A 51,105-nucleotide genomic window follows, 5' to 3' on the forward strand; every position below is an offset into this window, starting at 1 on the left:
TATACAGATTCAATGAAATTGTGGTGAAAATACCAATGACATTTTTTACAGAACTAAAAAACACTATTCTAAAATTCATTTGGAAGAATAAAAGATCTAAAATAGCAAAGAATTTCTAAGACAAAGAAGAAGGTGGAGGAGGAGGAGAAGAAAATAAATGAAAAAAAAGCTATGCTGGATGCATCACAGTACCTGACTTCAGAGCTATAGTAACAAAAACTTCATGGTACTGGCATGAAAACAGACCCATAGACCAATCATACAGAATAGAAGACACAGAGACAAACCCACACAAATACAGTCATCTGATCCTTGACAAATGAACCATAAACATACATTGGAGAAAGGCAGGCTTATAAACAAATGATGCTGAGAAAACTGGTTATCCATAGGTAAAAGAATGAAACTAGACCCTTATCTTTCACCCTGCACAAAATCCAACTCAAAGTGGATCAAACACCTAGGAATTATACTAGATAGTATGCAACTCCTAGAAGAAAACACAGGGTCAACACTACATAGGCCCAGGCAACACCTTTCACAATAGGACACTTAAAGTTCAGTAAATAATGCCAAAAGTTAATAAATGGGATGGTATCAAATTAAAAAGCTTCTGCACAGCAAAGGAATGTGAAGAATCAATACGGAATGTGAAGAGAGAACCTACAGAATGGGAGAAAAATCTTTGCCAATTACTCTTCTGACAGATTAATATCTAGAATGTATAAAGAACTCAAAAAACTTTACCCCAGAAAAATTAAATAACCCAATAAATAAGTGGGCCAATAAATTAAACAGACACTTCTCAAAAAAAGAAATGCAAATAGCCAACAAATATGAAAAAATGCTCAACATCATTAGCAATTAGGGAAATGCAAATCAAAACTACACTGAGATTTCATCTTGTATCAATCAGAATGGCAGTCATCAAGAATACAAATAATAATAAATTCTGGAGAGGATATGGAGAAAAAGGAGTATTATTACACTATTGGTGGATTGTAAATTAGTACAACCACTATGGAAATCAGTGTGGAGATTTCTCAAAAGACTAGGCATGGAATCACCAAATGACCCAGGTATATCACTTCTTGGTATTTATCCTGAGGAATTAAAGTCTTCATACTATGGTGATACATGCATACCCATGTTTATAGCAACACAATTCACAATATGAAACTATGGAACCAGCCTAGATATCCATCAACAGATAAATGGATAAAGAATATGTGGTGTTTATATACACAATGGAATTTTATTCAGCCATTAAAAAAATAAAATTCTGTCATTTGCAGAAAAATGGATAGAACTGGAGATCATTATGTTATACAAAATAAGTCAAACTCAGAAGGTCAAAGGATGTATGTTTTCTCTCAGGTGTAGAAGCTTGGGAGGAAAAATAAAAGAAAGGTGGGGTTGAACCTCATGGTAATCAAAGGGAGATCAGTAGAGGAAAGGGATCAAGGGACAGAAGGCAGAGAGGGAGAGGGGAAATGCTGGGGAGTGATATTGGCCAAATTATATTGTTATATTGTCTGCATGTATGAATATGTAGCAACAAATCTCATCATTACGTACAACTACAATGTACCAATAAATATGTGAAACAAAAGGAATTAATAATAATTTTAAAAATTCAACTATAGGTGTAAGTTCAGATGTCTTCAAAAAATTTGTGAAAGCATGCTATGAATGTCAATTTAATACTGATTAGGGCCTCCTATAAATGTACAGGCCCAGTGCAAAATGAAAAGATGAGGTTCCCTAAGCAAAAAGCAAGGGAAAGGTGCCATTAAAGGTACTGAAATATACTGGTTTTCCATTCTTTATCAGTTTATTTCTCTCTTCCCGGGCCTCTTCTGGTACCTTTAAATTTGCTATGAACTAAAATTGTTAATTCTCAACATAAACTTAGGTCATCTTTATTTTGCACTCCAAAAACTTAGTTATTTTTGTTTTGCCACCAAAATTCATGGGACGTCAAGATCTCCCTGTGTGTATGGAAATGTAGACATAAACATCTTCTGCTCATTTCCTTTGTTAAGGTCCCATCACACTATGAAGCACAAATTCAAAGTTATAACTGATTATTAGATTTCAAGATAGTAGACTTGATAGGGTCACTAGCTTTTCAAAGTAAATGTTGAGACCCAGGATTGAACCTGGGACTTTCAGGTCTTCACTCTTCCACTCTCCCAACAGAGCTATCTCAGTCCCTCCCACTCAGCTGCTTCTTCCATTTCCTTTTCAATATTTCGATGGTTTTCAACTTTAGAAAGTTTCAGATTCTTAAAGGTTGCTTTTTGTCCAATGTACTTACTCATCCAGAAAAATTCGGAAATTTATTGTCTGCCATGCATATTGATAGGATTCAATTCCTGCCAACTGTGGGCCAGATCACTAGAAGAGGGAGACAAAATTGTGACACATTCAAAGAAGGCCTTTCTGTTTTTCCACATCCTGTAGTTGACCACACAGCTCAGGAAATTAAGAAAACTAAAGAAAAAAATTAGGAGCTCATTATTTTTACTGTTCATCTTTTAGTTCTTTTAGTCTTTTATAATTGTCAAAGAGCTGAGAAACAGAACCCAAAGTTAATTTCTGTGGGGCCAGAATTCTCTCCTACAGATGATTTTGAGTAAGTTGTTCCTTTATCCTCTTTCATCTACTCTTTACCCTAGTCTTTTGTCCTGGATGGTACAGAAATCTATGGAGTACAACTGAAGCAGCCCTAATGGAAGTCCATTGTATTATATGTTAGTAGAGAAATGTGAGAAAAGGAGGTGGTGTTGTTGAATAGCTAAGGAACAGAGAAGGAGGATCAGGAAATGAAATGGAAAACACATACACTTTAAGTACACATTCTATTACCAAACAACACTCTCATAGGTAACTAAGCTACATAATAGAGCTTAGAATACTGTAAGTATCTCTAGTTTAGAAAATCTAATAGTTGGTAGGAGAAAATCCACTGAAAAATAAATCTGAAATCACCAAACTGGACCCTGTATAATTGCTACACCAAGAGAGAAATTATTGAATTTCAGACCAATTGACAATGCTTGTGCTCCTAGGTCATTTTTAGTCCAATCTGAAACATAATTAACTCTAGAAAGTGCAAACTAATCTATAGTGACAGCAATTAGATCACTGGCTGCTTAGGAATGAATAGGCAGGAAGAAAGGGGAAAGGAGTTTAAATTATCAGCATGTTCTCTCTTTCACTCCCCCCTTTCTGGATTTGTCAATGTGAAGACATTTCTCAAGATATGAAATTGAGGGAAACAACTTGATTGGAAATAAGAAGATATGATTTTCGTTATAGAGTACATTTTGTACATAATATGTCCTAGATTTTTCAGGGAACAATGATATCTTGTTTTTTTCTTGTAGATTGCTGGCAAGAAAGGCAATTTGGTCTAGAATTGCCTTACTCTCCAAGCATAACTGCAAAGGGGGAAAAAAAGAGAAAGGGAAGGAAAGAGAAAGAAAAAGAACAAAAACTTTATTTTAATATATATTTAGTGGACACAACATCTTTATTTTATTTGTATGTGGTGCTGAGGATTGAACCCAGCACCCTGTGCATGCCAGGGGAACGCACAATGGCTTGAGCCACATCCCCATCCCCCAAAAAACTTTTAAATACAGAAAATGTGCATCTTACTTCCTGATATAGGATTAAAAAAAAGAAAAGGTACTACATGTGTAGGAATGTAGCTCAGTGGTAGAGCTCATGATTTGCATGCATGAGGTCCTGGATTTGATTCCCAGCATGCCCATAAGTGTGTATGTGGTTTTTTTGTTGTTTTGTTTTTTGTTTTTAAAATTTTGATGTCTTATTTCCCAATACTTTTTTTTAAATTGATACTTCTCAATTATACAAAATGATGGTTTTCATTTTGTTGACTTTTGTACAGGGTGATAGATAGAGATCTAGTTTCATTCTTCTAAATAAGAATATCTAGTTTCCCAAGCACCATCTGTTGAAGAGTTGCTGGCATATATCAACTTACCATCAATCAGTACAAGTGTGAACCCAAATGAGGGGAGAGCTATAGGAAGAATTGGAAATGCATGTCTTTAATTTTTCCTATCTTCACCCATCAACACTTATATTCAGTATTTTAAACCATTAAATTAAAACCTTGCTGGAATACTTCCGTCAATGTCATATCAAAGTTCCTGAAACAGAAGCACCATAAGACCTGGAACTGTTTATGGAGTTTATGTTTATGTGTCATATACATAAAAGCCAAAAACATCCCCCATAAGAGAATAAGACTTTACTACTGTTCTTCCCTGGTCATCCAATACAATCCTATCTATTTTGTGTTTTCCAAGACTTTCTTGTGTTTTCCAGGACTTTCTTGCGTTTTCGAATTCACTACTGGCAATCTTAGGAGATTTAGTCTTTCAATTATCTACTGTATGTATCCAGCAGGCTGTCTTTACTACTCTGCCTTATGTTTGCTGATGCCCTGTTCATTTTCCCAGTCTGGAAAATATCAGTTATTCAAAGTTTCTCCACCATATGGGAGGTTCACACTTTGGTCCCCAGCACTGGGAAAAGGAAATTATTGAAATACGTGGGATCTTAGTGGATTCTTTTCTTGAAATCCTTTGTGAACATCCCTATACCTGAAGTGAGGGTTAGAGATAGTAGTGTGGAGCCAGAATTAAGAACAATCCCAGGACTAGAGTTGTGGCTCAATGGTAGAGCATTTGCCTCCTGTGTCTGAGGCCCTGGGTTCAATCCTCAGCACCACATAAAAACAAGTAAACAAAACATAAAAGTTATAAAAGAGGAAAAAAAGAATAATTCTTAAATTTTGTAATGCGTGAATGAAGATTGAGAGTCAGCTGGAAAGTAGATGCTGGCTCTGCACCCAACTCAATGTGGTATGCAGTTCAACTCTCCAATTCAACTGAAGTGGGCAGTTGCCTCTGAGCTGAGAAACATTTTGAGTCAGTATTGCTGGAGATTTGTGTTGGACATTTTGTGTTTTTTCCTGGCAGAGGCAAGTAACTTTCACGCAGTCAAGTAGACAGTGGAGCAGGCTAACAAATATGACAAAGTCCTAAGGTCAGAAACAATGTTATCCAAACCCAAATCTTACAGTGTTAGTAAAGCTACCAGATAGTACCAGGTTAGTAATTTCATCACCAGTAAAATTTAAGCCAGTGAACTTTTGCCAACAAAAACTGAAGACCACATCAACATTTTATAAATAATTTGCAAAAGAACTTGCGATTATGGGGTGTAGTTCAGTAGTAGAACATACGCTTCTCATGTACACGGTACTGGGTTCAAATTCTGGCTCCTCTACTTCTGGTTTTTCACATGTATCTCCTCATATTACTTTTAATATTTGAGGAGAGACCACAAATGAATTATTTCCATTTAGTTATGCCATTTCTACTCTGTAAACCTTAGTGCTTTCCAAGACGTGGGACTCCACAGGGAAGAAAGAGTAAAGAGAAGAAAAGAATCCAGTCCATCTATCAGAATCTCCTCCCCAGGAGAGATTATCAAGTCTGAAGCCATATTAATAGACTTTAGTTTCCACTTGGCAGTATAACTAAGAAGCCAACACAAGAAAAGAATGGAAAAAAATTAGCAGTCCGCGAAAATTTTCCTTGAGTCTCATTTTTGGGAGCATGGATCATGTTTGGCAGAGGAACAGAAAGGCTTACTATGAGTTTCCTAACACCTTTCTCCTCCAGGCTCACTCCTCCATCTCCTCAGCCTCAGAGAATTGGACATAAGCAACAGAAGTGCTGAGCATTAGGTCCAAGTTTTTTGAGTAAGTCAACGCTGGCCAAATGGAAGGTGGCACTTTATTTTCTGTACAAATCATGTATTGAGTGTATGTACTCAACCAGTTCCATTTTTCTTTACCAAAGCCTTTGTTTGCATGCTGCCTTGTGTATTACCATGTTTTTTTTTTTTTATTGTGAAGTCATTTTATTTAAAGGATATTAAATTTCTTTGTTTTGGAGAAGCTAAAAGCATATTTCTTGGGCTGGGAATGTGGCTCAAGTAGTAGTGTGCTCGCCTGGCATGTGCAGGGTGCTGGGTTTGATCCTCAGCACCACATAAAAATAAAATTAAAATGTTGTGTCCACCGAAAACTAAAAAATAAATATTTAAAAAAATTTTTCTCTCTTTCTCTCTCAAAAAAAAGCATATTCCTTGAGAATCTGGAGAGGGAGCAGGAATCAATTACAAGCCCAGTTCCCTCTGGGACTGAAACTCGGAACTAAGCTTTAATCAGCTAAACCATGGAAACTTCTACCACGGCCATTTCTGAGCTATCCCTGTCAGGAATGTTGTGGTTGTGCTGCTGTTTAAATTATCTATGGGTAAAGACTAAGTGAATGAACTTTATTTCTTTTTGATTCTCATTTCTTTGGCTCTGAATAAGGAAGCAAAAAACAACCTGGACCATCTTCTATTTCACCAAGCACAGATGCCAACGCATCTTTTCCCTCTCATCTTTACAATATCACTAATCCAGTGTGGAGAATCTCTCAGGCAGCTGTCAAAAGCTGTGGAACGTAAGAAGTTTCCATAAAGCAATAGAGCATTGGCCATTTTAACTCTCAAGGGAATCAATATTCTGAACACCTTTTTTCCCAAGAAAAGTGGAAAACCCTATGCCCTAGGACCTTGAACTCAGCCAGGGACATGCATAGACAATGATAATTCAAGGGGCCTCAGGTTGGAACACCAAATGTGTTTCTCCTTTGCCAGATAGATAGACTCTGAGGTATCGTGAATTTCCCATACCATGACCCATACCATTCACAACTTGGCTCTCAGCCCAGTGAGAAATGCTAGGAGGAGGGCACAAAACAACAGAACCTGAAAAGCGCCCGCATTGTCTCATCTCCTTTGTCTGGTCTTCCATGCAGGAAGCCAGAAGGTCCCTTCCTCCTAAGGGAAGTGGACTAAAAGCATTTGTCCTACAGGAAGGCGCAATACTTACTGCCCCGCTGGCATGGCTTTGAGACCGACTATCAGCTCTGCCTCTGAAAATATTTTCCTCAACTTTGGCGGCCTCGGAGTTTCGCCAGAAGCGTCATTCCCTTGGACAGCGTCTTAACCATGACTGGTTATCGGACCAACCTCTTGTCACCCACCAAGAGTCAGTGTGGTGGAAGTGTAGGAACGTTGGCGAAAGGAAAATTTTCTTCAGAGGTTGCCGTCTGTCCACTCACAGGTCAACTGGGACAGGGAGAGGGAGGGAACTGAAGAAATTTTCCCCAAAGCCTTTTCCCCCTCTTTCCACCTTTTTCTGACAGTAAAGGGAAACGAGTCTTCCATGGCTGGCATCCTTGTGGTTTTGCTTTCAGGAAATACTGAGTTAGCAGTTTCTTTTATTTCAGTAAAGGGTTTTATTATGCAAAAGCAGATTAGGAGACCCAAAGACCGTCAAGGTCCATTGAAATGGGTATCAGTTTACCATTGTTGTGAGTAGGAAAAGTACAAGGTTAGAGAAAAAGTTGAAACAAAGTCATCATTCTTTAAGTGTAGGCGTCAGGGGGAAACGTGAAAGAAAACACCAAGAGTGGAAGTGCTGGGGATTGAACCCAGGACCTCGTGCATGCTAAGCACGCGCTCTACCACTGAGCTACACCCCCATGCACGGCAGCTGAGCTACACCCCCAATATCCAATAGTTGCACGATTTCATATTATTGATTTACACTCTTGTCTAAAGATGCCACTTTAAGTCCTGGTAAAGTAAAGACTCCTTGATTTCTGTTTCCAAAACCCCTGAATTGGACCTGTTCTGAAAGCTGTCCTAGAAGGAGAAACGCTGGCCTCCTACAGTCTTGCCCTTACAAAGACTGCTTTTAGCTGTCGTTGTGTAAGTTCCAGTCCCCTTAAGGGGACTGCCTAGGAAGATGCCAAAAGGACAAAAAGTACAGCGGGAGAACACAAAATTTTATATATAATTTTATGTAATTTAGATACAACAACAAGAAAAAATAAGAAAACAATATAAATCAGAATGCAGAAACGTAATTGCTTGTAGCTAAGTGTTGAGGGGTAGATCAACTGCCATGAGTGTTCTATTTGCCGTTTTTGACAGGTTTTATTGTAGTTATATGTTTATATGAATTCACCAAAGCTCATCCATTAAAATGTGTGCATTGCAGTATAAATTACACTTCAATAGGTGTATTTGAAAAGCAAGAAAAGAAAAATTCTCAGAAAAAGCTGAAAATAATAAAATAATTAAAAACAAACAAACAAAAAACAACATGATCCAGAGTTCTTGCAAAAGGAAGCTGGTTCTCCTTTTCCTCCTTCCCTTGCCCACTGCTTCAATTGTCTTGGCTGATGCTAAACCTGACCAAATAGAAATATAAATAGCAGAGCATCAAAGGCAACCTGTTGGCTGGGTGTGGTTGTGCAGGCCTGTAATTACAAGGTCTTGGGAGGCTGAGACAGGTGGCTTTGAGCCAGCCTCAACATTTGGTGAAGCCCTAAGCAACTCAGTGAGACCTTGTCTCTAAATAAAATTCAAAAAGGGGTTGATGATGTGTCTTAGTGGTTGAGTGCCCCTGGGTTCAATCCCTGATACTAAAAGGCTCCCTGTTGGGTCATATTTTTACTTTATATGTGACCAAGAAATGGAGAAGGAGAAGAAAGGAGAAGCTGAGTCAGAACTCCTGGAGAAGTAGGTTTGAATCAGAAAAAAAGTAAAAACTAAAAATACAGAGAGTTAAAACAAGGGCTTCAAATAAAAAATCCAAATAAGAACAGACCATATTCAAAAGAAAGATTATTGCAAAAGGGTGAATACTCCAATCTTAGAAACCTAGATTATCTCAAAATCAGATAAGACTTTCCTGTTATAGGGAGAGAGTGCTAGGCAAAAATTTTGCTTTTAGTGTTTGCTCAGGCTTTCAGAAAAGCAGATTTGAAGAGCCTGAAGGCAGAAGAGTAGAAGGGAGGAACTCCAGGGACCTGACTAAAGTTTTGTCACAATAAGCAGAGTATGAGAATTTAAAGGCTTGGTCACTACAAAGCTACATCTTCTCATTCATCTCTGGGATACCTCTAATTTTCTGAAGCTCCGATTTCTGCACATTTTGTTAGTAGTGTTAGATGTAAAAAGGTGAATCTAAGGGCTGTGGGGTGTGGCTCAGTGATAGAGCATTTGCCTAACATGTGTGAGGTCCTGGGTTCCATAACAGTAATGAAAGGAGACAAATATATAAATGGAGAGTCTATCGTTTCTTATGTGTAGCAGCTTATAACAAGAGGAAAGTATTAGAAATAAGTATCAAATAATAACTGCATGCAATTTACATTGCAGTTCTAAGCAGATAAATTGTTAAAGCTTCAACCTTCCCTTAAGAGTGGTAAGAATCAAGTCTCCATTTGGGACTTTTCTGGTTTTCACCAGATATATCTTACCTAAAATGCAAGGATATTAAAATCAACTTTTCCATGATTAACACACTTTTTTTTTGCTAACTGAACAGGACCTGGCAGGATTTGTTGATGAAAACTGGCATCAGCATAGAAATGGAATAATTTATTTAGTATTTTGTGATAAATTGTTAAGCAATGTATTTATCATTTTATTCTACTCTAAGCCCAGTGGCAGTTTAGAAAGTTTGGTCAATACTACAGAGGATAAATGCTTCAGAAATGAAATACACAACAGTCTGAAGGATTGAAAGAATGAGAGAATTTTAAAAATGAGCCAGAAAGTAAATAAACACACAGTTAGGGTAGAGAGCTATGTCTTGGATCATGATTTCTGACTGCCTCATGGCTGCGTTTGCACTGGGAACTTCCTGTGCAAAGATTCAGATCAAGATTGCCCAGTTGTAATGGTAATTCCTGGCCTGAGGTGGCTCTGTGCAAGCAGGGAGCTATATCAGGCTGGACCTTGAGCTCACCATCTGCCAGGGGTAGAGAATTCTGGGCATAACAAAATAACCATGATGTCTCACAAGTTTCACTGTGAACTCCAAGTCTGTCTGCTTTGTAGAAACTTTCCCACAAATAACCTTTTGATGATAAAACCTATATAAAAAAATGTGCTAAGTTAGCTCTGAGTCATTGTTCCTCCATCAGAGGAGAATGTTCCACCTGCTCTCAGCTTTTCCTCTCTGTATTTGTTTGTCTTTTCTCAATTCTCCATCGTCCCTCACCAGCCATGCAGCTCAGGGCAGGTCAGGAAGAAAGAATAAAATTTGGAGAAACATGAAGTATAATGAAGTTATTTAGCCTAAAGAAGAATCTAAAAGGAGATATAGCTCAATCTTTTGGAAGAAAGGGAAATTGAGGGCAGAGAAGATGAGTCTAGTTCTAGATATGTTGAATTTAAGATGTTTATGGAACATCTTACAGATGTCTGACAAAGATTGCCGCAATCCGGCTGCAGCAAAATAACCGGGGGGTGACGAATAACTTGTGTAGGTTGATACAGCAGGAGAGGGAGCCCTTTATTGTAGGACAACAGAGGTATTTATACATTTCACACAGCTTATCTAATTAACATAAACTAGATACAGCAGTTAACCAATAAGGAATCTCCACACTTAATTGCTCGCTTTTGTTACTTCACAAACCACTCCCTCTGGCATTTTGCCAGGCGCCATCCAGACTTGTTTACAGACCTTAACATTAACCACTCCCTCTGGCAAAATGCTAGGCGCCATCCTGACTTGTTTACACACTCTAACAAAAGATATACACACAGAAGTCAGTAGAGTGTGATGGCCAGGAGACTTAAAATAGTGAGTAATCATTAGGCTCATGTTAGGAGGGAATGGACTGAGTGAGGAACTGAAGTCAAATTTGGAAATTAGGATCTCTTTAATGACATTTATGGAAAATAAAGAATTGAGTTCATGGCTAGAGTGTTCTCGAGCCCTGAAGTTTACACTGGCTAGTGTTATGCTTCTTGAAACTCTGATGAAGACAAAGAGAAATTCTATTCACATTTCTAGTGGTTATTTATCCTTTCTACTTTGCTTTACTCTCACATTCATTTATGGAAAGTACCACTGAGCCCATTATTTAACTTATGGAAACAGACTATTCTGACAGAATTTCTCTCAGTTGACTTATACAAATGGTCAAATAGAATAATAGGAAAGAGTAAAGAGATGAGCTTACAGAAGTGGAAATTAGAGAATTGTCATACACAAAGATCAAGTTCTATTGTATGAGTAGAATGTATATGTATGTGGCAAAATGCTGCTGAGGAAGGAAAAGTGTACTTAGATGTTTGATCATATAAAAGTACAACTAGGAAAGTTTCCAGAGTTGCTGAGTGAACATTTCTTGGTGCTGCATCTGAGAGAAACTGGATGTTTCTTAGATTCATGAACATTTGTATTAAAGTGTTGGTTTAGAACTTCTTTCTTTCTTTCTTTCTTTCCTTCTTTCTTCTTTTTCTTTTTTTTGCCTGCCTTATACCACAGAATTATTTATTAAATATTTGTCACAATTGGTATACTATCTAACTATACTAATGTTGAACCATCCTGTTGTGCTGAAGGCATAGGATAGTTTCTTTAATAGAGAATCTTCTAGTGATTTAAAGATTATACTCAGTATACAGAACACATTCGTGTCCTATTATACTCAATTCAAAATAATCTGCAACATATCAGTTGGATGTTTAACATTTCTAGAATCTTAAAAAGATGGTATGTGATTAGATACTGTCTTGGATTTGTCAGAACCAGAATGTTTGGGTCATGTTTTTTCTCTAGGTTTGCCAGTAATTAGTTTTTATGTTATTCTTTGCAGTTTCCCAAATGTATTTATGTGTATATCTATCTTTGCAACATACCATTTTACTTAAACATTGTTGGCCTTATTTGGAGAAGATAGTTTATTTATGTTTTAGTTGCATTTGGAGAAGATAGTTTATTTATGTTTTAGGAATTTCTCTATTTTCCATTAAGTCAGAAAGTGAGAAGGTTCTGAAATTTTACCCTACTAGAAAGTCAGCAAGTTTGCCTGCCTTACTTTTGACAGAAAAAATATATGACTAGTGAACCAGAAACAGACAGTATGTTACAGGAGAAGAAGAAGAGGGGTGAGGGAGGGAAGAAGAAGAAGAGGAGGAGGAGAAAGAGGAAGAGGAGGAGAAGAGAGGGATCGGGAGAGAGGGATGGAAGGAAGAAAGGAAGAGAGAAGAAAGAAAAAAAGGAAACAACTTAAATATTTGTGTTGGTTCCTCTTGTCCCAATTTCTGCAGGGCAACATGAATTATCTATATATGTACTTTTGCATTCAGGAGTTTGCATAATAGGAGAGGAACCCTTATTTCAGGAGACTGAGGTTTTTTTTTTTATTGTTGTTCTTTTTAGATATACATGACAGTAGAGTGTATTTTGACATATAAACATGGAGTATAACTTATTCTAATTAGGATCTCATTCCCATTCTTGTGGTTACTTGTGATCTTATCAAGAGCAACTACTATAGAAGAAGATCTAGGAGCAACCAGGAATCTTCATACTCCTTTCCAGAGTGGTTGCACCAATTTGCACTCCCACCAGCCATGTACAAGTGAGCCTTTTTCCTCACATCCTTGCCAACATTTATTGTTCCTTGTATTCTTGATAATTGCATTCTGACTGGAGTGAGATGGAATCTCAGTGTAGTTTTAATTTGCATTTGTCTAATTTGCATTTGTCTAATTACTAGAGATATTAAACATTTTTTAATATGTTTGTTGTCTGATCATATTTCTTCTTCTGTAAAGTGTCTGTTCAGTTTCTTTGCCCATTTATTGATTGGGTTTGTGTGTGTGTGTATGTGTGTTACATTTTTTGAGTTCTTTATATATCCTGGAGTTTAATTCTCTGAGGTGCAGGTGGCAAAAATTTAGGAAACTGAGTTTTTTAGGCTGGGGTTGTGGCTCAGTGGTAGAGTGCTTGCCTCAAACACATGAGGCACTGGGTTCAATTCTCAGCACTGCATATTAATAAACAAAGCAACTAAATATATATTTATATATAAAAAACTGAGTTTTTATCAGGTTTGCTTGTGACTTCATTAAAAGAAAATACTAGGAGCAACTAGATTCTGAGTTCGAGACAAAGTTGCTAGCTGCTCCAATTGCTTCTAGTAGCTCAGAATTCAAGTTCATTGCGTGAGAAAATATAGGATAGAGCAGCACATTTTTTTTTAATATTTATTTTATTTTTTTAGTTTTCAGTGGACACAACATCTTTGTATGTATGTGGTGCTGAGGATCGAACCCGGGCCGCACGCATGCCAGGCGAGCGTGCTACCGCTTGAGCCACATCCCCAGCCCAGCAGCACATCCTTGAAGCAAATGTGTACCAAACCTGAGATGCTTCCATCTCTTCAGCTCATACTTGACTACAAACATTCACTTACCGATCATCTAAGAAAATAAGAGGAAAAGACAGAAAAAAAATAAATAAAAAGGAAGAGAAAGAAAAATGCTACTTTCTCTCTTTGGTAAACGGAGTGTTTACCTCTGAGTGAAGCGATTAAAAAAGGAAGTCTTCACAGTATTTGGAACAAAATTAAGACCCATGATGTGAATGGCTGCCAGTCAAGACCATCATCAATACTTGGGCCAGCACCTGTGGTAGCCAAACCCGGCACTCATTTCATCTTAACAACCCTGTGGCTCTAGTTCTGAGACTCCAAGAAATGAAAGATAGGGACCACCTGCTAAACGAACTTGTTTGCCAAGTTATTTCCTTAGACCCCGTTTTCTCTGTGCGAAAAGGGCTTCCCAAGTTCAGCCAATTCTCAGGTACTACCTTGAGAGAAAATCTTAAATCATCTCTGCTGGAGCGAGCCAAGAATCGGTACTGTTTAACCGCCCCGTTCCTCAACCCCCCGTCTTTGCTTCACTCTCACATTGATTCTGCATATCAATCAGATTTGACAAAATCTTAGAGACTGGCACGTGAGCGAGCTGACTTACTTAGGAATTTCAATCATAGGAGGGTAGTTGGTTGTGATGCGACTTGTTGTACTGAGAGGGAATCTGAAACAAGGTAGTGCGCGTGATTGCGGCCACCGCGTAAAAGAGGGATAAAGAAGTGGGAGAGAAAAATCAGTCTTGCGCAAGATTTGGATAGGCAAGAAGGCTGGGAACATCCTGGGCGCCCACCTCCGCAGCACTTCCTCTGTCCGTGATCAGCAAGAGAGGTCTTTTCCGGTAAAAGAAGTAAACTAAAATCGCTTTCTCTCAAGAATATCCGCCTTTGTTTCCAAGGCCATTAAGGCTTTAAGGGAGGCTCGACATTGTTTTAGTCGCTAAGGCCTTGGGAGCACGCGTATGGTTGAGTTCTTGTTTTCAGTACTTGCAGGTGGTATTGATGGCTACCAAAGGAAAGCCACTTTTTTTCTGATCCCCGCCTGGTTGTAAAAGAGAAAGTGTTGAATGTAGAAGCTATGCACGCTTGCGCCTGCATCTTTGATAGGATAAAGTTTTTTAGCCTGTTAAGCTTGGAATACAAGACACACACATGCGCGCGTGCGCAATAAGTTGGTCAATAAAACACTAAATTAAACTTAAAATGGTTTTCAGAAGTGCTTTGTTTCTAAGTAGATGAGTGTAAGGGTTTCAACCTACAAGGCTGAGTCAGACCTCTGAATCTAATCTTAACCTTTCCTTCACTTAAGTAAGACTCCGAATTTCTTTGTAGAGAATCTCACCTGCACTTTTGCAGTAGATTTCTATATTGTCCACATCCAACTCTTGGAAGCATGAAAAGCAAGAAAAGCCAAGAAGGCCCTTACATGAGTTAATTGGAAGTAAAGCAATGGGTAAGATGTGAGATTTTTTTCCCAAGGAGGGAAAGGAATAGTCTGTTAACGATAAAGACATTTCTTTCCATGGCAAAAGTCTGACAATACTGGGAAGATGTTGCCATTACACTTCACACACAGTGTAGATTTTAACAATATGATCTTGAGACCAATTAGAATGGACCAATTAGAGAGGTAGCTGGGGTTGGAGTCTCAATCATGAGGATGGAGAGAGTGATTCAACTCTGTCATAGGGCTTGGAATCTTCCAAGTGTGTATTTTGTAGTAGAAGCTTCAAATAGCTTGACAAGGCCACAGGTATTTTTGCTAGAATGAGTCTCCTGGTGCCCACAGGAAAATGAAGACCTCTTTTGGGTGACCTCCAAAGTCACCTAAAATATTGAGGATCTGAAAGAGATGAAAAACCCATGCCCATCCCTGATATGAAGCAAATACAGGTTTCTCTTTCCTCTGGTGGTTTGAGTCCTTAATTTTTTTTTTAAGAGGGAGAGAACTTTTTAATATTTACTTTTTAGTTTTTGGCAGACACAACACCTTTGTTTTTGTATGTGGTGCTGAGGATCCTAAAGTGCCTGGACAGAACAAATGCATACTAGAAAAACAACAGCAACAACGACACACAGAATGTTTGCATTACCTCCCTCCAAAAAGAAAAATATTCTGAATTGCCCCCAGGGTACACAACCAATCCATACCAAGCAGGTTTCACCAGTGTCCCTCCTAAATATCGTTATGTTGTCTTTTCAGTGGAAAAGGGAATCAAGAAGTAAGAACATCCATGACAAAGAGTACTGGACTGGTAGACTGGGACAAATACTGGCTTCCATTCCCTCCCAAAGATTCTTCAATTCAACAGGAAATATGTACACAGATAATAGCAATTTTGAAAAGATAAAGTATTGGAAATCCTTAAAAGATACCATCAATGGATGAGAAATCTCTAGGAATTCCCTGGTTATTAAAGCAGGTGTAATTGGATTGTTTTTACCAACAAAAGAGCAGAAGACTTGCCTAGCACATGTGAGGCACTGGGTTTGATCCTCAGTACCACATAAAAATAAATAAATAAATAAAATAAAGGTACTGTGTCCATTTAAATTTAAAAATTAAATAAATAAATAAAAGTGCCCAGGACACCTGTGATGAGTGTGACCTACTCACCTTTTACTCTGCATCTGTTTTCCACTGTGATAGATGACCTCTTCCCCTGCTTCTTTATATACGGACTTCCTTTTGATATTAACAGACATTTCCAGACAATGTTTTAAGATTTAGAACAATGAGGAAAAAGGAGTGACTGAGAAAATATAGAAAAATGAATCTTATGTCAATTGGAATGTGTTGATATGTATTTATTTCTTCTACTTTATTGTTGGAAGCCCTCTAATACCCTGACCATCTTCCTTCTACTGCCAAGCTTCCCGAGGTCACTCATTTAAAAAGAATCAAGTTCCACAGCAATCCACGTTTCATTGTTGGACAAAACTTTTCTGAGCTCTCTACGAAGGTTGATTGAAAGAGGTTGGTGGAAAAATCAATGGCATTGTGCTTTCTGCTTTTGCTCTGTTCTTTGATTCAGAAAACAAAAACTAATGGAAAACTTCCTAGATAGTCTCTCCTCACCCAGCCCTTCTCCTTTGTCTTTTGATGTCTTTAATAATAGTACAAAATGTATGTCAAAATTAACTGCCTGTTGGAGGCTGGGATTGCAGCTCAGTGGTAGAGCGCTTGCCTAGCATGTGTGAGGCTCTGGGTTTGATCCCTAGCACTACATAAAACTAAATAAACAAAATGAAGGTATTGTGTCCATCTACAGATAAAGATACATATATATACATATTTTTTTTAATTAATTGGCTGTGAATGTATACACTTTGGCGTTATAGGGACCCTGATGGAATTGCGTTTTGTCCTGCCCTTTTCCTTTTGGGTCTTCTGTCTTCCCAATCGCCTTAGGTGACGTCGAGTTTCACAGCATAAAGATCGGAGAGAATTCAAGGCAATCCATTAAGTTTTGTTATTACTACGTGCAGTGCTTGGAACAGACAAAAGTTAGGTGAGCTAACGGTTTATTATTTGAGAAATAAATTAGAACGAGTTGGGCAGAGCATAAAGCTTAGTACTGGAGGTGCCGGGGATCGAACCCGGGACCTCATACATGCAAAGCATGCGCTCTACCACTGAGCTACACCCCCTTCCCTGCTTCCTTGCCTTTTAGTATCTAACTAGAAATAAGTTTATTTTTCTGAGGGTTTTTGTTTTTGTTGTTTCCCCCAGTTCCTGAGGGTCATGCTGGTAGCAGTTAGTCTCAAGGAAATTCACGCAGTGTGCTTTGGGCAGAAGACACTTAGGAACCAGAGGGGTGTACAGATTATTTAGAGTATAGGACTTGAGACGGAAGGCAAAAGATTAGAAACCAGTGTTAGATAACTACAAGTAGTTTCATTTATGGTTTGAAATTTATTTAGTTCTTGGCAAGAAATCAAGTTCCGGATTCTTTTGATTTCTTCCAGAGACACAAGGCTATTGAAATTTCACTTTTTCCTAGAACGTTTCATAATTGTTGTGTGCTCAACCAAATATTAGGGGCTGGATTTGACGAAAGAAAACCGCCGTCAGAAGACAACCCGAAAGTGATGCGTTCAGCATTTCATGGGTAAGGGTCTTTTCTAACCTAGGCACCAGATTAAGTTATCTAATTTAGGAGACTCTGCCAATAGTACTAAAAATAAATTCATAAGGCATGAGTTAAGTAATAGCTTCAGAGATAGAGAGAAAGTTTGAATTACGAGAGCGAGACCAAAAAACAAATACCGGACTGAAGGCGGGGAAGTGGTGGAATCATGACTTAGAAAAACAGGCCCCGGATGCCGACGGTGGCCGGGGTTCCGGGCGCCCGCGGGACCGTGCGCCCTGCAACTGCTCTCAGGCTTCTCTTGACCGTTAATATCGAACGAGCTGGGAGGAAAGAAAAGCGTTGCTGCGGCGCGGGCTGCTGGGGACTGGAGACCGAGGGGTCATGTAGCTGACACTCCAGCGTCTGGCCGGGAAGCCAACGCCCTCTCTCCGCCGGGGCTCTCCAGCAGGCTGCAGCTCCCAGTTAGCGCCGGAAAACTAAAGCTGCGCGCGCACCCTAGTCAGCTAGCGTGGGACTTCCTCCTGCTGGGCTGTGCTCCTGCCCAGTCAGGGTCAGCCTACTTGGCTGTCTCATCTGCTGAGTCCCAAGGAAAATGGCGAAGGGCTGACTTGCGCTAGGGCGGCGGGGAGAAAAATAGTTTCCTGGCAAAGGAGTGGCGCATTCTGTCACTCAGCAGAAACCCAGCAAGCGGACAGAGTGCTCAACAAACTAGAAACTTCCTGCCGAAACCTCCAGCTGCTGTTCTGATCCACTGACTCCCAGGGATCTCTCTACCAGGAGGCGAGCGGGCGCAATACCCCTCACAACCTGTAGGAGGCAGGAATCCACTCTGCCCTACGTTTCTCTCCTCCTTCTCATTCTCCTTCCTCCAATAATCTTGGTTATTGTTTCTGTTATGTATACAAACCTCTTCCACCAGACACGAGGATTATCGACCTCACAAACTTCTGGTGGCTCGACCCATGGAGTATTCACCTCATACACAACAGCTGTTGTGGGTGCACTTCCTAAGACAGTTGACTTCAATTATGAGTAGTAGGACTCTTGCTTGGATTTTTTTGTGCAATGTGAATCAAAGAAAAGAACAACCTATCCCCCAGAAACCACACACACACACACACACACACACACAAAATGGTTTCAGTTCCGTTCATGGTGATGCCAACAAAGATCAATGACACTCCGGGTTTGTTGAACACCACCAGCCTAGACCTCAGCTCTTGATGTAATTCTTGAGTAAGATTTAGCTCTGGGGAAAGTGTATCAAAAACAAACCATAGAGAGCCTATGAGCGAAACATCTGGGGCCAGCACTTCAATGACAACTGTTGCTTGGGATCTGGCCAGTTACCAAATTTATAACCCCCGGGATATTACTGAGGTTTCTCTTAAATTTTTATATAGCCTTTACTGGAATGTAAAGACATTTCTGGAAACCCGGGGACCTTGTAAATGTCATGCTTTTTCATTTTAAGAGTATTAGTGTAAGGGGAATTTTTCTAAATGCCAAAGTTTAAGGCAACTTTCAATGACCTCTGAGAACGATAAGCTTCTGGATCATATCTGTTTCTCCTTTTGTCCCTTGTGTTTAGTAAATATTTGTCCCTTGTGTTTAATAAATATTTATGGGATACCAAGAACTTTATGCTCTGAGACATTACAACTCTAAATGATGGCTTCACCAAAGAAGGTCAAGCTGAATTTCAGCCCGTCCTTCCATTCCCTTTTTGGCCTGATGTCCATTGCACAGCTGTACCTGATGGGATTTTTGACTCAGAATAATGGAAATTATGTGTGTTTAAATTTTGGGTGATGTGTTTCTTAGCAGGTATAAAAGTGGAGAACTGTGTTGTACAGGAATTGTGAAAGTGATTTTTTTAAGTGTTAAAACAATATTAATGAGGTTTTAAAGATTACTAGTAAATGAAAAAAACAAGATGATAGTCCCTATTAAAACTCTGATTTGCCAGGGGGCAATGCTGCAGGCCTGTAATTCCAGTGATTTGGTAGTCTGAGGCAGGAGAATCACAAGTTTGAGGCCAGCCTTAAGAGTCCTACTTCCACACTGGAGGGAGAGAGTGAACCCACATTTGTTTATTTTTATATGGGGGATACACAAAGGCTTTTCCATAGAATATTCATCACCAAAGAAAACATGGAGTGGGCTGTCCATGCCCAAAGGGTAACACCCAACTCTCGATCTACAGAGCACCCTCCATAACTGAGGGAAGACTGAGGTCATGTGCTTTGCATAATAAGCCACAAAATGATTTGCAATGCCAGACCAAAATCTCCTTGGCTTCAAGGCCTAGTAGAGGCAATGCAAATAGCTTAGAGGTAACCCCCCATAAAAGCACCTGTTTCAAATTAAACATCAGCATTCAGCTTTCAAAATAGTTTCTTGATAATTAAACAAATTGCAGCAGAAGACCCATATCAGTTGCTGTTTCCTTCATGAAGAAGTCAGCAGGATAACTGAATTCTAAGGGCTTCTTTCTGTGTTCAATCTGAAAAGTGGAACCAAAGAAAAGCAGTCTTTTTCATTCCAAACCATGAAGATAATGTGAAGAAAGGTATCCATATTTCAGTAGGGGAATTGGCTTGATAAAAGAAGCAGGACTACCCACTCTACAAGACAACATAGAAATACTTGCCGTGTCCTGAATTCAGAATTTTATTTTGAGATAAATATAAAAGCACCTAAATGTCAGGAAAGTGTTCGTCTTGTGTGATAAAGATTCTGGCATTATCCAACAGACGAAATCAGCTTCCCCAGGGCCTGCCCACCCCAGACCCAGAGACCAAACAGCCACATAGCCAAGGTGCTCCTCACACTGCCATCTTTGCTTCTCACATCTGCCAACCCTCTCTCCTTTGATCTTTACAACAGCCTTTTCTACATAGTCATCATTGTCCTCACTTTTCAGAAACTGAATGGGAGAATAATCAAATTTGAAAAGTATCCTACGCCTCTGACCTCAACAGAACTTGCTCCTATGTCTTCAATCTCTCCCCATCTTTTCTCTTTCCTCTACTTAAAAGTTTTTGAAGCCTCCTCCTCCTCCTTAAAAAGAAAAGAGGAACCCCAGTCTGGAAGAAGATATTTAAAAATGTATATTTGAAGGATTCTTTTCTGGAATTATGTTTATAAGTCCTACAAAGCACTAAGAAAAAGACTAAAAACTCAATAAGAAATAGCAAATTAACATACATATCATGCAAGAACATGCCCAAAACAGCTATATAGAAAGTGCTCAACATCATATTTTATCAGGGAAATGCAAATTAAAAGGATAATGAAAAAAAAAAGCACTCTTCACCAGAATTGCTTAACCTAAAAGAACTGATAATGTGTTGCTAAGTATGTGGAGCAACAGGAACACTCATAAATTGCTAACTACACTGTACATCTATAGTTCTTAATATGGAACTTTAAGTGTAAATGTTCTAGGTGTGCACTGAACTACTATGAAAACTTCATTCTGAGTAAACTGGGGAAAAGATGGAGGAGCGATAGGAGTGCCAGCTGGCCTGGAAATGGAAGGAGCAGGGAAGAAAAGGAGGAACAATTAAAGAGAGTGAGGGAGGGTGGGGGGAAACAGTCCAGGAAAAGCCTCCAGAAGATCATTAGGATTTGGGTGGGTGAGTGGTGGAGTGAGTCTAAGAACCACATCTCTCCTTTGCTTCTTCCAGATGTGAAGAAGGTAGATTCATTTTTGTCCCTAGGGAGATGGGCTTGTCCCAGAAGATCATCTGGCTCATTTTGCCCAGTTGTCATGCTCTTTCTGTCGCTAGACAGGCTGAGCTCTTTGGCCACACACAGGAGGTTGGTTTTTTGTTTGCCACCCAGGAACTGCTGATATTGGTAGCTTCTCAGCTAGCTGCTGGGATTTCTCAATTTCCTGCATGCCTGTGTTGAGTAGAAGTGATGTATCTTCTGGCAGCTTTCAGACTACACATGTTGGAGACTGTGGAAATGTCTAATTTTATTAGGTTTCTCTTGAAAAAATGAGAAAGTAAGTTCTCATTGGTTTGCTCCACTTAGATCTAATGTTTAGAAAATAAGCCTATTAAACTCAGCTTTCCCCTGAAGAATTCTTTATGGCATTTGCAACCAGCTCCTTTACTCCTTGAATCCTGCTTATGGTTCAAAATGACACTGAAGAGAAGTTGGAATTGTGGCTCAGCAGCAGAGTGCTTGCCTAGCACATGCAAGGCACTGGATTTGATCCTCAGCACCACACAAAATAAGTGAAATAAAGGTATTGTGTTCAACTACAGCTAAAAAAAAAAAAAAAAAAAACTTTTTTTAAACAAATGACCATGAAGAACCTCCTAGAGAGGAGGTGACCCTGCCTCCCAGGGAAAGGCAGGGTCACTGTATAATCGGTGTTAACAACATGTGCAGGGTTCTCTCCTTGGCCTTAGTGAAGGCACAGAGGCAATGTAGTTCAGCTCCTCTCAAGTCCAGTGACTTTTGACTTTGCAGTTGGCTTTGAACCCACTTGGTAGACAGCAGATAGTTAAAGCTCTTGGAGAATGAGAAAAAGAGAGGAGAAATTCTGGAAGACTTCTGGAAGAAGATTGCTTGGCTTCTGCAGATGGTAAAAGACTACTTTTCTGATGGATGTGGATGATCAAGTGACTTGTTTTACTCCCTTCAACAGCATAAAATAGTGCTGAAAATAAAAGTAGATTTTTAAAAAAACAAGATAGTATTAAGATGGTTGTAGATGATCCTCGTAAGGAATTTTGCTTAGCAATGTGATATTAGAATCTGAAACATGCCAGGAGATAAGTAGATAAGTAGAGTGTGGTTGATAAGGAGCCCATTGTGACTGAGAGATGAAGAATTCATTATTTGTTTTTATGAAAAACTTTGTTTTATGAAAAACTTTGTTTTTCATAAAAGTTTTATGAAGACTGCAGATTCCCTTGGGAAAATAGAAGTACCATTTCCCCACCAGCTGCTCTATTCCTCTTTTGTCATAAGTTTGTAGTTGATTGTTAGTGTGACACCATAAATGTGACTAGGATAGTCAAAAGTGGAGTTACTGGGGATCGAACCCAGGACCTCGTGCATGCTAAGCACACGCTCTACCACTGAGCTATACCCCCAGCACACCCAGTTGTTCGTTACTATATCTGAGGACCACCTTTGTCTGAGGCTTTACAACTTTGTTTTCAATTCTGCTGTTTCTAAATTCTATATAACCTGCAGTATCTTTTAGACACTACTACACAGGAGAAAGTACCTAAACGGTAGAAAAAAGATACTGTTCCTAATCTGTGGTCAGCCCATGAACAACCTGCCCCAAGGTCTGCTCCCCATCATATTAAATTGCCTGGAGTTGCTTCGTTCTATCACTTGAGGGCGACTTGGCATAAAACACTCCCTTGCAGTTTTTCTGATTATAACTTTCTGTATTCATTTCACTCTTGGAAACATGTTAATGTTTTACATACCTTAAAAAAAAAAACTGACTCAAGTGTGTATGAAAATACCCTCAAATTGAATACAAGTACAAGCAGATCTAACTGCATTTCAAAAGAAAAACAAAACCACACTGAAGAGAAAAAAAAACAAATCAATCTAAGAAAATTTGTTCCAATTGTTAAGACAAAAAGAGCAGCAAACTCTATGTAGCAAGTTTGTGTGTGTGTGTGTGTGTGTGTGTGTGTGATTTTAGGAATGTAGTAATCTGTTACTTTGTATGAATTTTAGGATTGGGAAAGTGTGTGTGTGTGTGTGTGTGTGTGTGTACTGAATGGGTTTGAAACTATAAATTGACAGAACTCCCTTCCCTCTTTATTGTTCATGCAAAAACAGAGAGAGAGAGAGAGAGAGAGAGAGAGAGAGAGAGAGAGAGAGAAATGGGTTTGAAACTATAACATCCTGGAAGTTCTTTAATTAGGCCATGATCCTACCACAAATGTTGATCATTGTCAGGAAAATACAAAGTAGAAGTGATTGGATGAACAGGAGACAGCAAATGAAATGGCCATTCTTTCACAATAGTGAAAATGTTATAGACTTTTGTGTGAACTGTTTTTCTCCTCCTCCTCCTTCTTCCCTTTCTCCTCTCCTCCTTCCTGGTCTTCTTATTTGCATCAAACAATTTCCATTCTGACACATAAATTGAAAAATATTTTTTCTTCCACTTCATCATGTTATAGTGATATTGCAATAAACCACAGAATCGATCTTAAAGCAGGAGACGGAAACATCTTTATTCACCACTGGCAGACCAAGGGGCAAGCTGCAAGTCTACACCCTTTGACCCCTTCCAAGGGTTAGAGTACACTGTTATAGTCCAAAACCACATTAATCATAAGTGACTGTTGCTATGATTCAAAACCATAAACATCATGAGATCTAAAATCATAAGCAGAAGGGTAAGTGGGTCAGAATGACCCTAGTTGAGTACAAGTTAAAGAATGGTTACTAATGTCTAGACAGATATTCTCTGACAGAATACATTTGTCCAAGAAAAATGGAGAACAAAAAGAGAATAATTTTATATTGTATAAGAAGAATAGAAACATTTGCATTTCTAAGCAGGGTGTGCTAAGCAGGATCAGGATGGCAGAGGTGGAGTTTTCTCAATTCTTACATGATATGGAGTCTCAAGGTAAAATGGAGTCTGTTTGGTCGTTGCCCTGATATATAGCCTGGCCCATAAAAATCATAGTAACATGTTTGATGTTAACTGACATTTCCAGGACATGGTTTTATTTTATTATTATTTGGTACTGGGGGTCAAATTCAGGATATGGGGGATATTGAGCTCTGCCATTGAATCACACTCCCCCCAGCACCATCAGGCATGATTTTTTTTTGGAGATTTTGAAAGAAAGAAAATTGAGATTAGTAATAAAATGAAATTGGATAGGACAAAAAAGCATTTGGCTCATGTAAGCTAATTCACTTAGAGCAGATTCCTTTTCTTTCTTTCTTTTTCATTCATTCTTTTTTTCTCTCTCTTTCATTGTTCATGTTTGGCAGTGCTCTAGCTCCTTGACAAACATCATTTTGTGGAGGCATGAACCACTCACTAACATAGTATTCGTATACCCTCTGATTTGTTATTGGACCAAACTTTTGGCAATGAAGAGAGGAGTTGAGAAAACTGTAGGAGGACTTACAGTTCTTCATCCTAAGAAATTCTCAGAAAACTAGCAATTTTTTCTTGGGTCTGCCTTTTTCCTCTCCTAGCACACATGAGGCACTGGGTTCAATCCTCTTTTTTAAAAATATTTTTCCTTTATTCAATAATGGTAGAAAATAGAAGTAAACATGACAAGTTTGTTATTGTGGTGGGCACATTTTGTTGTTTTTGAATATAGGGAATCTTCTGTGTAGCAGACTCCTAAGAATGTCAGGCCTCCATCCCTGGAACCTGCAAATGTTACTACCTTAATTGAAAAAAGTATCTTTGCAGATGTGATTATGTTAAAGACCTTGAGAAGGGGAGATCACCCTTATTATCCTGATACGTCCAATGTAACCATAGTGGTTTCATAAGAAATAGGCAGGAGACTTCACAGTGTGACCACGGTGGCAGAGACTGGAATGATGCAGCCACAAGTCAAGAAACATTGACAAAGTTCAAACTGGAAACTATAAAAAAGCAAGGACCAAGTTTTCCCTGGAGCCTTCATAGTGACCACAGGCCAGCTAACACCTAATAATATTCTTTTCAGACTTATGGTTTCCAGAAAATGTGAAAAAAAAATTCTGTTGTTTTCAATCACCAAATTTGTGGTTATCTGTTATACCAGCCATTGGAAACTAGTAGAGTATGTAAGCCGCTTCTCTCTGCCAGTCACTTTGAATGGTTTTGTGGATCGTGAAATCTAAATGTTAAATTTCAGCATTAAAATGAATGTCTTGGGTCACTTGTTTACTTCTTTTTTGAGCAGGCAATAAAAAGAAGTAGGATAGGGCTGTGGCTCTGTGGTAGATTGCTCTCCTAGCACACATGAGGCACTGGGTTCAATCCTCAGCATGACATAAAAATAAAATAAAGGTATTGTGTTCACCTACAACTAAATATATATATATATATATTAAAAGAAGTAGGACATTGAGTATGTGTTTCCCTGAGGAGGGCATTGGGGATGTCAGGAGTTGAACCTGGGGCCTGTACTCCATCACTGCGCCATACCTCATACCCCAAGAGCATTTTTTTTTTTTTTTGGTTCCAGGGATTGAACTCAGGGGCACTTAAGCACTGAGCCACATCCCCCAGCCCTTAAGCACTACTTTATGTAATGACCTAATGGATAACATATGCTTCCACATTACCACTCAGCCAATAATTGTGTCCAAAAGCCACGTATCACACATTCACAAAGGGTCTCACATACAGCCATGCAATCTTTCTTCTCAGATTTTCTTAATCTTTAATTTTTCCTAGAGAAAGCTCAATAAAAGATGAGTTTTTGTTGCTAGGCTGGTGGCCCATATCTGTAATCCCATCGGTGACACAGACTGTAATCCTAGCAATCTGGGAGACGAAGGTAGGAAGATGGCAAATTCTAGGCCAGCCTCTGCAATTCAGAAAGGCTCTGTCTAAAAAAAAAGGGGGGGGGGGAGGCGAGGTGGGGGTGGGGATGGGGATGGGGAGATGGCTGGGGATGTAGAAAAATGAGCTTGTTGAAGGATAGGATCTCAAAATGAAATACAGAAAATTTCAGAATTTGTCTACAATGTACATTAAAAGGAGTCACTATTAACATGGGTCATAGTTAAGCACTGCTTATTTTTACATAAGCATCTCAGTTTGTCAAGTTATTTGTTTATATTGGCATATAAATTTTGAATTATTTTTATCATCTTATATTTCCTTTGGCTTTCTCAGACCAAGTTCTTAGATTTTTGCATCCTTATCCTATTCTCCCTTAAATTTCAGTGAAGAGCTTCCTTAGATAAATCTACAGTTGGAAGGATAAAATATATTTCCATTTATGCCTGAACCGTACAATAATATAGAAAAACAATGTTAATCATTCATGGTATTCTTTCTCATGCTTTGACTACATTCCTTTGGCAAAATGACAAATATCCTTGGTGGGAGCCAGTCAGTAATTTTCTCCTGACACAGTGGGTATAAGTGGCAAACAGACGTTGTTCAACTGTATTTTCAAGATAAGAAAGAAGAAAGTAAATATATCAACAGAACAGAAATTTCTCCCATCAAGGAGAGTCTGGTTCCTCAGTATTAGCTGTGTATCTTTCTTTGGAACATTGAATCTCAAAGCCAAGACATCTTAATCTGAGGAAGAAAGTGTTTGAGAATTTATTTTCTTTAAAAAAAAAATGCCCTAATAACTTGACTGGAAAGGAAGTGATCTGATATTATCCATACTGGGAACTAGGGATTTCCTAACTCTAGCTGTATCCTTTAGTTTACATCATCATTATAGTTGCAGAAGATTTTGAATCTTCAAAATCAATCACTGTTTAAAACACAAAAAGCAGTGTTAATAACAAAAGTTCCTGAAGATTTGGTGCTAAGTGGTGGGGAAGAAGCAGTTCTGATATCTGAAATGAATAAAAGATCTTATTTTAAATATTGTAGAGACAAAAATATAGACTTTCCAGGTCACATTATAAGTTAGCACAATCTTTACTTCGAAAATTTGAAATAAAAAAAAATGTTTTGAAGTTGTAAATGGACAGAATACCTTTATTTTATTTATTTATTTTCATGTGGTGCAGAAGCTCGAACCCAGTGCCTCATACACTACAGCCCAAGCCCAAAACTTTGAATTTTTCATTAAAAAGAAAATGGATTTTTTCATTTTCAATCATACACAGTGACTTAAAAATTATTAATGAATATCATGTTATCACAGAGGGGAAAACAGGCTGGAGTTGTGGCTCAGCAGTAAAGTGTTCACCTAGCACATGTGAGGCCTTGGGTTCAATCCTCAGCACCACATAAAAATAAACAAATAAAACAAAGATTTAAAAAAATGGTTCAGCAATAGAAATATTTTTACAATTTTTTTTCTACATTAGGAACTCAGAAAAAAATTAAATACAACTACTATATTTATTGTATACTCCCTTTTAACCCACGTCTTGGCATTCAAACGAGTGTTTCTTAAATTTTAATGTGTGATGATTCAGTTGAGGATCCTGTTCAAATGCTGATTCTAGTTCAATAGTTCTGAGGTGGAGATAAGATTCTGCATTTCCAGCAACCTCTCAGGTGCCACCATTCTTAAGATCCAAGGATCATTTCTTTCCAATAGAGGGCGCAGCGGTCTTAGGTAAAATTATTTCTGTCAGTCTAGGAAGTCTGTACCTCTTGGTAAGAGTGAAGGTCGAACAAAACTGGAAACCGATCTGTGAACTTTGAGATCTCAAGCCTAATGTTCTTCCCAGTAAAGCTATTTTTCGGCAGAAGCGTGACGACGCCTCTACTTTCATTGATGAAAATGACTCAATTTCCCAGTTTAAACGGTTCCACGTTTTTCCTTGCTTAGTTCTCAGTCTGATCGGGACAACCACGGCTCAGAAAACCAAAGAAATTAAGGAAAATGCCAAGTATGTATGATATGTCAAAATACATTTACTGTTATGTATAACTAAAAAGAACAAATAAAAAATGAACACACACACACAAAAGAAATGAAGGGAAATGGAGAGCTCGTGGTTTTCTTTTGTTGAATCTTTCCATTCTTATCTTTTCTTTCTTGCTTTTGAAACAATACCAATTGGAACCAAACGTGAACGGGTTTGTCACTTTCGACAAGGCAGTTTCGGAATCGCGATCTGCCAAGTCATTCTCATTTTGCTTATGCAGCCAACCTAGGTAGTAACAAGCCTGAACAGAAATGCGGCGGGTTAATATTAATGGCCAACCATTGTGAAACTGGTTTACTTTGTTTGAGCAAGGGTCAGAAAAGCAGTGAAGAAAAAGGTACCCGGGAAAAACTCTGGAGGTGCCGGGGATTGAACCCGGGGCCTCGTGCATGCTAAGCACGCGCTCTACCACTGAGCTACACCCCCTTCTAACCTGCCACCTTTCTGGAATATATTCAAGACAAAACACTGCCTTTTGATAACGTTTTAAGAAAACAGGAGTAAACTGGAGTTCACTCTACCTAATTTCGCTGTTTCCGAAATCTACATCTAATTTTTGTGTTCCGCCTCACTGAGAGACCTGTAAACTGCATTCTAGACCAAAAGCCTCTTTTCTCGGTAGTGGGACCTTTCCACTCCTGTCACTTTTCTGCCGCCACTCCGAGCCCAGAGTGAAACTTTTTTTTTTTTTTCTCGTGACTTCACTCTCCCGGCTCTTTCCCCGCTGCTGTAAAGGGCTGTAGAAAGTCACAGAGCGTGGGACACAAAAATATAGACCAGATCCTGATGAGGAGGGGAGACAGGATAAATGCAGAGCGGTTCCTGTCGGTCGCTGCCAAGGCTCTATCGGCCTCGGTGCGGGCTCCAGAACCGGGTGCCGAGATCTTTGGAGGCTAGGACTGGGAAGAGAAGGCAGAAGGGGACCTGCCAGCTGTGGTGGCGCCCACTTTGGGACTGAACCCTCTCCCTGGCCCCGAGATCTCTGCGAGGGCGATGTCAGGGAGGGGGCTACGCTCACGACATGAATTAAAGCCCTCCTCTCTTTTGGTCTGGTTCACTTACCTAGTTCTTTGAGGCTCTGGGCCTCTCTTGTTCAGTCCACAAAACCACAGCCCCTCAGCAAACTTTGGGAAGTCGCTTCTATGGAGAGAAATATATAGGTGATTTGGTAAATAATGGGTTTCTCCACTCCTATTATTCTCCAATCAAAAATTAAAAGAATGCCAAGTATGCATGAATAAATCCTCTAAACCAGTCTTCGAGGGTCACATACAACAGAAAAAAAAATTGTAATTTTTCGGATCCCTCGGAAATTGTCTAGGGAAGAGAGGGCATTATGTTTGGGCTCAGTAAGGACCCCACTACCACCACTCCTACCACCATTCCTTTGTAGTACTTATGAATCTCACTAAAATAAAAACTAGAAATAATGCAAACAGTATTCTCTGATCATCATGGGATAAAACTAGAACTTAAAAACAAAGTTTAAAAACAAAATCCTTCCCACAAGTGAAATGTTAAAAACGTGCTATAAAATAATTCTTGGGTCAAAAAGGAAATATTAATTTTAATTGCAGAATTTCTTGCAAAGGACAAAAGGAACAATTCAGAAAATGCAGGGATCTAAAGAGATTTTCCTGTGTTTTTCACTCTTCGCTAATAATGAGAAATGTAATCTGTATTACTGGAGTTATTAATTTGGAATTTTGCTTGTTTTTCAGGTTCTGGAATTCCGAGCGAATGGGTATTCTACCACTGGTTTCTTCTTGTTTCTCACCTGTTGACGCAGCCACCCAGGTGGTGCCAAGGCCTTAGAACAGAAAGGAGTCGATATTAAAAGCAAAAGAGTCGATTTGTTTTGTTCTCCTCGTGAATTAGAAGAACTAAAGTGTCCTAAAACGAAGCGATACCGAAATTGTGAAGAAAATGGAGGTGCCGGGGATTGAACCCGGGGCCTCGTGCATGCTAAGCGCGCGCTCTACCACTGAGCTACACCCCCTCACGCTCTGTTTGTTCGCAAAACACTTCTATGGCCTGTTACTATTGTTTTCGACAGTGGTGAGAGATTCCATTTTGTCAGTTTCAAAATTCGAGCCCTTTTCATTCCAATACTGTCTCGTGGCTACCAAAAAAAAATTGCAAGAAGGAAAACTGAATGTTATGCTGAAAATCCCCGTTTTAGTTCAGGGATTTCCCACTGCCGGATCGGCAGCCACTGCAGGAAGGATAAGGGACGTCCTGCCTGGCCACCCCTAGGGAAAGGGCTGGGATGGTGATCTCAGATTTAAAAGGCTGCCCTACAATCGTGGTTATAATGTTGGAAAATAAAAAGAAGAGATTTAGCGTTGCCATGGGGATTTAGGTCCAGGTGTAGAGAAGACAGGAGGATATTTAAGGTCCGTTTGCATCGGTCAGCAGTTAAGGCTCCCTAAGGTTGCCGTGCTCAGTCCAAGCAGGATGCGTCTCGGAAACTTTGAAGCTGGGCAGTGAGAATCCCCGAGACGCGCACAAGAAGAAAGGAACTTCAAGGTCTCACCAGCGTTTATGGTGACCCCTTCCGGGAGGAATCCTCCACGAAACAGAAGGTTCACCAAGGAAAGGCGTTTTAAAAAATGGACTACATCTGCTCAAGGAATTAAATGTGTAAACCTCCGTGCTACTGAAAACCATCGAGTCCTTAGGTACCTCCACTCCTCGGCGCAAACACCAGGCACTTTCGCGGTCTGCCATCCTTGGCACAATTTTCTACCAATAAATGAGTTTGGGGAGCAAATTTTAAATCCTTATTCTAAGTTTTCTTTCGATTCTTTCTCATGCCTGTGAAGGAAGTTCCTATCTCTCCTTTGGTCGTTTCCCAGCTCTGCCGGTCCATGCCAGTCAGTCCGGGTTGAGACCCCGCCGGGATGGCTGCCCTGCACCAGCTTGCCAAGGAGTGAACAGACAGAAAATGGATATAAAAATGCGTGGACCACACAGGCTGTCCTCGCACCCAGAGGACGCCGACGTCCTTTGACTGGATTTGGAATACACAACTACAAAATATGGCAATTTAGCATTTGAGAAAACACCAAAAACCACAAGGTCTCTCTGACATTCTTTGGTGCCTTCTCCCCTGAAGTGGGCCATAAAACTTAGAGGATCATCCGGTGAAAGTAGGTCACAAGACCCTCATTTTTGACGAGGTCTTTTCTATACAAGGAGAAAAGGGATGAAGACACAAGAGGCCAAGAAGAATCTGAACAGGCTTTACTAAGTTCCCCTCAGTTTATTACCATTCAATCATATGTTCTATGTCCAAATCTAGAAATAAAAATACAGGTTTTCCAATTTCCTTTGATATTCATTTCTGAAGGTTCCGGTGTCTTGTAAAAATAAATAAATTATTTAATTAATTAAATAAATGCATATGACGTTCTCTGTGGTTAATCTGCCTTTTGTTAGGAGGCCTCAGTTATGAACCTAGCAATTTGTGAAAAAAGTTTTTCTCCCTTACAACTTCCTTATAAGTGCTTTCCAGACAACAATGCAGAAGTCTCCAAAGGAAAATACAGGGGGTGGGTGGGGGGGGGGTCTATTAATAAAAACATAAGCTTTCCAGGCAAATTTCACACTGAAGAAACTGAGTGCTTTTGGAATTTCCGGCAGAGGAACTGGAAATTTGGGGTTATTTAAATCTTTTCCAGTTGAATTTGATGACCAGGAGGTTTTGGGAACCACTAGGCCTAGCTCCCTTAGTAATGAGAACTGAAATTAACTAGGATCCCAGAGAAAGTTTAGAATAAGGAAGGAAAGAGAGATATGAGAGCAGGAAGCAGAAGAGGTAGGAGGATGACTTCTGAGGGAGTTGGTCTCTTTTAAAGAGATAAAGATTTGGCCAGCTCCTGCAAGCCTGTAATCCCAACAGCTGGGAGGCTAAGGTATGAGCATCAAAGCCAGCCTCAGCAATTTAGTGGAGCCCTAAGCAATTTAGTGAGAACTTGCCTCAAAATAAAAAGGGCTGAGGATGTTTCTCAGTAGATAAGTTCACCTGGGTTCAATCCCTGGTAGAAAAAAAAAAAATAGGATTTGGATGCACAGATCTCAACATGTGCCAGCTCTTTGTTGCTCATGTGATTTCTCCAGGTAGTACTAAAAGCCGTTTCTGTAAAGTATGGAAGCAGAAGTCACTGATTCTTTTTTTTCTTTTTTAAGGTAGATGAAAGGGAAATAATAGATCCTTTTTATTTTTTAAATATATTTATTTTATGTTTATGTGGTGCTGAGAATCAAACCCAGTGCCTCACACATGATAGGCGAGCACGCTACCACTTGAGCCACATCTCCAGCCCAGTCATTGATTCTTCTAGTCAAGTTTTCCACAAAGTTTAGGTGCATCAAAATCATCAGGACAGCCTGTTGAAAAATAAATTGGGGACATGATCCCCAGTTTTCTTATTCATTTGGTCCAGGTGGACCCTAAAAATTTACAGTTTTAACAGATTTCCAGTGATTAGAGCTGAAGATGCCCTAAATTATGTTACAGATCAGAGTATGGAGAAAAGAAAGAAATAATAGAAGGTCATTTTTACTGACAGTTTCAAGCCAAAACAACAAAGAAAAGAAAAACTGCTTGTCATTCCTTTCCTATATGTTAAAGACTATCCATCAAGGTGTCATCACATTCTGATTTTAGTACCAACCAACCAAGAAGCAGCAAAAAATTCTCTTTATTGACCATCCTCTTATCTCGGCCCTTTGCCTATCCTTCCCCTCTTATCTTTACCCAATATAGGTTCAATGTAAACAATTTATATTTTCTTCTTCCATATTTTCATTATAAAATACCCAGGTTCCTTAGATCTAATAGAGTTGCTATCTGGCTATGCTGCTGGTAGCTTAAGGGATTAACCCCAGGACCAATACATTTATTTTTGGCTAGCATCTGAAACAGCTTAATAAACCCTTATTTCAGAAACTTCTTGGTCTTCAAAGTTTGATTTAACACTAGATTATGCTGATAATCCTGGGGCCAAATTTCAGAACCTCTGCATAAGAGACCCAGCTCCTTGGGCTGGGGATATACCTCAGTTGATACAGTGCTTGCCTTGCTTGGATAAGGCCCTGGGTTCGATCCCAAGCACCACCAAAGGGGAAAGAAAAAGAGAGAGAGGAGAGAGAGAGAGAGAGAGAGAGAGAGAGAGAGAGAGAGAGAGAGAGAGAGATCCAGTTCCTTTTGGCTGAGACTATCATGACTTTGAGAGTAGTAGTATATCACTGCTCACAGAGTCACTAGATGGGCTCTGCATTCCTCAGATACATCTGCTAAAGCATATGTTTGAAATTCTTTAGTCATGTATAGCTGCATTTTGAAAGTATCCACAAGAAAATCAGCCTTTGTGATTATGAAGGAGCAGTATTAGGTGTGTCAAAGTGGGACATGGGTCTGCTTAGGCTTATGCAGCTCCAGCTGCAGTAGGAAACACCAGCTTTTAGCATATATAGTTGGGAACCCAAGGCAAAGAATAAGAAAAAAAAACACAGACTGCAAATATTTATAATTTACAATATTCAGGAAAAAATGAATTTTCTTAGAATTAAGCATCTAAGAAGACTTTTATTTCCAGCACCTAGGTTTAAATGTCAATACATATGTACACAAATTAATGTTTTTCTTCTCCAAGTAAAAAGATATTAAAACCCACTTGCTTCTGGGATACTCTTCATAGCATTTATAGCTGGTTCTTCTGCTCTTCACACACTGCTATTGATTAAAAAAAAGTCTCAAGAACAAAACGGTGAAAAAGCTAGGGTTAGCATACAATCGGAGAGTTGTTAATCATAAACCCTGTTCTCTGTTCTGCTCTAAGGAAAGTCCAATGAGTTGCTTCTGTAATTGTTCAACAGAACAATGCTAAAGTTTTAAAGTAGCAGAGGTTTTAAGGATATAAAGGAAAGATCCTATATGAGCCAGAGAAGGATTTAGAGACTTGCTGTTGCACTCAGATAATACATTGCTGTACACACTCTTGAGTAATATGAATGTTATTATTCACAATAATAAGAAGAGGAAAACTGTGGTAAGCCATTCTTATAGACCGTGGCCGCCATTAGAAGATGGCGCCGGCTTCCACTGTGGCCTGTGATAAACAACTCCTTTTTTGGAGAGTTGGCGCGCAATCCCTTACCACCCTATGAGAGAGATCCACGTGGCAGCTTGGGATTGCTATGCGGGAGGCTTTATTAGGCTGTGCTTGGGCGCTGGGGGGGGGTCACTAGAAGATGATACTTGAATCAAGGCCTGAATAAACTGCTGAAAGAAGAATCCTGTGTCGTGTTTTCCCTTGCCGGCGAGGGGTCGCGACAGAAAACCATGATTTTTTCTAGTTTGGTGTTTATTTGCAAGAAGTGGGATGGTATCCAGAGGGGATGAAAGTTATGTTTGTTATAGGATAAGAATTTAAGATACTTATATGGGACAGCCTCATGGAAATATTTAATAAGTATTATGATGTTTGGGTCTGAAAATCTGCGGAGAACTCTTATCTATCTTTGCTTTTTGCTGGGAGCCATTAGCCAAGTAGGTATGACAATTTCCTTGCCAGCCTACCCCATGTTGCAGTGACATTGAATGTACGTGACCTTGCTCAAGGACCAAGGCAGATTAGGGTGTTCCCGGTTTTAAAATAATCGTGTTTAGGGCGTTCCCAGTTTAGGTTCCAGGTTTAAGGTTTAAGATTATTCCTGCTGGGAATAGGGCGTATCCTGCTGCCTGAGTTCCCCTTGAGTTCTCACGGGATTCAGACAATATATTTTGGAGACAGAAGCCCAGTGGAGGTGGATTTGGGAAGAGAACATGGATTTCCCCAGAACGTGATTGTAGACGGCTGGTGTGAGTTCGGGAATAAAGAGTTGCTGTTTGAACCTACAAGCTGTGTGGTGGCTCGTGATTGTGTGCCCAGCCAGACTGCGGCATTTGTGCCCAGCCAGACTGCGGCAGCTTTTATGTATCTATGAAACAGAATGCCCATGAATAAAAACAGTTAGAGGACCAAAAAAATGACCTTTGAGATTTGGGGATGAAAATTCATTAATGAAATTCATGGAAAACTAACAAAGATTCTTTGCTTAATCAAATAGTAGTCAGGTTTCTAAAACTTCTCCTAGGCCCATCTGTGTGCTTCCTTATAAAATCCAGTTTGATCAAAGAAACCTGATAAATCAGTTTAGGAAGAAGTCCCCTCTCTCCCTATATGATCATCTTCTATGTCTGATTGAGTTCCCTATCCTCTGGATAAGCTTTTGCATGTATGAGCACATTTGCTGTTGAACTACCTGGAATTATCCTCTAATTTTCCTAACTTTCCATTTATTTATCTTTTCCTTGCACTCTCATAGATTTCCTCAGCATTTGAGTGTGGAGATCAGTGAGAGTGATTGAGAGTCCAGTGTCTGAGATTGGGGTCCCTGATGACTTCATTCCCAGGAGCTGTGTGCCTGAGAGCAAGGTGAAACCTATAAGAATCTAGCATACAGCCTCCCATGGAGAGATTGCCATAGCATCCTGCACCTTTGCACAGAAACTTTCCCAGGCACCAAGCATGCCACAGCCATGAAGTCATCTGGGACCCCAATCTCAGACACTGGTCTCCCAATCACTGTAACTGCTTTCCACATTAGAGAGTCATCACCACATGAAACTTCCCACGGAAATCTCTTTTCAAAGATCTGAAGGAGGAAAATATAAGGTAAAATGATCCCATCCTACCTGCTCTTTTACTGCTCTAGCTCTTTGTTAAAGGAAAAGAGAAGGGAATTCCTAAAAATCCCTATCCAGATAATTGGGCATGTTTACCTTTTACTATATAATCCTTAAAGGAGGACAGTAAAACACTATGTCCCTCAATGTCCCCAAGCCAAAAATCCTCCTAAGTTAAGGCAAGAATGAGAGCAAGCCTGGGCTAAAAAGTCCAGATACATATTATCCCAAGGATCCCCTTCCCCTTTGTTTCTCAGCTTCCTGCTGCCATGAACTGAGTAACTTTCCTCCCCTGCACCCTTTAGCCATGATGCCCTACCTCACCTCAGGCCAAAACAATGGGTGTGTTAGTCAGCTTTTCCTCACCATGACCAAGTACTCAACAAGTGCAACTTAGAGGAGGAGGAAAAGTTTATTTTGGCTCACAGTTTCAGAGACTCAGTCTATGGTCAGTCAATTCCAATTGCTCTGGGCCCATTGTGAGGCTGAACATGGGGGTAGAGGAGGAGCACTGCTTAGCTCATGGCAGCCAGGAAACAGAAGAAAAGAGGTTGCAGCAGGGATAAACTCTTCCAGGGCATGCCTCCAGTGACCCACCTCCTCTAGCCATGTTCTATGTTACCACCCAGTACAGCAGTCTTTTCAGATTATTATTTCATCAATTGGATTAATCCAATGATTAGGTTATAGCTCTGATAATCTAATTATTTCAACTCTGAACATTTCCACATTATCAGGAGATTTGGGGGGAACCTCATATTCAAACCATAACAAATGGAGTCAGTCGATCACAGACTGAGACCTCTGAAAGAGTAAGCCCAAATAAATTCCTTCCTTTAAACTGTTAATGTCAGGTATTTGGGTCACAGTAACAAAAACCTAACTAACACAATGAGACACTGACTTAATTTCTCTTAACTCTTTTTCTACATTTGTAAATGTAATCGACAAGTACTGAAGATACTTAGGGGACTCAAATCATCCTAGAGCCTCCCATGTAACTTATCTAGTTTCCTTATTGCGTAACCTGCATAGAGTCAAGAATTATGTACAGACCGGAGTACATACTTTCATTCTGTGACCTTCCTTACTCGCCTGAAGTTCTTTTTCACTCCCAGATTCAATGAATTTGGGGAAGCAAAGGATGGAGAAAAAGTAAACGAGAACAGGAAGTCTTGGAGCAGGGAGGTTGGCAGCTTGGCACAACGTCTTCTCATCCAAGGACCCATGGAAATGACTGAAAAAAAGTATTTGGAAGAATAAAAATATTAACAGCCCTTTAAAAGGAAAAAGGATTTAGATAAAATGAACCAGACATATAAAAAATAATGACATAATTTAAACCAATCTTTCAGAAAGGGAAAGGGACTCTAATAATTGGCATTCCTTATATTTTTGTTGCATTCAACACACATATAGAATGTGTCACCTACAGATTCCAGTTTCCATTTACAGTGAGCCCTCGGTATCCATGGGTTGGTAATTAGTGGATTCAACCAACTGTCCATTGAAAATATTCTGGAAAAAAAATTCCAGAAAGTTTCAAAAACAACAACAACAAAAAAAACAAAACTTGAATTTGTGGTGAAGTGCTGCACTAAATTCTCATGAATGAAGTGATGTATAGGCATGGTATTAGGTATTGATAAGTAATATAGAGATGATTTAAGTCATATGAGAGAATGTATGTAAGTTATGTGCAATGTACATAAGTTATATGCAAAGACTACTTGCATTTTACATAACGGACTTGAACATCCATGGATTTTGTTATCTACGGGGATCATAGAATCAACCTTCTCCCATACTGAGGGCCCCTGCATGTAAAGCAAGTGAGAATTTTAAGATGTTTTGAATTTGACAGGAGAATCCTCTTCACTTTTTGCACTTCATATTTGTTCATGGTGATATTGTGTTTTATTAATAATTGCTGCATCTTTATACAATCTTTTCAGGTTTTAGGGTAAAGGTTAAGTACCTTCCTAAATGAATCGGGGGCATTTTGGGCCCCTTTTGTGTTCTGCAACAATTTATATAACCCTAAACGACAGGAAAGCGCACATATTATTATTCTAAAACATTTTCTTATAAGACCTGCTCCCACCCCGACTCCATGGTCAATGTTCCTAGGTGCGAGCACTGAGCTACTTCTAGCTCAAAGTAGACTCTCTAAAAATGTTGACTGAATGATTCTACAATAATTTGAGTTTGGTCTTATCCCCCAAAGAAGACACTTTATATGAAAACAGTAGGGGGAAAAAAGGAGAAACTGTTGGGGAAAACTTTTTGTGGGAGAGTATAACATTGAGGAAAGGAAAAGTTTTGCTTTTATTTATTTTATTTAAAATAACTCATTATTTTCAAGGAACCAAAACTATGACATAAATGGGTAGACAGATGTTATTGCTTTACTTCTAGTGTGGAATGTTTCTCATCTTTTATCCACCCACACTTTTGAAGACTGTGGGGGCTCACCCCAAAACTCTATTGCTCAGTGGGTTAGCCCACAAGTGAGTTAATCTTGACAACTCGTCAAAACAAAGTTAAATTTGAGAAGTCTTTGAGGTGTCAAGCTGGAAGTCATCTAGGCTCCAGAAAAACACCACCCTGATCAGCAGCCGTTGCCTACATTCCTATAAAACCAATAGTGTTAATTAAATGAGTGACCTATTTTTTTCCCCAGCCTTAAGCCAATCTTGCACTTCCACAGCAAAACCCCATTTTCCAATGTCACCATCACTGTTCTCAGACTACCAATCTCCAAAGGTGTCCTGTGTGCGCGCTCTCTCGCTCCTCCGCATTGTTTTTGTAAGGATAACAACTGCAGTATCGGACCAGGTTGAAATTTCTTCCTCTTTACCCTGTCCTTCCATCATCATTAATCAAAGACTGAGTTCACACTGAAGAACCATCTAACTACCTGCTCTTTCATTGTTCCTGGGATCCAATTTTTAGAAGGTTTTGTAAATTGTTAATTGTTAGTGAATTTTAATTTCAAATAAGGAAATTTTAATTGAGGGATCCTTACCATTAGAAAAGCACCCTTCCCCCAACTCGTTATATTGTCTTTGGCTATTACGTGAGTAGGCTTTTCTACCAGTTGGCCGCGTGGCCTAATGGATAAGGCGTCTGATTCCGGATCAGAAGATTGAGGGTTCGAGTCCCTTCGTGGTCGGAGTTTTTCCTTTCCCCTCTCCTAGCACTACTGAAGAATTAAGGATGGAAAATGCGCAGTGAGATTGATTTGCGTTGCTGCAGTATTTTCCCTCTTGTCTCTGTCACCTTAACTGATTGCTGCACTCATAGTTCTTATGGAGTGTTTGCTGTGATAAGTGGTTTACAAATGTAGAAGTAAAAAAGCATGTCCTCTACAAAGGTAAGAAAAAGAACAAAACAGTTTCAAGTTCTACGAAGAAAATAGGCAAGAAGGTCGGTCTCCAATATTTTAAACAAAATTTTGTTTATGAAAGCATGATGCAGGGGTTTTATTGTTTGTTTTGAGGCATAAAATATATTTAACATAAACAGTGCATTTCAATTATTTTAAGTGTAAAATTCAGTGGCATTAATTACCTTCAAAAAGTTGAACAACTATCAATGAAAACTATTTCCAAAATGTAATAACTTCCAATTCTCTACTTTCCCCCAGCCCTTGGTCACCTCTAGTATAATTTCTGTCTTTATGAAATTGGCTATTCTAGATATTTCATAAAAGTAGAATTATACAATATTTGGTTTTTTGTTTGTTTGTTTGTTTTTTGTGTGTGTCCTGTTTCACTTAGTAAATGTTTTCAAGATTCATCCTGCTGTACCATGTATCATTGCATATATGAGAATTTTATTCCTTAACCATGCTTGGCAGCACACATGCAACTTCAAGGCCAGCTTTGAAAGGCCCTGTCTCAAAATGAATAAAAAGGGTTGGGAGTATAGTTCAGTGGTAGAGATGATTGCCTAGAATGTACTAGGTTAATACCCAATACTGGGGGTGGGGGGTAGAGTGTATGACTGAATAATCAATAACAACATCAAAACAGAATTTGTGATAATGCAATGTTTTAAATTTTTATTGTTTTTAGATAAGAGAGTTACTTGTTCCTAGACACACTAGGGATTTTTTAGTATACACACCACACCATTAAACTGTGTTGTGAGGTGCCGCAGTCCGGCTGCAGCAAAATAACGGCGGGGGGGGGGGGGGGGGTGACGAACAACTTGTGTACATTGATACAGCACGAGTGGGAGCCGTTTATTATAGGACAACAGAGGTATTTATACATTTTACACAGCTTATCTTAATTAGCATAAACTCCATACAGCAGTCAACCAATAAGGACTCTCCACACTTAACCGCTCGCTGGCGTTACTTCACAAACCACTCCCTCTGGCAAAATGTTTACATTTTGTTTACAGACTCTAACATTTCACCCTTTTGTTTAATTTAAACAAGGACCATAGTGGTTTTTACACAAACACCATAAATAATCTGCTACAAGCAGAAGGGGAGGATACAAAATGCACAATACTAAGCCAACTGATGGCTCCATGCAAGAAGCCTTTGGAAAAATTATACCAGCAATGACACCATTTGCAAAGATACCAAGTTACAATTTGTTGTAGATTACAGTTTGTTGTCTCAGTCCAGGTAAAGCAGTGTCTCAATAGATTAACTCACAGTCCAGGTAAATCACAGTCCAGGTAAGTTCACAGTCCAGTCCATAGGCAGCTAGCTTAAATCACAGTCCAGGTAAGTTCTGCAGGCAGCTAGCTTGATCAGAAGTCTCGTCAGGTTCTCGGCAACACTGGAAATTCTTCCACCTTCATCTTCACCGGCACTGGGATGAAGGCAGGAACTCCGGATGGCTAAAGAAAATCCTGTAGTATTCCACTAAGAAAACAACCTTCTGAACAATTTAGTACATTACCTCAAGGTTTTTTACATTTGAAATAAGCCTTAATGGTGCTCATTACTCATTAGCTTCCAGGTGTGGGAGAACCATTGTAGTTACTGGCCTTGGAAATGATCAAACTTCAGGGACGCAGTAGTCTTCCGCCAGTAGTGTCCTGGGCAGCCCCAGATAGCCCTGGGGAGAGTCCCGGACTCAAACTGCTACTAGGCACAGGTTTGGATTTGGGCTCTCGCAGTGGCGTCCGGCTCCCCGGGCGGGGGGCGGGGAAGAGCCGGTTGCCACCGCTTGGAAAGCCCTTGCTGCGCCATGACCGGCTCGAGGGCACGTGGCAGCGGCTGTGCCGTTTTATGCACCCTCTGGTAACGAAAAGTATTCAGTAATAGCCTTTTGTTGCAACTTTTTTTCTGATAATCCTTCTTCTTCTGAACCTTCTTTTTCTTTCTGACTAGAGTTCCTGGGCTTCTATCAACACATGCCCTAACTATTCTTGGTTCCACTGGGGTGCCTCCTTCCCTTAGTAATTTACTTCTCACCCCTTCCATATTTTCATCACAAAGACAATACAACATTTCAAGACAAAACAAGACACAAACATACTGTATCAATCTTTTCCATTTTCTCAATATCGCCATTTTTCCTCTCGCCCTATCTGCCTAGGGACGAGCAGATTTGCTCCCGTCCTATCTACGGATGGGCAGCTTTTTCTCGTCAACTTACCCCCGAGTGTCCCGGGGCTCCCCTATGGGCCACCATCTGGCGCAGTCCGGCTGCAGCAAAATAACGGGGGGGGGGGGGGGGGGGTGACGAACAACTTGCGTACATTGATACAGCAGAAATGGGAGCCGTTTATTGTAGGACCACAGAGGTATTTATACATTCCACACAGCTTATCTTAATTAGCATAAACTCCATACAGCAGTCAGCCAATAAGGAATCTCCACACTTAACGGCTCAGTGGCGTTACTTCACAAACCACTCCCTCTGGCAAAATGTTTACATTTTGTTTACAGACTCTAACATTTGCCAGGCGCCATCCTGACTTGTTTACAGACTCTAACAGTGAGGCAAGGGTATCTCTTCTCATCACTCCTAATCAACATTGTACTGAAAGCCCTAGTTAATGCACTAAGTCATGAAAAAGAAAGAAAAGATACATAGATTGGGAGGAAAGAAAACACTTGCTCACAGAAGACATAATTGTCTATGTAGAAATTCCCTCCAAAAAAAAAAAATTTTTTTTTTTTTTAAATGAGGAATGGAGCAGGAATCATCCAAGATGGACCTAGAGCACCTTGTAGTGCCAGGAAGATGGCACTTCATATTTCTTCATATTTTTAAAATGAAGAAGTAAGAAAGACACTCCCAGATAAGCAAAAACCCAGAGAATTCATTGCTAGAAGGCCTGCTTTACAAGAAACAGTAAAGGAAGTTCTTCAGGCTGAAAACAAGTGACACTAGACAGTAATTCAGAATCCACATTTTTTTTTAAAAAGGTAATTAGGTAATTACAAAAGATAATAATAAATTGTATAATTATTTTCTTAACTCATTTTTAACTGATTTAAATAACAAACTGATAGAATAATACATATGTATTAGGGGATCTATAACATAAAAATGTAATATATTTGACAGTAACAGTATAAAGAAGGCAGGATGAAACAAACTGTAATTGAGTAAAAAAGTAACAGCAGATGGTAACTCAAATCCACAGGAAGAAATGGAGAAAAACACTAGCTGGGGGAAAAAAAATATCCGCCAAGAGGAGGAAGAGAAGAAGAAGGTTAACACAACAAAAAATATCTGTGAACAAACTTCATCTTTCAGTTTTGTTTGTTTGTTTTCTTTTGTTGTTATTGTTGTTTGACACAACAATAAATTGTTTAGGGCCTGGCTAAATTGCTGAGGCTGGCTTTAAACTTACAATCCTCTTTGCCTCAGCCTTCTGAGCCACTGGGATTACACTAGCTCTTTTCAGTTTTTGAAACCTTTCTTTACACCTTTTAAAAAGTTGCCTCTAGTTGGTAGAGTGGGTGCCTCACATGCACAAGGCCCTGGCTGCAGTCCCCAGAACTAAAAAAAAAAAGAAAAAAAAAAAAAGAAAGAAAGAAAAGAAAAAGTTAACTCTAAATGTGTCATAAACTTAAATGTAAAAGCTAAAAGTATAAAACTCTTAAAGAAGACATAGGAGTATATTTTTATGACATTCAGCTAGGCAAAGATTTCTTAGATATGATACCAAAGCACAAGTGTAAAAGAAAAAAAATAAATTCGACTTCACAAATTAAAAAATTTTGTGTTTTTAAAAATGCCATCAAAAAAGTAAAATAAAATCCACAGGATAGGAGAAAATATTTGCAAACCATATATTTGATAAGAGAACTGAATGCAGAATATATAAAAGATCCTTATAAACCAATGGTGAAAAAATAACCCAATTAAAAACTGAGCACAGGAGGGCTGGGGATATAGCTCGGTTGGTAGAGTGCTTGCCTCACATGCACAAAAACCCTAAGTTCAATCCCCAGCACCACCACTACCACCCTGGAAGGAAAAGGAAGTGAAATACATTTTCCTGAGAATATAAAATGTTGTAACTACTTTGCAAAACAGTTTGTCATAGAGTTACCAAGTGTAATTATAATTTCCTTTTAGATATAGGTCCAAGAGAAAAGAAAACACATATCCACATGAAAACTCTGTCAAGAGTGTTCATATCGGCATTATTCATTTTAGCCAAAAAGTAGAAACCCAACAAATGTGATGAATGGAAAAATAAAATGTGGTTTATGCACACAACAGAATGTTATTCACCCATAAAAGAAACAAAGTATTAATACATGCTACAATATGAACTTTGAAAATGTTATTTTAATATTAAAGAAACCAGACATGAAAGATCACATATTCTATGACGGTCTTTATATGAAATGTCCAGAACAGGCAAATGTGCAGGGACAGAAAGTAAATTAGTTATCTGGTAGTTGTCTGGGCTGGAGAATGCAAATGAGTTAAAGTGAAGACTAGAGGACTAGAAGATGCAGGGTTTCTTCTTGAAGTGATGAAAATATTGCAAAATTATTGTGCTGATAATTACATAACTCTGAATATACTATAAACTTTTGAACAATATACTTGAAATGGGTGAAATGGGTAAAGCTCTTTTTTAATATTTATTTTTTAGTTGTACACAATACCTTTATTTTGTTTTATTTTTATGTGGTGCTGAGGAGCGAACCCAGGGCCTCACATGTGCTAGGCAAGCGCTCTACCACTGAGCCCTAAATCTCTTTTCAATAAGTTAAAAGGGCTAGGGATATTGCTCACTCAGTAGAAATTAAAAGCAGAATACCATTTAATTATCACCAAGAAAATGGAATGCTTAGACATAAGTTTTTTATTTTAAATTTAACAGATACATAAAACATAAAAATTGCATTTATTTATTGGAGAATTGTGTGATATTTTGATACATATATGCACTATGTACTATCATTTTAAAAAACATGTATGTATGTATGTAAGGTCAGGGTGAAGCCTAGGGCCTATGCATGCTAGCCAAGCACTGTACCAGGGAGCTGCACCTCTGCCCTTTAATATCATTTTAAACTTGCCTATCTCCTCAAATACTTATCTTTTTATGATTTTAAAAAAAAATTTCCTTCCTCTAGCTTTTTGAAATATATGGTACATTATTGTTATCATTTAATCCTAACAAAACTTCATGAAGTATGTACTATTTTATTCCCATTTTGTAGATGAGCCTCTAGAGGTAGAGTTCTAGAAGCACTAAAAAAGAATGAGTTATTCTGATTGTTGCCTAAAGATCAAATTTATGTTTCAGTTTGCAAAAACACTGAACCAAGTAGCTGAAAGCTTGGGATTCCTCCACAAAAAAGGGGTTGCTAGACTGGTGACAGAAACCAAGATGGAAGAAAAGAACATGAAATTTGGGTTGGATGGAAGTGGGAACAATCTGTGACTAAGACTGGCAAAATCCTCTCGGTTTAGATGGCTGAGGAGTTTGCTTTCATCCATCTTAACCTCATCAACCAAATCCGGTGTACAACACGTAGTGGGAGTGGGGGTGAAGGGGACGATCAATTAAACCACGAAACACATCAGAATTACAGCATGTTTCTCAAAGTACGACCCCCACCAGTCGCACTGGCAGAAAATTTGTTAGAAATCCCAATTATTGGCCCCATTCCAGACCTTCTGAATCTGAAATTCAGGGTGGGCCAGGTAATCTGAATTTTGGTTGCCACTGCAGGGGATTATAATGCACTCTACCGTTTCAGAACTGTTGGTTAGAGAAAAGAATTGCTAGAAGAGGTAAAAGATTACATCAGAAGTAAACGTAAAGAAACAGTGTACCTTCATTCCCAGAGGCTGCTGTGACTGTTTGCCCCGCCAGGACAAGCAGCAAGGGACCTAAACTGAGTTCGAAGCCAAGAGGCAGGTGGAAAGGGGATTACCCCACTCTCCAATAATCCGGAGGGAATCTCTGTAGTTGGTATTTTTGCTTGCTCCAGAACAGCGATCTCTTCCTCCCCTCTAGCTACAATCCGCTTTCCACCACCTTTATTGTCTTCTCTATTCCTATCAGAATGTAATCTCCATGAAGGCACAGATTTTTGCCTGTTTTATTCATTACTAGCACACAGTGGACACTACAATGTTTGCCAAATGAATGCATTTAAATTATATTCATTCTTGAAAATGCACAAAATCTGAAAGATTGAAGACAAAGCCCAATATGGAACCAAATTGGCTGTTATCACAGAAATCTTGGGGAAAATTGGCTAGAAAGGAACAGAACGAACAGAAACATTTAACTTTTTGTATATTAGACTTCATTTTTTTTTTTTTTTTTTTAATGGAGGGCAGTGAAGCTTATTGATGGATATGCTGGTGACTGTCTTTGGCAAAATGGCTTTCCTGCTACTGAGTAAGAACGACAGAACTACTAAAAACTCGGATTAGACTATTTGCAAACTTCTAAATTGTTCCCAGTGTCGACTCAGTCCTGGTCAGTGCTAAATGAGTGTCAACTAGATTAGTTACCTTATCAACCACATTTCAGAATTCCTCTTTGAAACGAACTTTCTGATGTAAGTAACAACTTGAACTTTAATTAAATGCTTTTCCATACATGTCACATTTAAAAGCGTTCTGGTTAGAATGAATTAGCAAATGTTGGATAGATTGACAGACAAAACTGAGCTAGCAGGTGGCTCACCACTGTAATCCCAGCAACTAGGGAGGCGGAGGCAGAGGATCACGAGTTCAAAGCCAGCCTCAGCAATTTAGCAAGGCACTAAACAACTCAGTGAGACCCTGTCTCTAATAAAATACAAAGAGGGCCGGGGATGTGGCCCAGTGGTCCAGTGACTCTGAGTTCAAGCCATTATAAAATAAATAAACAAATAAATAAAAATACAAAATAAATACATAAAAGACGGACACATTTCCCACAGACATTATATTTATATGGTTTCTCCCCATGTGTGTCATCTGTTGTTGAACAACATATGACTTGCTTCTGAAAGCTTTCCCACATTTATAAAAGGATATCTCCTGAGTGGATTCCATGATGGTAAATTGAGTTGGACTGACCAAAAAAAAAAAAAAAAAAAAAGGCTGCATCATATTTGTAGTCTTTCTTCAGTGTGGATTCTTCGATGTAGAATAAGGTGAAAACTTTGACAAAAGGTTTTTCCACAGTCATTGTAATTTAAGGTTTGTCTCCACAGTGGATTCTCTGGTGTACTTTTAGGTTGAAGTTCACATAAAAGGCTTTTTCCACACTTGCTACACACATATGTCTTCTCTTCAGTGTCAATCTGCTGATGGCTAATACAGTAGAGTTATGTGAATAGTTTCCTTGAGTTTTCAGAGCTGCCCTTGTGTTTGTTGGCTTCTCTACCATCAGGAAGCAAGCACCTCTGAATCTTTCAAGTATCTTCACTTGTGATTTTATTTATTCAGAAATGTTTTGTGTAAGATCAGTTCCCTTGTTGTCAATCCTGGCCTACCATCTGAAAAAAATATATATAAACATGCAAATTATCTCTTTTATTTCACTGTCTGGAAGTTTTAAAAATGATAGAAATAATACTAAAGAGGCAAAGCATATAATTCAGGCAGTGGAAATCATTCCTGAGTAATTTTTAGTTTTTGGTATTTTTTGTATTGTTCATTTTTAGAAAAGCATAAAGAGTTTGTTTAGTGAAATGAAAGTAATGCTCCAAGATGTGTGGAGTGGTCTGCCTCTCAGAGAGAAAACAGCCTTTCTGGGTAGTCTTTAGAATGACTGAACTTGTTGAAAAGTAGGGGTATGAAAAATAGGACTTTTATTATTCCTTTATCTTATTTACTTAGTTAACTGTAATATCTTATTTAGTGCTACTCAAAATTGCCAGATGACATTATACTAACACCACATATAAACAAATAAATGAATAAAGGTCCATCAATAACTGATAATTTTTTTAAAATGCAATCAATATACACCCTCCTCATTGACAGCCTTATTGCCAAAAAAAAGTCAGCTGAAATAAACTGTGTTTAGTGATGTATTGATTTAGCACCTACTGCAAATTTATGAGACCAGTGAACCATACTTTGAGTAGCCCTGCTGTTTAGCAGTGTTTCAAACGAAGATTTTATCTGTCAGTGGTAAAGAGAAACTTAAGTGTAATAATTACTAATTCATGATGCTAAATAAGTTGTTTATATCTTCCTACTTTTTTGGTACTGAAAATACTATTAAATGATAGTGATAGAAGATAGTAGTTAGGAATAGACTTGTGTCCCCAAAATTCATATGAGAATCCATAACCACCAAATCAGTGTGATAGTATTTGGCTTTTTGGAGGTATCAGATGACATCATGAGGAGAGAGTCTCCATAATGGAATAAGTGCCCTTATAAGAGACACCATAACAGCATTCTCTTTCTCTGCCATGTGAGGACACAGCAAGAACGTGACCACCTACAAGACAGGTAGAGAGCCCTTACCAGGAAATGAATTAGCTGGCACCTTGATCTTGGACTTCTTGGCCTTCAGAACTGTGAGAAAATTACTTTCTAAAGTTTAAACCATTTATCTGAGGTATTTTGTTATGGCAATCCAAGCAGATTAGAATAGCTGTTTTATTCACGTTCTTTCTTAGAAATAAAGGCTTGGAAACCCTATAATTGTGACTCAAATTATTCTTTTTTTTAAATTTATTCTTTTAAAAATATTTTACATGCCCTTGAAATCATAGAGTCTAGAAACTACTATTTCAAGTGTGATTATAAAAGTAACACATAAAAATTTTAACTACAATATCATCTGATTTTTCAGGTTTTTGTTTATTTCATAATTTTTATTTTCCATTTCTCTTCACAAAGTTACACAAATTATGTTCTTTAAAAGTTTTAGCATTTTATGTTATGTTTTAATATATGATTAATCTGGTATGTGTATATACATTGCCTGTGATGTGAGGTATATTTTACTTTCTTATAATTAAAAATCCTTTATTCAAGATTCAAGGATGAAAAAGATTAATCAGAGTAAAAACTATTTAATAAGGTATTTATAAAAGTAAGGGCAAGGTTGAGGGAAACTAACAAATTTTATGAAGCACCTTTCCTTCTGTAAACTTGAAGAGGTAGGAGGTAAAATAAGAGAGAGCCATTATGGAAAACTTGTAGGAGAAGGTGAACTAACTGAAGTTATTCCCACCAAAAGCATGTAGAAACCAACTCACAGTCTAATAGAGCCTTATAGGAAGGAATAAAACACCTTGCTCTACTTTTGTATATTCTAAGTTCATCTCTTTGGTGTCCCTTTCTGATGGAACTCAACAAGAAACCACATAACAAGGGGACTTATCATGAAGCCTACAGCATATGTCTCACCAAAAGGTGAAAGATGAAGAAAGGAGCCAATATAGCAGCCATTGGTTACATGAGGCTACTAAGTATTTGAAATGTATCTAGTCTGAATTGAGGTGTGCTATGTGCTAAATAGACATTAGGTTCCAAAGAAGTACTAAGACAAAGAAAATAAACATGAAATACCTTACTAATAATTATTTTCCTTGCAAATTATGTTGTTAATCCATTGGGTTAAATAAAAATATATTAAAATTAATTTCTCTATTTGTTTTTTTTAAAAAAAGAAGTAAAGGAATGCCGCAGTCTGGCTGGGCACAAATGCCGCAGTCTGGCTGGGCACACAATCACGAGCCACCACACAGCTTGTAGATTCAAACAGCAACTCTTTATTCCCGAACTCACACCAGCCGTCTACAATCACGTTCTGGGGAAATCCACGTTCTCTGCCCAAATCCACATCCACTGGGCTTCTGTCTCCCAAAAAATACTGTCTGAATCCCGTGAGAACTCAAGGGGAACTCACGCAGCAGGATACGCCCTATTCCAAGCAGGAATAATCTTAAACCTTAAACCTGGAACCTAAACCGGGAACGCCCTAAACCCGATTATCCTAAACCGGGAACACCCTAATCCGCCCTGGTCCTTGAGCAAGGTCACCTACATGCAATGTCACTGCAAAATGTCCTATTTCCACGAGTCCTTCCACTAAGCAACATGGGGTACGCTGGCAAGGAAATTGTCATACCTACTTGGCTAATGGCTCCCAGCAAAGGAGAACAAGGTAATATTTTCTGTATCTTGACGGTAGTACTATATATCCATACATATGTTGTCATTTTTTTACATTCGTGATATCAAAATTCATCTAACTATAAAACTAAATAGGGTAAATTGTATCATATATAAATTATATCTCAACAAACATGACTTTAAAAAGAAATCTAGTTCATCAAGTGTTTTAACAGTATTGGGCGCATACTAACCACATGATAAATAATGGCTATTATTATGATTCATTAAAACAACCTGCATCAAACTGTTTCATAGTGGGATAGAGAGGGGGAGCATGGGAGGGACAAACTCTAGATAGGGCAAAGGGTGAGACGGGAAGGGAGGGGGCATGGGGTTAGAAATGATGGTGGAATGTGATGGACATGATTATCCAAAGTACATATATGAAGACACAAATGGTGTGAATATATTTTGTATACAACCAGAGATATGAAAAATTGTGCTCTATATATGTAATATCAATAGTAATACATTCCGTTGTCATATATAACAAATCAGAATTAAAAAAATAAAATAAATAAAAAAGAACTATATAAAGAAAAAAGGATTCATGACCATTTAATATAAGAACTATAACTAAAAATTTTAAGAGAAAAATCCATGTAAATCTCAACTTTTCCATCTCTAAAGATACGAACAAAAATCAGAAGCTTAGGTATTCTAGATTTGAATAAAGAATACTGAAATTTGCCCATTCTCTAATTGCTAGGCAGTTTTTTTTTTTTTTTTTTTTTGCTAATTGCTAATTGCTATGCCTCCCATCAGACCAGAAATCTAAACACCCCTTACTTCCCAGAAGATAATTCACTCTCTCTCAGCTCACTCAGTTCTCTAAGTCCTTCAGCACAGACACACATTTTCCTAATTTTTGGAAGATGCTTCTGCACCAAGGCCTCAAGTTCATGGGTCAGGAACTGCTCCAGGATCTGCTCCTTACTGGGCAGTGCATCTCAGGTTTCAGCCCTATCCAAATAGCAGGAGCAGGTTCAGAACCTCTTGGGGTCCAGGTGTTTCTTTGTAGTGGCACTGTCCCCCTCCACAGAAAATCTTAACTAAGCTCCTCCAGAAATCTTCACCATAATTGATTTTAAGACTATCAGCAAAAGTGTCTCTACAAAAGAGTTTAATGTAGGTGAACTTCCTATTTTCCTGTTGCTCTATTTTATTTGGCCATAGGCCTGGAAGAAATCAGCACTCACAAAAGGTGCTGAACACCTCTTTACTAGTTTTTCACACTTACCCAGTATAATAGTTTGTAAAAGTGTGTTTGCAAAATTTTCAAAATTATTCCCCGCCCCTGGAGTTAACTGGGGCCCACTCCTATTCCAGAGACTTTGATTCTGCCGTCAGCAGGAGGGGTGGGGGTATTTGTTAGAGTCTGTAAACAAGTCAAAATAACACCTGGCATTTTGCCAGGGGAATGTTAGAGTTCGTAAACAAGTCTGGATGGTGCCTGGCAAAATGCCAGAGGGAGTGGTTTGAGAAGTAACAAAAGCGAGCCATTAAGTGTGGAGATTCCTTATTGGTTGACTGATGTATCTAGTTTATGCTAATTAGATAAGCTGTGTGGAATGTATAAATACTGCTCCTGTCCTGCAATAAACGGCTCCTACTCCTGCTGTATCAACGTACACAAGTTCTTCGTCACCCCCCCAGTTATTTTGCTGCAGCCGGACTGCGGCAGATGGTGGCCCGTACGGGGAGCCCCGGGACACTCGGGGGTAAGTGACGAAA

At 38.9% G+C, this 51,105-nt stretch overlaps 6 non-coding genes across 6 annotated transcripts; 1 reads left to right on the forward strand and 5 right to left on the reverse strand.

Annotated features, from left to right (window-relative positions):
- Nucleotides 1-7,574: 7,574 nt before the first annotated feature.
- Trnaa-agc (transfer RNA alanine (anticodon AGC)) lies at nucleotides 7,575-7,646 on the reverse strand. Its single transcript has one exon. It is a non-coding gene; the product is annotated as a tRNA-Ala (tRNA).
- Nucleotides 7,647-16,930: 9,284 nt separating this feature from the next.
- On the reverse strand, nucleotides 16,931-17,002 carry Trnaa-ugc (transfer RNA alanine (anticodon UGC)). Its single transcript has one exon. It is a non-coding gene; the product is annotated as a tRNA-Ala (tRNA).
- Nucleotides 17,003-22,490: 5,488 nt separating this feature from the next.
- Nucleotides 22,491-22,562, reverse strand: Trnaa-agc (transfer RNA alanine (anticodon AGC)). Its single transcript has one exon. It is a non-coding gene; the product is annotated as a tRNA-Ala (tRNA).
- A 5,833-nt stretch (nucleotides 22,563-28,395) lies between these two features.
- Trnaa-agc (transfer RNA alanine (anticodon AGC)) lies at nucleotides 28,396-28,467 on the reverse strand. The gene has a single exon. It is a non-coding gene; the product is annotated as a tRNA-Ala (tRNA).
- Nucleotides 28,468-29,968: 1,501 nt separating this feature from the next.
- Trnaa-agc (transfer RNA alanine (anticodon AGC)) lies at nucleotides 29,969-30,040 on the reverse strand. The gene has a single exon. It is a non-coding gene; the product is annotated as a tRNA-Ala (tRNA).
- Nucleotides 30,041-38,878: 8,838 nt separating this feature from the next.
- Nucleotides 38,879-38,951, forward strand: Trnar-ccg (transfer RNA arginine (anticodon CCG)). Its single transcript has one exon. It is a non-coding gene; the product is annotated as a tRNA-Arg (tRNA).
- Nucleotides 38,952-51,105: the final 12,154 nt, after the last annotated feature.

This window comes from Marmota monax, unplaced genomic scaffold (genome assembly GCF_021218885.2).
Source record: "Marmota monax isolate L192 unplaced genomic scaffold, Marmota_monax_Labrador192_F-V1.1 WCK01_AAM20220418_F8-fsc00280, whole genome shotgun sequence".
Classification (NCBI taxonomy): Eukaryota; Metazoa; Chordata; class Mammalia; order Rodentia; family Sciuridae; genus Marmota; species Marmota monax.